Genomic DNA, 72,089 nt, shown 5'->3' with positions numbered 1-72,089 from the left:
TCAGTGGTTGTCTTAGCTTTGTTCCAACCCTCTACCAGTATCCACAGCCAAAACCACCAGAGTACAGCAGTTCTTACAAACCTTAGCATTTTCAGGCTTTTCCAAATCCAAATTCAATATATATATATATATATATATATATATATATATATATATATATATATATATATATATATATATATATATATATATATATATATATATATATATATATATATCACATTTAAAAACAGGAAGTTTGCCCAAAGTGCTGTACAGAAACAAAGGGGTAAAACACAAGATAAAACCACTGACACTCACATAAATACATAATAATACATGCATAAACATATCAACTCACATCAGTCTAAACGCAATTGAAAAAAGGTGTGCTTTCAAAAGCAACTTAAAAACAGGAAGTGAAGATGCCTGTCTAATATTTAAAGGGAGGTATTTCCAAAGTTTGTGACCCATAATTGAAAAGGCTCATTCTCCTCTACGTTTCAGCCTAGTTTTTGGGACAACCAAAAGCAGCCAATCAAAGGGCCCGCAAAGGAATATAAGGCTGAAGTACCTCGGAAAGTTATGGGGAGCAAGACCATTTAGGCATTTATAAACCAACATTAGGACTTTGAAAATAATTCTGTCATGAACAGGAAGCCAATGAAGAGAAGATGTTCGTGTCTGTGGGTACGAAGAGACGGGCAGCAGCGTTTTGAATGAACTGAAGATGTGCAAGAGATCCTTGGCTGACTCCAACATGAAGTTCATTACAGTAGTCAAGCAGTGTTGAAATATCTCATGTCTTGACAAAACTGGCTTCAGCTTTGCCATTTGCCTTAACTGGAAAAAGCTTTTTTTGCAGCACAGAACTAATATGTTTATTCAATTTAAAATACAAGTCCATAATGACTGCCAAATTTGTGACATGTTGTTTGATAGAAGACCCAAGCCAACCACAATTCCCAAGCAGGTTGCATGAGATATTATTAGGACTGAATGCAATCACCTCTCTTTTTCTCTCATTGAAACTCAAAAAGTTCAGAGCCATCCAAGCTTTGACATCTTCAAGGCAGTTCAGAAGGATTTGGATGGAGCCTGGCCCATTAGGTGCTAAAGGCAAATAAATTTGGCAATTGTCTGCATAGCAATGAAAGGATATTTTGTGTTTTCTAAAAATAGACTCCAAAGGGAGCAGGTACAATGAAAAAAGAAGAGGACCAAGGATTGACCCCTAGGGCACCCCACAAGAAAGGGGGGTTGAGGTGGATTCAAAATTTTCAACATTAACACTAAACGTTCTGCCACTCAAATATGAACGAAGCCAATCCAGTGCTGCATCTTTAATGCCAACCCAGTGTACCAAAGGGGATATAAGAAGACTGTGGTCAACAGTATCAAACGCTGCAGTAAGATCTAAAAGCACAAGAATCACAGAGTTTCCAGAATCACTTGCTAAAAAGATGTCATTAAAAAACCCTTAGAAGTGCTGTTTCAGTGGAATATAGATGTTTAAAACCAGACTGAAAAACCTCCATAATACCATTCGTATCTAAAAATGTATTCAGTTGGGGAAAAACTATTTTTTCCATTAACTGTGACAGGAATGGAAGTTTTGAAATAGGTCTAGAATTTGAGGGTTTATAATTGAAACCATCAGGAACCACACTGGAAGTAATATTGCTATTTATAATAGCAAGGACTGAGGTTCCAATCGAAGGAAAAAAATACTTTAAAGAGCAATGAAGGGAAAACATCCACAGGACAACCAGAAGGTTTAATTTCCATAACCATCTCGTTAAGAAGTGTAATTGAGACAGGTTCAAACTGGTGTAAGGCAACTGAACTAAACATAGATGGATCACATGTAGGAGGTATTATTGCTGACCTGATAGACTCCACCTTGTTTACAAAAAAATAGTGGAACTATTTACATCTGTCAACAAAGCCTTCCAGGGTGGTAGACTGGGGCACATTTAAATTAGAGCTGATGGTCTTAAAAAGAGCATGGGGATTATGACAATTTAACACAATGACCTGAGAAAAATGTCTGTTTTTCTGATTTTTCACAGTATTTGGCAAAAATTGGTGAGTTGTCATGGCCTCAGTTGGTAAAAGTGGTCTTCTACTTTGCAAGGTCAGTCAATGAAATGCTTTAAAGTCAACGTAACAAAAGCGTTACAATCTGGGGTTCACTTTGTCTCTTGCTATTGCCCTGGCTCTTTGTCTCTCACTATCCTCGCTCTCTGGTAGAGAAGTAGCCAGAACTGTTCTTTCCTAGGCTTGCTCCTGCACACCTGTAGCTCATCTTCCTAATCAGTATGAGGCACTCAAGGATTGGCTGATTCTTAATTACCCCACCAGATCGTCGTCAACTTAACAGCTTTAGTGGGAATTCAGGCAGTCTTGTGTGACTGAGTCTGCTTATGTTTGCTAAATAATTTCTGTCTCCTATCTGCTAGTAACTCTCCAGAGTCCCTGCCTCGCTGTTTGAAGAAACCTACCTGCAGCCATCTCTGGAGCTATACAGCCACAGCTGGACCAGCACTGCCACACCTTCCATGTGTGACACTCTCCTTGGAAACACAGACTTAGCTGGATCCCACCTGCCTGCCGATTTTCCTTACAGTCACCTTCTCTCCGTCTCTGAGCCTAGCCTGCCCAACGTCAACCCCCTCTCTCCGTTCAACATCCTGCCTGGACAATTAAGATTACAGAGACTGTGACAATGTTCATCATAAACATCCTTTAGCACTGGCTGCCATTAACAGTTTCCCTCCCTTTCTGCACATCCTCCTTGAGCCCTACTATTGCTGCCACTCCTGTTTGCCTAAGACCAGTTCCTTATTGCTTGAGCTGTAAATAAATATTTTTAAATGTACATCCAGGGTCCAATCTGTGGAAAAAAAACAAAAAAACAATAACAGCGAATGAATTCATGGGCACAGCAATGCTCCACATATATTATTAAAAATAGCAAATCCATATTTTCTATTAGTAGACAATAAGAGATACAGTAATTGGCCTTTTGTAGCACTTATAAGTAAGTTGCCTAAGCAGCCAATAGTATACATTTGGAGAGTTCTTCTAGAAGACTTAAATATTGAACAATATATTTGCTATATTTGTCTTTTCCCAATGTGGTCATTAATGTAGGCCATCGTTACTGCACATCAAGAAGGTGAACTAAGCCACAATGAGAAGACATGAGAGAAATGAGAATACGGCAACAGAAACTGGAATAATGAGCTAAAAGAAGCTAAAAAAAACTGTAGCAGCAGAGTAGTAATAGTAGCAATATTCTGTGGATTCTTCAGAGTGGCCTCTTTTATACTATTCAGCTTTGTAAACTGTCATGTTTTAATCATAGCTCATTGTTCTAAGTCCTTTTTCTAGAGCAGATTCTTTTGAAATGCAAAGAATCTGGTGCAACATTTCCATTTCCCTCTAACAGACATTTCTCTGATTTGTTCAAAGTATTCAGAAGCTGCAAAGTTCCTAACCCAAGGCATTACACTAAAAGCAAACCCGTGTTTTTAAAGTCATTTTCCTAACCCCACCACATAAATTTAATAATTTGCCCCTTGGTTGACGTGCTTTCAAGCCGTATGACCTCCGGCAATAACTCCAAGAGGCCTTGAAAGGTGACCTCAGTGAATTGCATGCATATGACTAGGCATTGTCAGTAAGAGGCAATAATGGTATGCACATCTGAGTCCTCCATCACACCCAGAGGTATGCATGTGACAAATGGGATATGTTTCGTCGTGGAGAGGCAAAATGGCAACAGATTGGGGACGTGCAGCGTGCCCTCTTAAAAATAGCTGACAACTTTCATTGTATTTAATTATATCAGAGTCACTTTTTACAACCGCAAGAGTGACAGCTTGTTGATAGAAGTTGCCCGCTTCACACTTGATTAGAGCAGTTCATTGTCAAATCGTTGTAATTAGGCTTGACAAAAAAACGTGGCATAACTTATTAGTAAAGCAAAAGAACATATCACTGCGTGTATTCTTCTGGCATCTTATAACATTTTCCAAAAAAGTCTACAGTGACATAATGTTGTCTTTTTGTTCTTGGTGCTTTCTTTTGCCCATTTCACACAATTAACAGCAGCACAGATCTCCCAGAGGCTTCCTTGCTTTTCATTTCTTTTCGTCACAATATCTGCTTCTCTCTTTTGTCTCCTCGTAGATATTGTTCATTTGATGTAAAAGCGTAAGCTGAAAGAAACAAAAAGGTCTTTCCTGGAACAGTTATTTGGAGTGCAGGAGGCTCTAAACTCCACAGTCTGAAATTGCAATTTAAACTTTAGAGGTGTGGCACTGAGTGTCCAATAAATGGCTGTTGCTTTGCTTTTTGTATGGTCTCTTTTGTCTTCAACCCAGACATGAACAAAGGTATTACTTTTCATTAAATTTTAGATCAAGTGATCTCTCCCAGTAACAATATGCACCTATTTATTATAAAAGAAAACCACATCTTTTGGCAACAACTTTTCAGCCACGTTGCTTCTTGCGGACATCACATACAAATTACCAATAACTAGTTTCACTGCACCGAAGAGTGAATGAGCATTCATTTTTTTAAACTCCTTTTGGCTACATTTTCATTACAGGCTGTTTTTGCTTCACCAGTCCATGGAAATTCAGTGCAGTGGTGTACTTCTTATATAACCTGGCCTTACTGTTTTTGAGGCTTGCTAGGGATTTACATCTTGTAGCAAGCTTTCTATGGTTATGTGTATAAAGTCTTTATACACACTGGAGAGCAGTCGTGATTTGCTGCACAGTCATAAAAGAGGATTTTCCTCACCATGTAAATTACTTTATTCTAAGTACTTCATTTGTTTTATTTGCACCCACATTTTAAAATGTAACTAAATGCTGATTTACACTTTATATCTGTCAGATAAAATAAGGCCAGTGTCAACTTGTACATAAAATTTGACTTTCAGATGAAAAAGCTTGGTTTAAATAGCCAACTGTACCACATGTCCCTATAATATTAGTTAAAAAAACACTTTTTCAATCAGAAAAAGTGTTTGTTTGTATTTTTCAACTTTTTCAACACTTACAACCTTTTCATTCAAAAACACATAAAACCATTTTGTGTTTTTGCAGTTCTGTGTCATAGACCCAGTGTTGCCCAGTGGAATTTTCTTTTTACTCCAAAAACACCTGAAAAAATGGACAACATTTTGTTAAGCAATAGATTTCACAAAAATGTCAAATGTTGCAAAAAATTATACAAATGAAAACTTCATTATTTTTTTAACTGTCCAAGGGTTCAAATAAAATCGAGTTAAAATTCCTGTTTCCAGACTTTTGATTTATTTGCCAATTATTTCATGGTTCAGGATTTACACCATTAAAAGGTTATGAGGAATACACAGAGAAAATATTTCACTTTTAAAGCATCAGATTTCAAGACATTTTGTTTCTTTCGTACTATGAATGTAAATATTTGCATGGTTTCACAGGCATCCAGGAGAGATAATTTCTTGGAATTGATTTACATTGAATAACTGATCATGGTGTTTTATTAGCCATTAGTCTAGGTCATAATATTTATCATCAAATTCATCATGTGCGCTGACATAATCACTTCACTGGTCACTGTTATGGCTGGATTCCTTTGAAGCATTGCTTGTGATTCAGCGAACAGCATGTGCAGAAATTGTTAGCAATTTCCTCCTGATCCTTCACTGAGGTTACAGTGTCCTTGGTAACAGTAATCCATTTAGCTGTTTAAGAGTCCTTATCAGTCATGCATACTTGAGTGGTACATGGTGTATGAGACCAGAGTCAAAACGTGAGAGAATGGCCCTTGTTTCAACTGGAACTTTGCAATTTGAACTTTATAAAGAATCATCAGTAGCAATGACAAAAGCAGTGCAGGGCAGAGTTCTTCTCTCTGTGGTGCTTAACTAAATACTTGCTTGACAAAAACTATAATGAGTCAGTGACCATGACACGGGCCCCTGGGCTGTTTGCTTTAGTTTTGCCATATCTCTGCAATTTCCTTCGTTCTTCTTGTAGTCTGATAGCCCAGTCAACATTTGTGAACTTCAGTCACTCTTACATACTTCGCTATGAAACTTTAAATTCTGTATTCATTGAAATGGCACACATTTTCATGCTGTCATATTGTGTATTCAATCTTATCTACCTTGCATTTTGCAGTCCATTAGAGGCGCATATTTTTCTGTTTCGCTGACTGAGCAATGTTTAAATGTAAACAATGATGCAATACTAAAATATGTACGCACCAGATAAATAAAGTTTGAAGAGTGCATTGGGTTTGACAGTCTGAACAGCTACAGAACTGAATCAGAATGACTCTTTTCTCTGCGTTATGCATGTTCAGCAGTGACTTCCAGAGTAATCCATTCTAGATGAGGCAGAAAAAAGAAAAATCTTAACCAAAAGTTAACTCTGCTAAACCGAATGTAATGCCACCCAGCAGCCATCTAAGTGAGACGCTTGGCTTCTTTTGTGGTAGGCAACTCTCTTGCTGATTTCTGGACCGCTCTTTTAACCTAAGTGTTAAGATTGAAACTTTTTGGTTTCTGGGATTTCCTTTTAAGGATTTTTGTTTTCAGGAAATATAGAAAATCACTGCTGCAGTGATATACAGAGATGTAGGAAACATGAACAAACCTGTAGCAACAATGGAAATTTAACAGAGAAGCCATATAGGGTAATCTGTCTGCATGCAGAAGTTCTGTTACAAATTATAGGCCCCATGACAACAGCTCAGACAGGGTCCTGAAACACCAGATATCTATAATCCAGCTCTGGGCCTCTGAATCAGTTGTTAAATTCCCCTCCTCTTCTGCAGCCCTGTTTACGAGAATGATGTGTGAAATGCCTTTAAGTAAAGCAAAGTGAGGTTTTCAGATGGATTTAACATTTAGGGTGCAATCCCATTTCCCATGCATAACTGCTTGACTGTAGCATTAACACATGGAGCTACTAGATACCATAATGCCTTGACATATTAAAGTGTTCATAAGCCTCAGGATACAAATATATACGATACCTGTATTGAATGCCCCAGGTAATATAAAATTTCCCGCTGTGATTGCTATAGCAATTTTTTGTGAGATGTGGAAAAACCTTGAAGTGAGGGCTATACAGTTAACAACTAACAGTTAATACAGATAGTTTACACATAGTTGTTTAGAGACAACCAAAAGCTAATTTCTGTTACTCTGATCAGCCTTCAATTCCCCAACTGGAAAACGAAATGGTACACGAGGATGACTTTCTGTATGTTCATCAGTTATCAGCCTTCAGCTCCAGGAAATGTGCAAACAAAGGAAAGGAGGCAAATTATTTGGAACAGTCTCTCTAAAGTGCAAAGATATATGTACCACGCCCTCAATTTAGGACTGGCTATATAATGGATGGACGGAAGGGTGGATGTTTCTAAAAGTGGTTTTCACACCAGTCAGTGAGGTTTTCCTTAACATAAGTCAAACCCAATAAGACATTCTAATACTAAACGATGCAACACCTTAACTTTATGTAGCTGAGGTCATGTTGTCGATGCTGTTGTTTAATGGTAAACATCTAGATTATTTTCATGATCTCTGCCAAGTCATGCCTGAGAAGCTGCATATATTCATCATAGTCCACCCACCGTTCATCAAGAAAGACGGACCAAAATCCGTCATGGTGACAGCAAGTCTAGGGGGTTCAACCGAACATCATTTGGCACATAGCCAGTTTTTTTCATTGACTATGTGTCATTGTTGGAGAAACCGAAGGACATCAGTGGGCACCGTAAAAGCCCTTTTTGCTCTGATAGCCAATTTTTATTTTATTTTTTTTCATATTGCTGTGGAGAGATGTAACACTGTTATACTGCTACAGTATAAAAGTCTCAAGAAGGAGGTCACAGTAGATGGTTTACAAATAATTCAAATATTCAAGGTCTTTTGCTTTCAAGGACTTTGAGACTTGATAGGTAGAGTCAGCCCTTATTTTCTGAAACCAACCAAATCTTCTATTTTACTTGCAGTTTGTCAGTAATCATAGTGATCATTCCAAAACCAAAGTGTGTGCAGCATCAGTTTGTAAAATCAGTGTTTTTCACTGAGCAATTTTAATTACATGACAGCGATCAGATGAGATAACTTAGTCATGTTATTAATAAAATGCCACAGCCACTGCATTGCTGAGTGTGAAACACTCATTTAGTGACACACTTACACTCTGCCCACTTGTTTTGATGGACTAACTGTGTAACGGCTTAATATCTTAAATCATATTCTCAATAAAATATTTATTGTAGGTGAGTCAAAAATATTATTTTCAATATTTGTTTCATCTTTTGACATTACAGGGAGTGCAGAATTATTAGGCAAGTTGTATTTTTGAGGAATAATTTTATTATTGAACAACAACCATGTTCTCAATGAACCCAAAAAACTCATTAATATCAAAGCTGAATGTTCTTGGAAGTAGTTTTTAGTTTGTTTGTAGTTTTAGCTATTTTAGGGGGATATCTGTGTGTGCAGGTGACTATTACTGTGCATAATTATTAGGCAACTTAACAAAAAAAAATATATACCCATTTCAATTATTTATTTTTACCAGTGACACCAATATAACATCTCCACATTCACAAATATACATTTCTGACATTCAAAAACAAAACAAAAACAAATCAGCGACCAATATAGCCACCTTTCTTTGCAAGGACACTCAAAAGCCTGCCATCCATGGATTCTGTCAGTGTTTTGATCTGTTCACCATCAACATTGCGTGCAGCAGCAACCACAGCCTCCCAGACACTGTTCAGAGAGGTGTACTGTTTTCCCTCCTTGTAAATCTCACATTTGATGATGGACCACAGGTTCTCAATGGGGTTCAGATCAGGTGAACAAGGTGGCCATGTCATTAGTTTTTCTTCTTTTATACCCTTTCTTGCCAGCCACGCTGTGGAGTACTTGGACGCGTGTGATGGAGCATTGTCCTGCATGAAAATCATGTTTTTCTTGAAGGATGCAGACTTCTTCCTGTACCACTGCTTGAAGAAGGTGTCTTCCAGAAACTGGCAGTAGGACTGGGAGTTGAGCTTGACTCCATCCTCAACCCGTAAAGGCCCCACAAGCTCATCTTTGATGATACCAGCCCAAACCAGTACTCCACCTCCACCTTGCTGGCGTCTGAGTTGGACTGGAGCTCTCTGCCCTTTACCAATCCAGCCACGGGCCCATCCATCTGGCCCATCAAGACTCACTCTCATTTCATCAGTCCATAAAACCTTAGAAAAACCAGTCTTGAGATATTTCTTGGCCCAGTCTTGACGTTTCAGCTTGTGTGTCTTGTTCAGTGGTGGTCGTCTTTCAGCCTTTCTTACCTTGGCCATGTCTCTGAGTATTGCACACCTTGTGCTTTTGGGCACTCCAGTGATGTTGCAGCTCTGAAATATGGCCAAACTGGTGGCAAGTGGCATCTTGGCAGCTGCACGCTTGACTTTTCTCAGTTCATGGGCAGTTATTTTGCGCCTTGGTTTTTCCACACGCTTCTTGCGATCCTGTTGACTATTTTGAATGAAACGCTTGATTGTTCGATGATCACGCTTCAGAAGCTTTGCAATTTTGAGACTGCTGCATCCCTCTGCAAGATATCTCACCATTTTTGACTTTTCTGAGCCTGTCAAGTCCTTCTTTTGACCCATTTTGCCAAAGGAAAGGACATTGCCTAATAATTATGCACACCTGATATAGGGTGTTGATGTCATTAGACCACACCCCTTCTCATTACAGAGATGCACATCACCTAATATGCTTAATTGGTAGTAGGCTTTCGAGCCTATACAGCTTGGAGCAAGACAACATGCATGAAGAGGATGATGTGGACAAAATACTCATTTTCCTAATAATTCTGCACTCCCTGTAGTCTCAATCTCCAGATCAAAAACATAAAGAAGGGGGAGGCCAGATGAAATCATATGACCAACAGGTTACTGCAGCCTTGAGTACACCTCATTACATGCTCATTGTTTGGAAATCACAAATAAACAGCTATTTTTCATTTTGTCATTTGCTGCCATTACCACTGGTTACCAAGCATGATGCTGACCCTTGGAATGTCACCATCGAGGGGTCTGATACAGCCATTACATCTCAGGGTAAAAAGTCCCATGCAGTTTATAGTTCATAGTTACAGATATAAATGACATAAACAGTGTTGATGTTTTCATGTTAAATAATACAGTGTATATAATGTATATACTTTATATAATGCTAAAACAAATATTTTTTGATGGCAAATATATGTGAAATCTAGATACAGTCCAGTTTTAGCCCAAACGTGGTGGTCTTATTTGTATAACCAAAACATCAATAAATGTCCAGAGATGTACAATATAAAAAAAGTGACATATGCTGAATATGTCTGATGCAAGGTGATGTACACTAAATGAATTTTAATATTGAAAAACAAATTGCCTTTGCTTTTTTGAATTTTTATAAAAACGAGGCTTTTCAGTGTCTGTGAAAATCACATATGAAGCCAAACCACAATTTAAATATAAGAAAAACTGATTCATGCCCCTTTTGCATCTCTGTATCTGAAATTTCCTGTGTCACATAACACGCTTATTTCTGAATTACTTTCCTACTGATGTCAAAGTAACTGAGATCCACAAATTATCTCCATCATTAAAGGTACAACTGCTTTCATTTGCCAATGGAGAATTCATATAGTTGGGTTAAACAGGCTTCTGTATATGTGTTATTGTATCAGATTATAAGAGAAATTACTGTAATCAGAAGTGAGGGCAGGAGTTAGTGATACATTGAAATACCCCTGACAGCAATTGTAGTATGAGTTTAATTATCATTGACATATCTACAGATGGCAGAGTTGCTGCTGCTAACCTCTTTATACAGTATGAAACCAAATAGAAGTGAGATAAAAGGGGGAGGTACACCACACTTGACACATGCATTTTCTTCTTTTAGCTCTAGATAGAATCTGTGAAGCACATCTACACTTTTATTATGTAACTAACTGCCACCAGCAACCCGTGAAATAGTAAAGACTAGCAGGAAGTGCATCCATATCCAAACATTGATATAGCAGTGTATCCATAACAAATTTATGACTGCTGGACTATTACTCTGTTTTTTTTCCATACCAGTTAATATGAAAACAAACACATATTAATCATCTTCCACACAGCAGAGTTCAGGGTGCGAGAGAAAAATATAATGACAGTTATGGCACCTGCTGTAATTCCAATATCCTTTATAATTTACCTTGACCGGACTGTTTTGAGCTGAGAATCTGTTCCGGTCATGAAGTTGGGCCACCATGAAACAGTTTCAAATTATTATTCATAGGGGTTCATCCATATTTTTTTTTCTTCCCAGAAAGTGATAATCAGAAATTCTAGATGCATAGTTTGTGTTTGTCGCTTTGACAGAAAACAATTGTCCTGCTGTGCCCTCTCTGTTTGGAAAACAGAAGTCTTGAGTATGTGGGATTTGAACTCTCTCACTTTCAATCTCTTGTCACTCCACACACACGCACACCCACACCAGGAGAAATCTATACAGTACATCACAACAGCAACTAGTCCCTCCCTCACAGAATTTCATTTGAACCTGCTATCTCCTCATCATGACTTCAAATGAATAAAGATTATCCTCCAACAAAGACGCAAAACAGAGAGGAAGAACTACTGGAAAGACAAACAAATGTAACACAGCAGCAAGCCTCGAGCGTGGGGGGTAATAAATCACAGTAAAGAGGATAGTCTAAACTTCCTCTCCTCCTTTACAGAGCACTGCTGCTAAAAATGCTGGCGAGGCTATTCCCAGCAGGAGGAAACTTCTGGAGATTACTGTGTAATAAGCCTGAAACAGACCGTAGGTGAATTGAGACTGAGCATTCACCCTTCTACTGAGGTCATGGGACTCATTCTCTCTCAGGAACAGCCACTTGTCCACCAATCTCTGGTCAGACATGCCGGTGGTGAAGTGGAAAAAAGGAAAGGGAAGATAGGGTCACTTATAGGTCCTCTGGCTGTAGTTTGTCTGCCTCAAATAGCAATGAAATTATACAGGGTCATTGGAGTCAATATAAAAGAAATATGTATAAATTATTCAGGGGCTTTTTGCCCCTTTTCATAATTTAAAAGTTAAATTTAATGTTTGCTGTGTTTGTTTTTTTCCTCTTTTTTTGGAAAAAGGGGAGGTAGAAACTTAAATTGAAAGTTGTATCCTTTTCCTTTTGTATACATCTGATTTATTCGATTGGAAAAAGAATCATTTTTAAAAAAACACCAAAAACCACAGCTTATAACATAATCAGTGTTCATGCAGAAATGCACAGCCATGGTTTATGTGATTAGATCAATAAGATCTATATATGTAAATTAGATTAACTGAGCTGGAGGACAATACAAACATGGCAGAGCTAATGCAAGGCAGTCACATAAAATAAAAAAGCCAGATGTATTGTATATATTCAAGAAAGATAGGTGTTGAAACTTAATGTACCTGCCCTGATATAGGTTTTGCTCTAAGTCCAATTGGAAAGCTTTGGGAGTGTTCTTTGATTTTTTTTTTATTTTTAACTCAATACTATTAGGTCATTTTGCCTTTCAAACTTTCATTGTGCAACTGTCTTCCTCCAAGTTTACGCCTTTTTCCTGAGAAAGTCTTGTCCAAGCCTCTATCAGCCATCTGCTGCCACTACAACCAGCGCCCAAACTCCAGGGGTCCTGTCCTACTTCCTACAATTGTTGGAGACACCAATCTGCTATGTAGCTTCATCAGGCTCTAACAACCGAATAGTTCCCTACTCAAAGTCTGTACTTCAATAATTAGTAATTTCATTACTTCCAACTGATCATGAGTTGTTGCCTTTGAGGTCAGAAAAATATGTATATTATCCCTGGAAGCTTGTCACACTAGATTAGGTTTTGAAGCTAACCATGGACTGAAGCTAACTTTCACATTGCCGCCACATGATTCATGAATCTCTGCAGTGGAGACAAGTACACCATGTCACTGTAGTGCAAACTTTGAGCTTTGGTATTTTTTTTTTTTTTTTTACAAAAACTTTGCATTGATTGTGTGTATAAGGTCTTCAACGTCATCTGAAATCAACAGTGGCACAATTGGGGGTTCCTTTGGGAAAATGATCCTGAGCACAAATCAAAGCACAAATCCTGAGCACAAAGCAAAATTGAATCAAGAAATTTATTCAGAGCCCAAACTTGCAATGACTTACTATTGATGCCCATGATAAGTGTAAGTAAACCTTTGACTACAATTGTGACAGTACTGTATATGGAAAACCAAAAGCAGAATGAAAGCAAATATGAAAACAACCCCTAATTTAATAAAGAAAAAAAGAAAAGAAATTTTAGAACATGTGGAAATGGTGTCTTTTAGACTCCAACAGAAAGCTGATTAATCTAGATTAATCTCTTTTTCTAAATCTCGGGATTATCTAACATTGTTGAGGAATAACTGGTAGAATTTACTTCTCTGCCTCTGATTTCATTTCTTTTTATTATGACTGGACTTCATTCCTTTTACCAGCTGTTTTGGTTGTGTTGTAGATTTATTTCCCCCTGTCTCTCTGTGTGTCTCTGTTAAATGTCCTGCTTTCTCTACATTTCACTTTCCCTCTTCACAGTATAAATCATGTCAAACCAAGCAATCCCCAGCAAGAGGTGGTTTGAGTTTCCTCCTTGAAAGATTCTCAGTTATAAGGTAAATTTCCTAGTCACACCAGTAGATATTACAGAGATTTGTCATGCTTTAGGAACTAACTTTCTGGTTTCTGGTTCTTTTTGGCCCATGATTGCTTGCTGTCTTGAGTGTGGTTTGAATAAGGTTTAAAGTTTCCCAAGCACTGAATAAATACTGTAAATGTGCTCAGAGGAAAAGTGGGTTTAACCACTCAGTTCTCCTTCATGCAATCATGGTACTGACTTCCATTATTGGAAAACAGTTTGAGGGATCCATTGACATTTTGGCAAAGCTAACAGGCAAGCTGGAAATACAAATTCAATTTGAGCTCTCACATAGAGTAAGTCAGTACATTTCCAGAGACAAAAAACTCAGTGGTTTCAATGTGGCTCATACAAACACTGATTAATTTTGACAAGTAAAGCCCATTGGAGCTGATAATGGTTTTCCTTCCCCCAAAATGTTAGACTTAAAACTAATGGTTGCTGTTGCTAAAAACTACCTTCAGTGTAGACTACTAAAATGGTTCATATGAATTAAAAAGGTCATATTAACAGGAATAAACAGCAGCTGGATTTGTTTTGTATTTTTCTTACAGTACATACAAAAAGTTTTTACAGATATTCAACATTTTCATATTTTTACATTTTCACATAAGCTACACAATGTCTGGAAGAGGTCAGGAATTGCTCTTTCTCACATGCAGTGCATAGCAGGAGGCTGTCTGTGCTAGACACACTCTCTGTACTGGAAAACTGTTTGGCTTAGGAGATGGGTAGAGCCTGGGTAGAGTGCGCAGGAGGCAGTCATTGTGAAATCTCTGAAAATTACCTGCCCCATTGACATGGGATCAAATGTACAGTGGAATTTGTACAAGAGAGCTGGTAGGTTGGAGCCTGTATAACGTCATGTGATTCTGCATTCTTATATGTAACAGCTGCAGAAAATGACAAGGACAGTTCATGTGTAAAATGGATTTTGCTTAGAAAGACTAAATAAGATTGAAACGAAAACCCTTTATAGTACTACCAAAACAGGGTTTGTTTGTTCATTTTTTTACTGAAATATCCTTTTTATAAACCTTTAGGCCCTATGTTATATCACTAACAGAACACTGTAACGGATACCTTCAGCCTGTGGCCTTTGAAAAGCTTTCGCAAGATGATGGGAATCCACAAGTGTCTAGAAAAGTCTAGTAAAGTTCACTGACATAATTAGGAAAAGCACACAAGCCATGAGGTCAATGCAGTTGTTTTTAGGCATTTGAAACAAGATGAATTCAATCTTGAGAAGAATGCAAGAAGATTTCTGGTGCAACTGAAAAAACCCTGAAGTGTGGTACCCTCTTTCACTGTCAAAAGAAGGACCTTTGGAACCATCAGGACCATTATAAAGGCTGGCTACTCAGCCAAACTGTAATTAAGAAGAAAAGAACTGGTCAAACTAGTAACCAAGAACCCATGCTCACTATGACCGAGAGCCACAGTTTTTTCTTGGAGATCGAGAAGCCTTAAAGAAGAAGAACAACAACGCTTTTATTGCAACTGTGACAAATACTCAGGGAGAAAAGTAAAGGAAAGTAAATATTTTTATATGTGAATTAATAGAATTAGAGGCCATAGAGCTAAAGCAGAGGAGGTCTTCTAACAATGCTTTCCAATCTCCAGTGCTCTAACACCACAGCCTATGTGTCAGCTGGAAATCTACAAAATAGGGCAATTGCAATAAAAGAGTCCAGCCTGCTGCATATCAAATAGGAAGATAAAGACTGAGACCTGAAGCACACCTTCCCAGCAGAAATCATTACAGGCTGAGACATGATCTGATTCTGTGGTTAGCCTCACAAAGGTTCAGCTCAGCACTGGTAAAACAAAAAGGCTTGAGTACTCTGATCTACAGTAGCAGCTGAAAAAGCATAAAAGTGCAGGAGAACACAGAGTCCAGCAAAGCGGAAATCTCTGCAGGGCCTTTGTGGCCATGTCACTGACTAGGCAGTTGAAAAAGATGGGAGTTTGAAAACAAACCTGCCAAATAACAATGATATTAATGGCAGAGATTACCCAGAGGAACACCAACTTGCTTTGGCTAAAAAGGAATGATAAGAATGGAGTAGAAAGATGGCATGAAGCAACCCAGACAGAAACAGCAAAGGGGAATTGCATGTTATACGACAGGTTGCTGTATGTTTTATGGACTTATCACTGAAACACTCTAAAAGGCAGGTACTCCCACTGGAGGAATGATCGCCAATTAGAATACAGGATTGTGAAATAAGTGGAAGGAGAGTTTTAAAAATGATCTTAAAATTGAATCCCAACAATTTAATCATTACATTCTGCAAGAGCTCATTATTAATCACCACTATCTGCATTTAATGTGTATCCCATATAGAAGCAACCAGCTGCGTTAGAATACCTGGTGCTTGGAGTTAACCTAGGACCAAGGACATGGTTAACCTAGCTTCTGAAAGACTGTGGCAGTATTCAATCCAGTGACTGTACATATAACCAATGATAGCTAAAAGCTTGTAATTTACCCTCAGTCAGTTTTTCAATTTAAATATAAAATACTTGAATTTAGAGCAAAAACAAAAAACAAAAACAGAAGAAAAAATCCAAATACTTGCAGATTGTGCTGTATACAAATGAAGTTAGTGCAATTTGTCTGTAAATAGGCCAGAGAGAACATCCAATGTTTCTGCCTTATAATTACAGCCCAAAGAGAATTCTTGCAATCACAATTATCAGTTTAATTATGTCTGATAGCTATCAGGCCCTGCGGCTTTATCTAAAGGATCTACATTTAGAGGAGTAGTGAAGGACTGGCTTAATGAATTTCACATTTGTGGCTCGAGCAAATTATTAGCAGTGACATCCTAACATCTAATAATCCTTTTTAATACTGCTTTCAAATTACGCTAAAGACTTCTGTGCTACATAGTCGACTAAACACAGAGTGCATTTGATTGATTCCCTCACAGATTCTTCAAGCCTTACATGTTGTAGGCCTCCCTAAATAGAATAAACAAAATACATCCTGTCTTCTAATTTAAGTGCCTTTATGTGTTGATGTCTGACTACTGGCTCTATGACATCTCAAGCCATTTTGTAAACCCCCTCAATCACCACCTACAACATCACATCCCTGCCTGCTTCGAATTTTGCCCACAAGCAAGAATAATAATAACGGAACATGAAAGCAGATTTTGCTGCATCAGGAAGATTCCTTGTTGAGTCAATTCAAAGATGACTGCCAACGGAGAGTTGTGTATAACAATATGCTAAACCTTCTTTCACATTACTCACACCTTCACATGGTTGGCAAGGCATTTTTTGTGGTACTTCAGAGGTATATATTAAATTATTTCATGTTGCAGAGACCTCCCATTGCTGAGTTGCCCATATTCCTTTTTGTGCTCTTTATGCTGAGTGTGATTCAGGGATTAAAGCAGAAAAAGAAAAAAAAACACTCTGTGTTTGTGGCAATTCATGCCACTTGGCCTTAAGTTCAATTGGAGCAAACTGAATGAAAGCAGAGAGGTGATGTCATTCAAGAACAACTTTTATCCACTGACCTCATTTTCCCAGTTTTCTCCTTATTGCCTCTTTTGTTTTTAATGTATTTTCTTTCTTTGAATTCACACACTGTAACTCACGCAGTGTTGTGCTGTTCACGTTTGGGCTTTTATTTAAGATGCATACATGCAATCATCATCATCTCATCTCTATTACTCCCCCCTAGCCAAGATCATTGGCCAAGAGGGAGGAATGGATCCTGAATATCTGTTTTTTTTCCTTTAAAAAAAAAAAAAAATCTCAAAAAAGCTGTGTAGCATAAGCGTCAGCAAGCCAAATGCCAGCCCTAAGCTAGAGTAGGTGGAATAACACCATACCGTTAAGTCATGGTCATTACTTAATTAAAAACAACTCCAGAGGGAAACACGACCTGCTCTATTTTCTTAAATCATTTTTATACTTAAATAGAGTTATATTATGAATAATTCAACAGCTTCTGTCTAGCACGCACTAATACATTTTTTCTGCTTAAATTAAAAATTTGACCCTGAAATTATATGTTTAATGCTTAAAACAAAGATGATCTTTTTTTTTTTAAATACCCAACATTAGTTTAAATATCTCTGCCCCTGCATCCTTTGCCTGTCAACTTATCTAGCAAACATTAGTTACTCACACATTGTCTGCGGAGACAATGGTATTTGCGTTAACTGTTTCATTTAATATTATATTGTTATACATGCTTCATGTTTGTCTGAGTGAATGATAATGGACCCAGTTACATCAAAGCAACCACATGTGCAGTCAAAGAGGGGGGTTTTTATGAACTCGTATATTTTCCTTGTTGGGTGGAAAGTTATATACATAAGTATAGTTAATAATGGATGTGAAGACACATCCAACAGGCAGAGAAAAGAAGACCTTCGATCTTAGCAGTAGAACATCTTCATGGGCAGAAATCTGTGGCATCAGAAACTGAATTTGAATAAGTTAAATTCAAATTTGAATTGCTCAGATTGAATCTGAATTGTAACTTGAATAAATGCTATTAAAAACTGAATATGAATTAGCCTAATTTGAAATTCAATTTATTGGTTTGAAAATGATCATCACTAAATTGTAATTCTACTAGAAACAGTCGATCATATTTGTTTGTCAAAGCTGAATCCAGGGCAAACTAGGCTAAATTATTGTTTTTAGCTAACAGCTACATTAACCATAAAAGTTACTGTACGTCTATCATTCATTTGTTAACATGACGCTTGTTCTTATACATGTAACCTGTTTATCCGCTGGTCATTCGACATGACGAATTACTTCTGAAGTCTTAATTCAGCTCAAGATGCTGTAGATTCCCGTCAGTTACACTTTCGGTCCGCTAGTAAAACATAGTTCTATTAATCTGCGCTTGATTACTCTTGAACCGGAACTGGATGTAAGTCTCCAAAAAACTGAATTTTGGAACTGAAATTGAATTGTAAAACTGAAACTGAATGGTGAGAATTGAATCTGAAATTATTCGAGAGCTAAATTATTAAAAGATAAAATATGGTTTCAAAGCAAATGAATTCATTTTCAAACTATAAAATTCAATTTCAATTTAGTGTTGATCAGTTTCAAATCTATAAATTGAATTTCAAATTAGACTAATTCAAATTCAGTTTTTAAAAGCATTTATTCAAGTTACAATTCAGATTCAATCTGAGCAATTCATATTCGAATTTAACATATTCAAATTCAGTTTCTGATGGCACAGATTTCTGCCCATACATCTTCCATATATCAAACTAATAAATTAAAGAACAGTAATGTCGAGAGAAAGAAGAGAGGACAGGCTATGTTTATTCAGGCTTCAACCTAATGTGTTTAAACTTTGATGTCAAATTACATCTACAAAACATGGTCAAAACATTTATAACGACGGTGCAATCCATTCTTAGCTGTCTGAAAATAAAGTTGGGGTATAAACATGCATAAGTTAACTTTGCAAATCGCACATAATCTGAACATTTAGAGTACTTTAGTTTTCTGAGAATAATCAAGAAAAGTTATTCTGTTTTAATACTTTAAACAGTTTCAAGCAAGAGTGTTTTGATCCCAACTTGACTTTGTGTCGAATGTCAGAGAGTCAAACCTCTAAAGTACAAGCTAATTAGCAGTGAACAGCTCTGAAAATTTAGTGGATATTTCTTCTTTTGTAGCCACATTCTGCTTCTCAAATCTCCCACAGGATGCTTACTTCTGAAAAAATCAGCAGTGAAGTGATTAATCCACTGCTTTTTAAAATGTCTTTTTAAAAATAAATATTTTCCTCATTGTTTCCCATTAGACATTCTTAAATGTCTCATTTTTGTTTTCCTGGAGTGTCATTGGTGGCAAGTCAGTTCAACCTAAAAGCTTAAATAAACGGCACTAAGAACAATGATTCAGTTCTCAGTTAGATAAAACATTGAATTCAAAAATGAATATTGAAATTATTATCATGTCCACTTTTATCAAAATACAACCAAATAATGCATTTTAGTTCCACTTCAGTAAAACTTTGCCAGAACTGTTTTTGTACATGATCCCTGACCAACAAAAGAATAAATAAATAAAATGGTCAGCAATCAGCAGTTATAGGGTGGCTTATACAGCCTGAAGACCAGCAGTCACTGTAGGGAACAGCATCTACAGTCAACAGACACAATCCACACCTCCTACAGTTGCTACAGCAAAGGTAAAAGCAAGATTAAAAAAATAATAATATTGATGTTTGAAGTGCAACAAAAATGTAGCCACTTCAGTTCAAGTGTGGATCTCTACAGAGGAAACAAGTATGAGGTTATCATTTCACATTGTTAGCCTGCTCATTAAATGTAGTTCTTCCATTCTCGTTGTCAGTGTCCTTTATCCAGTCAGAAGATTCGCAAAATCGCTGACATTTAATGGAATTAAGTGTTTTTCTTTCTTGATTTTTTTGTCTTTTGCTTTCCTCTCTCTTTTATTTACAGATCAAAAACATGACATGTATGTATGGATGGACGGATACGTTACAGTCAGTGGTTATTTATTTTTAGCACTGACATTAGAACGCCTGTCTGTTCTACTTCTTTCAGCCTCTGTGTTTTTTAAGCTGGTATGCGGTGTGAACTATTTGTCTGAACTATGTTTTCTATTGAAGAGATGGTCAAAGACACCTGTTCAGGCAGAGTGAGCACAGCTATTCCCAAAGCTAAAACTGGCCTAGGACCTGAGCAATTTTGACAGGGACCAAATTATTATGACTGTATGACTTGGCTCAAAGCATGCTGACAAGGCAAGACGTTTGCTTTGGTCGAAGTCAGCTATGATGGCTGCATACCAAGCGTGGTCTAAGGAGGGACAGATCATGGTGTCTCAATGGATATTATATAGGTTTTGGGGCTAAAAAGGTTAATACATTTTGCAAGGAATATCCTTACAATTCTGTATAATTTCAGTTACTATAATGTCTATCATTTGCAAAAACCTGTATGTATAATATACTTCTATATAGCCAGTTCTCCCAAAATAAAGTTCTTCTATCATAATACTTCCTTATTCCTTTGCCTTTAAACAGAACATATTCAGGTAATGGAAGGTCTTATTAAAGCAGACAAGTTCATTTGTTTAAGTCATTTAGGGCACATAGGTCCCTAATGGCTAATGATTTATTACAGGAAAGAATTCAGCATTCAGGCATCCTTTGGACGTACAAGTCCTGCCAGCTACAGAGATGTCATGTTACATAGGAAATTAGTGTCAGAGGATGTTACTGTTTTGGACTTGTGAATTAATCACAGAAGAGACAGTGAAGGAGGACTGGAAGGCTCTGTCAGACTACTCTCTTGCACACAAAGTATGTCGATTTCTGGAGAATACATCAAAGAGCAAATAAAGAAAGGTGGGAGCCATGAGAGTTGGCAGCCTGGAGAGAGGTGTGCAATGGGGATGGCAGGTCTGCTGGGTTGAAGGGTGATTAGGAAGGGTGCTATGACAGAGAAGGGAAAGAGAAGAAGACATTGGGAAAAAATGTTCTACAGCTCTCATCTCCGACTTTGGATTCATTACAACCGTTCTCTGTACAAAACCTTTGAAATTCCACTTTTCAAACAATACGCTGAGAGTTGCCAGTGTCTTCTCAGAGTGAAACTTTGATTACCATTACAAAAGGCAACGACAGGAGAGCGGTAAGACACAAAGACAATGTAAGCTTACGTTGCGTGCTGTTTTTTTTTTCTTCCCCATACATCACTGGTGTGGATGCGCTCTGTGGGTTTTATTGCTGCCCTTGCTCAGAAAATATATTCATGCCTTATGAGTCACACTTGATTTGGTCATTTTACTTGGACCAAGTCATAAAAGAAATATTGAGTTTGGTGAGTAGATTGTGCAGACTACTGAGCTTGAGTCCATATTTTGGCTGAAAATGTTTTTATCAGTTTGTTATTCTAAGCAGAATTTAGGGTCAACACTTGGCAGGTATTTGAATTAGCTCCAGAATTTCCATTGAGGCATGTAGGGAGATGATATCTTTTTAATTAATTTTGACTTTATTTTTTTATTTTTTTGAAAAATAACCCCATCAGTTTCTGTCTGTCGCCTGAGTCACTCCTTCCCCCAGCTCCAGCTTACATAAGCACGCTCATGCAAAATTCAATTCATCATTTACTGGCAAAGTACAGAGTCACAGATGTGACACCGAAAATTTGAAAATCACTCGGCAGGAAGATTCTCACACGCAGGCAAACAGAAAACATGGTGCCAGAAATCTCTCACTTCCTAAAGGTGATGTTCTATGAAAATTAGATTTGTGAAGCGGCAGGCCTTTTTAATGTGTAAATGACGCAGTGACGCTTACAGGCCTCTTCCTTGTCGGAGCTTCACTGGAACCTGACCAGGGATTTGTAAATTAGGAGCGCTATGAAAGTTTTATCCGAATTCAATGGCTCGTTAAAGGAATTGGTTAATTCAGGGGAAAACCAGGGCTGATTGGACTGGATTTAGTGGGACGGCCCCGAGAGAACATTATCCCCTGCCACTCAACAAATACTCGTATATTCATGCATCGATGTGCTTTAACACCGGGAAACTAATTTTCTTTACAGTATATTCTATCCATGAACAGCAGTTTATTCCAAGCTCTGGTTTGCCCCCTGCTGTGCACTGACACACGCTGCTTCATGAGCTTCCTCCACTGCTAGAGTGCTACAGTGCATCTCGCTTACAAAGCCATGAAATTATGCACAAGAGTGTAATGTTAGTTCACTGGGAGAGTTAGGTTCCTAGATGCTTTTCACCTCACATGCCATGAAAGAAAACATTCTTGTGTTTTGTGATAGTGAAATCATTTTACGTCCCCACACAATTAAGGTTTTGAGAAAAGGGGCTTTGGCTTTTCCAACAGCAGAGAACTGTACTCTTGCATGTTTTGTTTTTTTAAAGTCGATGATAGTTGTACTATATGTCCATGTGATTTCTCTTTTATGGAATACATCACTGTCAGACTAGAGGTGGATAACTTAAACAGTGAGCAGCTAAATGGTAAATCAACACTGCCACCCTTAGGCCAAATGAGAATAGCACACAAGATCGAATTCTACTGTAGATCATATTATTCTTAAATATGCTGCATATCCAGCCTGGATGTTATTCCCAGAATTCCATATGTAGTGATGGTAGATTTAAATATATATATATATATATATATATATATATATATATATATATATATATATATATATATATATATATATATATATATATATATATATATATATATATATATATCCGGTCTTCTACCCAGTATTGTTGTCTGTGCTGTAAATCCACTTAGAAATAACAGCTACAGTAAGACAGTTTAATCATTTGTTTTTTTTATGTTTTACTTCCAGGTTCTAACAGTAACATTCAGTGGTTCCTGAAGTTTGTATCAAAAGGAATTCTTCTGTCATCTAGACAGTCGTGAATGAATACTTACATCAACACTTTGATCATTTTTTTGCCAACGAACAAAGAACAGAACACAGCAGCATGCAATACTTCTAAGATTGCTATGCTGTGTATTTAGCAGCCAGTGAAAAATATTTAGAGAACTTCACTGCACTGATTTGTTTTTTTAGACTATCATGCTGCAATCAGGACAGAATCAGGACACACTGTTAGGAGAATCATGTGGTACCTTCTGCAGACTGACAGTTTTCATTATTTTCTCTCTGCCTTGCTCCATTACTCACTGTCTCCTAGCTACCTCCCATCTCTCTCTCTCTTGCTCACACACACACACACTCTTGCACAAAGTCAGAGTCCGGAGACATAAACAGATTGTTGGTGCTGACCTGAGGGCATCTTGGAATGCTGAGAGTAATGACACCCAATGATCACCAGGTGAACTTGTGTATATATAAAGAGAGAGAGAGAGTGTGTGTGTGTGTGTGTGTGTGTGTGTGTGTGTGTGTGTGTGTGTTTTGAGTAGGAACAACTGAAGAAGCTGAATGTTCTAAATAATGCAAATTTTTTCATTACATTAAAAGTCACTGTTAGACAGTGTACGTTGTATTTATGAGTAACTTTTAAACCTGGGATTAAGTCTCCTGTTTAAAAAATGAAGATAGTTTTAAAGAAGCCAAAAAAGCAGAGGTTTAAAATTATTTAAAAATTTTCAAAGGTTAGACCAGGGGTCGGCAACCTGCGGCTCCGGAGCCGCATGCGGCTCTTTAGTCCTTATATTGCGGCTCCGCGTGGTTTGGGAAAATAAATTATTTACCTGAAGTGTAGTTTTTTTGTATTAGTTCTTTTTAAACTTGTAGTTCTAAATTGGAAGATTATTATGATATTGAAATATAAAAATAAAATTATATTTTATTATTTTTCGTCGCTCAAACTAAGCGTCACACTCGCGGAAGCCGGTATACCCGCCGAAACGCCATGCATTTATCGAGACTTTCAACCCCAGGTAGGCCAATTATGGATCTTCGGATCCACATTATGTCAGCAGCTCCAAACAAACACTGCTCACGCCTCACAGATGACAGCTTACAGTCCTGCACAAAGATGAAAGTGACTTCACTGTGCGCAGAGGTTCAGGAGCAGAAGTTCCATCGTAAACATATCACGGCAGACCTGACGATGTTTCCATGAACATGCTTTTCGGCATCTCTTTATTGACCACTTTTCACACACGGTTGCTGTACGGATACAGCCGGCTGTAGCTTTTCAGATCACAGCCCGACAACACAACAGCAAAGAGAGGACAGACTTTAAGGCAGCGAGGCGTGATTGCGGGTGCAGCTCAGGTGCGTACGCCTCCCATGCAGCGGTACTGCAGACCAAGCCCCGACACACACATTTACCATGTAAAATAAATATAAGTAAATAAATAAATATTTATGCAGAATTTTGCAAATATTTATTTTTCATTTTTTTAGTAGCATAGTGCTTTTTTCCAATTAGGTTTAGGCTGAGGGTTAGGATTAGGCATTCATTTTTGATGGCTAGGGTTAGTGTGGGCAGCTAAGGAAAGCATTATGCCAATGAGATGTCCTCACTAAGATATGAAAACGTGTGTGTGTGTGTGTGTGTGTGTGTGTGTGTGTGTGTGTGTGTGTGTGTGTGTGTGTGTGTGTGTGCAAGAATACCGTAAAATACAGTTTGGGTAAGTATAACAACAAAATCAATTCTGCACAAATGTTTTGCTAACTTGGATTCTATATCCCGCTAAGATTGGATGCTGCATTTGCTGAACAGTCCGGTCTCACCGCAGTTCATAAAATTATAATGAAAAATTAATCTATTTCTTTGTGCTCATGGACACTGTTTCGTTGGGTTTTTTGTGTTCGAGTGTAACCAAGTAGGTTTTAATGTCAAACCCTAACCAACAAATTTGATATAATAATATATTTGAAAATCACTGACATTATATGTGAACATATGTATGAATATGAGTATAATTCATCTGTGGTATCAAAGTCAAAACAGCGTATTTCCTTTACTTACTTTTTCTTGCCTCATAATCAGTACACATACGAGCAGACAGATGAAAGTCTTGTTCAGGGCATGAAATAATGTTAGGAAATTTGTGTTGAGAGCATGACAACAAATGGAAATTTGTGTCCAGCAGAACTATTCCATAGCTTAAAGGTTGGAACTTTAACCTTGTGATTTAAAGTGATATACCAGAGTACAGCCAGGCCCTGTTTTTTTCCCTCAGTTAATATTTCTGCAAGATAATAAATGACTTCAGCGCATATGACAGTTAAAAATTAAAAAGTGAGGATTAGCTTTATGAGAAAAATCCATGCATTGCATTACTGACACTGGGTTGATATGTTGTGCATTACAGCTTCCTATCATGTCCCTTGTTGTGTAACCTTTTGTGTTAAGACAACACCGGCAGTTCTCGCTTAACTGCACAGTCTAGTTTAATAGCATCAGGGACCTTGTGTGTGTGGCAAAATAAACTGGGTGTTTTTCAAATGTCAGGGGCAACCCTCATGACACCTGACAGATGGATTAAATTCAGCATTTTAACCAAAGTGCATTTATTGCACAGTGATGGTAAATTCTTTATTTGTTATCAGTCAAAACGTTATACTGACAATTATAAATTTATTACATGATGTTATCAAATAAAAAAAAAACAACAATTTTTTTCCTGTGTCCCTTGTGACTGAATAAATAAAACAACACAAAAAAAACAAAACATTTGGAAAACTGCTCCAACACTTTAATAAAACCTGGCTTTCTCTGATTTTTCTTTGCTCCTTTCTTCATTCTGGCTAGCATTTAGTCTTAACTCATGACCCCACCAGGCTCAGCTCTACTATGTCATCCTGCTCCATAGTCCTGGTCAATCCTCTGGAGAGATCTAGGCTTATCAGTCCATGCCTTTGACCGCCCTCCACACTACAGAGCTCCTTCACCAAGTGTACTGCATAGCAAAATCAATAGTGGTAAACTCCCAATAGCATACAACTTTGACAGGTGTCCTTCCACACTCTTTGTTAGACAGGACCTTTTCTCAGTGCTTCGTGAATCCTTAGTTGTGCCGACCTGGTTGAGCATTCTCCTTAGTGCACCGTGAGGATGATAGTTAACCAATAACTGACTCATATAGGTCAAAAGCCTGTGGTTTTTTTTGCCACACTTTTGGAACCCCAGCGTGACAAATGTCAACATAGTGCATATATATATTTCTTGACACTGACATTTAAACATGACATATATATATGTGTGTGTGTTTTCTACCAGCAAAAAAATGTATTTTAAAGCCAAGGTAATTCATTTTTTTCTCTTTTTGTTGTTGTTGTGGGTGTTGTGTTTTTTTTTTTTAGGTTGGTCCCATCAGTTCTGGGTATTTCAGGTAAACTCATGTTACCTGACAGTTGTATACCTACCTCCCACTCAGGGGAGGGAGCAGTCCAACTTGGGTCAACTCCAGATCTTCTGGCTCACAGGGCTCAGTGTCTAACACCTCTCCCCACCACGTTGTGTCATCTGCTGGCTCTGACAGGCTACGAGTCAGGCTGCTTTTAGTAGAGGGAGGCTTTGCTTTCTGGCAGCTCCTTTGTCAATAACTATACACAAGACCTTCAGTTACAACTCCACCACAGCAGTCAGTAAAATATTTAGCATAAATGCCAAGTACATATAGTATGTTTTAAGAAACTTTCCCCATAGTGAGAAACACCAGGAGTTGGATTCTTGTTACTGTCAGGATGGCTGCCAAAGTGATTCCTGTATCTCATTCAGCACATTGATGCCCCTCGCCGGTGTTTTGGCACCAAGAAGCTTTGTGCATTGAAAGAAGAACATTGTTAGCTCTCAGCAGGTCTGTTTATTCATCATAATGAGAAAAAGCAGGTGACACTGTCAGGCACGCAGGTGAAAAGCAGGGTGTGGAAGCTGCATACAGCTATGTTTGGAGGGATGGTTTTCTTTGAAATCATTCTGGTTATGGACTGCAGAATAAAGATGAGTTTACTCACATTCAGAAGCCATTTGAAGAGGCGTTCGGTTTCTTTCACGGGTGTTCAAACTATTACGTCACATGTTTTAACCTTCAAGGCCTGCACCCTGACATGCATACACAGTGAGTTGCTGACTGAAAAGATGAAAAAGGGTTAAAAAGAGTTGCCCTTCGTTAAATATTTTAACACTTGTAGCACGATCACAGGATCGGTGACGATATGTCACTTTTCAAATACTCTATCCTCTTTGTATGACCTACTTGACCTTGTCTTCTAATGGTGCACACTGCACCACTGGAATATATTGTGCCATTGTTTCCCATTATGGCAGACAGAGGTCTCTTTGAAGGAAAACAACAGTGAAGATCAACAGTAATTCTACTGATAAGAATAGATTCAGCACAAGCTTTACTTTAAAGGGTGCAGCAAGTGTCACCCTCATTAGCAGCCATGACATCGAAAATCTGTTTAATCTTTCATGAAACGTTTCACATCTTAGACCCCATGGAGGGAAGATGTAGAAGGTTGCAATGCACATGCCCATTAATTACGTTCCATATCAAAGATAATAATAAACACACCAGTGGGCTGGACCATTTGCACCTTATGCTGTGTTCAAGGGCAGCCCAACATAAAGTCAACTTTAGATGGATGGAGATCTGCAGGCAAGCACTGTACTTTTTTTTTATTTTATTATTTTTTAGCTTTACTGCATGTTTATTTGCTTATGTACCATGACAGTAAGAACAGATGGGACTGTGAAACAATAAAAAGCTTTTTTTTTTCCACACATCAGTTTGGCACAAGCACATAGCTAATGATGCTTTTTGTTTTAATTACATCGACTGGCCTCACTGGCTGTTTTGTCAGATGCCATCACACTCTGTCCTTGGTGCCGATACATAGAAACCCTGCTCTGAAAGTAACCACTCTGGGTTGCTGATCTGACAGTCGGCTAATTATAAGCAAGCCGCCAAAGACGCAGCACGAGGCCTGTCACATCATTGTCTTTACAAAAAAAATAAAAAGATTATTGTGTGGGTTGTAAAAAAGAAGCTGTGAGCAGTGTGTATGCAGTGACACTAGGATGTAGAAGGCCTTTTCAGCTTCTGTAATTGATGGTGTGTGTGTTCATTCAAAGGTGTGTGCGTGTGCTCGTGTATGGTCTGGTACATCCGGACTGGTGTGTTGCTGTGGTGTGGATGTGATGTGCATGCAGAATGATAACAGTGTGTGTATATGTAGACATGTGTCATCCCTATTTTTTTTTGTCAACAAACACCTGTTTCTTCTCTGCTAATTAATTGTTAACATAGTTGCAATTTGTCAAGCAGTTTGCTCTTAGTGAAATAAGCTTGCTAGCTCGCTGACGCTAGCTTTCACCCCCACTAATCAGTGTCCAGATGAATTACAAGTGTTGATATAGCCAGATGTTGCTCCACTGTACATGCTGCACAATATAAAGAGTAAATGGCATATGCTTATTGAGCATTATTAAACAGCATAGGAGAGGGGGATAAGAATGCAGAATGCCACAGTTCGTATTTAGAGAGTTCTCATCAGGGGAGTCAATAATATCTAGACAGGTTTTGCATTCAAACCACTATTTAAACGTTTGCATTTGTTTTCATAATAACAGTGAATACTGTGTTGTCCCAGAGAGGGGCACTGCAGCAATGCATACAGCTCTGTGTGTCTCTTACACCAGCACTGCTCAATATACAGTAAAATAGATTTTCAAAATAAATGGAGCTCCCTGAAATGTGAGGGATAGAAAACTGTAAGGACTCTAGAGTTGGAAAAAATGGAAACAAAATGAGCATTTCACTTTGAATTGAAATTATGTTTTATTATTAGGTTTAGTGACTTTAGTGGTCATGTAGCATAGAGTAAATTCAGAGATATAAGACATCTTTTTGTTGCTACTTTAAGTTGAATTCCAGGAAACAATTATATGGCACAATATTTCACAGTTCTGAGTGTGTGGGTGTTTCACAACTACATACTTTGACCCCCTTTGTTATCAGATATTACTAACAACTTGTTTGATAATGAAGGTCAGGTGAATCTTTTGTCTTAAACACAGCCGTCTGTTAAGAAATTCAGCTTTTTTAAAATGTATAATAATAACAGTTGTCTTTAAAGTTTTTACTGTGCTGTCTTTAAAGCCTTTAAAGCCTTGTGAAAAGAAAAAAATATAAGGGATATTATAGTATATTTTAAGCATATGCATCATATGCATGTCTTCTCATTAGGTTGTTAATTTTTTATTATCTGAATTTGTTCTTTCCACATGGTTAGCATGTAAAAGATTCATCCCCGTCACTAATGAATGCTGAGCATGCTATTAAAGACAGCTTTTGGTTCCCTCAGGGAAATGCTGCCCAGTGTAGTTTGCAAAGTGCGTTAGAACTAATCGCCATATCAAGAAAGAGACAAGCATGCCGAATAAGCAAGAGTCAGTGGAACGCGTCACTTTCCTGTGCAATACTAGCTTTTCAAAAATAATAATAATAATTAATAAACAATACATTTGGATTTAAAGGGATATTGTTTGTTATTTTGTGTGGTCAAATAAGCTCAGATATTTTTTATAGATTCTTTTGAAATGTATACCATGCTTAAGTTCCAACTGCCTTCATTTATATGTTCATCAAAGAACCTTGTGCCATTATGAAATCCTTTAAGGATTAAAATGACTGTTTTAAGGGTGTAACCAGCTTGATACATTACATGAATTATAATGTCAATTTCACATTAATGATTACAAAACTGTAATTATGGCTAAATAAGTAGGAAGTTCTCTTCTCCTGCATGCACATAAGTGTATCGACATGCACAGCTGATGTATTTGACGTGTCCCTATAATATTGTTGATGTTCCCTAAGAAGATTATAAGACAAGATGAGACACAAGAAGGCAACTCGGAGATTACTCGATTGAACACATACAATGATACTACAGGACTTTCATAAATAGCAAATACTTTGTGGCATTAATTGAATATCAAATTTTTCTTAATTAGTTTATATAGTTTTCCCCTTTTTCCAAACCAACAGCAGCTTCTGTATTTCACATAAGTAGTCTTACATTTTGAAAACCAATTGAATGAATTTGATTTATGTAGGAAAATACAGAAGCATTAATTGATGGTATTGTGGTGACTGTTTTTTAAATAAAATTCTAAATGGATTCTTTTCATTTAATGATAAAAAAAATGTGGGTTGTGAGGAAATAACTTTTCACGCCAAAATGACAGTCACAGCACTAAGCTTTGTCTATACTGGCTTTTGCATTTTTAACCACAGGAATATTGTTATTTTCATGAACCATCATATATCATGGACTCGGAAGGTTGTTTCAGTGCATTAGATCCGGAATTGATCATTGTAAGTGTGGAGTGAAGGTTAAAAGCATAATAAGTAAGAACAGGGAAGAACAGGAAAATCAGAAAAAAAAAAAAGTGTTAGAAAGTATAATGTGAATATAAATTGTAAACAGCTTTCTGGGGTGTTGTTTGAGTGCAGAAAGCCTTTCATTAGCTATAAATCCAGCAGTTGGCTCCGTTATTCATGTGCCATTGACATTGATTAACATTACAAATGCACGGAAAATGCAACACACATACATCCATTTTGTAGGAGACAATAACAGTGGTATTCAGTTTATTTCTGGGTTATGTGAGATGATGGCCAAAACCAATAATAGCAAGATGGGCTTCTTTTTAGGGACTTCTAGTTTCTCAACATAAGAGGCAGTGAGCTTGATAGTGTCTAGGAATATTCGGTGGGGAAAAAAATGTTGGCATCAGATGATACGTCTCTATTGACCAGCAGAAAATCAGCACATTATTGATGCATCTTGTGTGAACTGCACAGCAAGCATCTCTTCATTGCACAAATGGAAGGCAAGGTCACTCTCCCATCATTTTGTGCTTTTAGTTCCCACATAATACAGTATGAGAAAACAGAATGAAACCTGCTATAATCTGTTTAATTTTGTATTAGAATTACAAATTCTGCACATTAACCCTTTCAAGTATGCTGGTCACTACAGTTGACAGCTATTCAAAGGCTGTTTACTTGAATTTGTGTCAGTGTTGATGGTATACTTGCACATAAACCACTAACTTAGACACTGATGTGTCACTCCATACCCTTCCACCCACTGGTTGTTTAATATTACTATAGATGTATGACGTGATTCATTGTAATTATTGTTATTAAACCCTGTCATGGATGAATTATTACAACCTCAATCTGGATTTTTTTTCTTAAGTATTTGTATTCATCTTTTCATGCCTAAAGATGAATATAAATACTTAAGAAAAAAAATCCTAATTGTAGTTGTCATAATTCATGCATGAAAGGGTTAAAAGAAATTTGACCACAAATTAGCCTCCTGGTGGAAAAACAGAAGGTTTTGATCAAAAGCTGGACTTGGTAGATCATAAATATAAAGGTAAATGTACTGAGACAGTCTGTATAAAGCTATTTTAGTTTTAATTTATTAGAATGAAAACAAATACATTTCTTGATCATTTTTTATATTACCTCTGTCAGCTAGCAAGATTACCTGTATTACATTTGCAAGAACAACAAAGTAGGGCATTATAAAGTTTCCTTTTGAATGACCTGTAAACTGATCATCGTTCTTTTGTTTTGTTTTGTTTTTTGTATCATTTTCTCAGAACAAATGAGCAGTGAGAGCATACCTTTAAAACTTGTATATAGGGCACAGTACCTATAGTGGTTGCCTAGTGATTGCAACAGACCGATATTTATGTAGGTTTGCCTGACCATGGGGCAAGCCAGAAAGACAGGTCATGGGGTCAACTTGGAGGAGGTCAGAAGAAGTGATGGAGTCCTACCAGAGTGTTAGCTGGAGGTCTGCAATGAGGACGCAGGGCTAAGGGCCAGTAGTGGAGGTAGGTCCCCTCTGGACGTCAGACAGGTGGCAAGCAGCAAAGATGTAGCCCCTCAGATGGCCTGGCTGAGTTTGCCAAAAGAGATGCGATCCCTCAGGTGTCTCGGCAGGAGGAGACAGAACTCTTCTGGGAGGTGTCTGATTATGAGAGGGAAAGGCAGAAGGCTAGTGATGGAGTGTGGCTCAATGCTGGTGGTGAAAGTTGACCTTCACAGGAGGCCAGAGATGGTGAGGCAGCCAGTGGCATGGATGAAGCACGTCTGGAAACTCAGGATCCGGTTCTGGCCGCTGTTCTTGTTTGGTAGCACAGTACCCACTGATGATTCTGTTTACAGCAGCAGCCACTAAAGCCTCTGGAGGCAGAGGCTGCACAGACTCCTCAGATTGGAGCTGTCAAGGACCAGGACAGGGTGCTTGGAACACTCAGAATACAGGATGCACTGGAGTGAAAGACAAAGTCTCAAAATTGGTTAGCTCGCAGAAGGGCTCGGAGCTTGCTGGCACTGGTTGCTCAGCCTTAGTTGACACTCTGTAGGTGTGAAAATGGAACTTGTTTCCAACTGGTTGTATTCTGGTAATATTCTTATATAAAAGCAAGGTTGCTGAGTGCCTATGTCATTTTGCAGTTTTAAGAAATTCAACTTTATTTAAATGATATTGCACCAAGTCATAACATCTCATCTCAGAACAATTTACATAATTTTAAGGTCAAGAAAAAAGGTGAAATACACAGTGAGACAAGAAAGATTTGCATAATGTTAGAGACCTCAGTCATTCCCAAAGTTATGCCCCAAATGCCGCTGCAGTTCATAGACTAAGTTTTGATTCAGAGTTGACCTACTATCCTTCTTCAATTGTTGGTTTGACAGCAAAATAAGGAATTCTTTGCAAAATACTCTCAAATAACATAGCAGATTATCTGGTAGCTTGTGTTTGTAATTGGTGAGTACACTGTGATCAAAAATGAGGGTCAGCCCTTTGACAAAACCCACCATGTAATAAACCATAGTTTTCATTTAACTGTGAAACACTGTGTGGCTTTGGGAAGAATTAAAATGACATTCCCGTGACATACCGTAGCCTTTCGTCACTTTAGTATAAAGTTGGGAGTCTGGCTGTAAAGCTTGATTACCAGCTCTTTCATCCAGTAATTACGCCTACGTTTCCTCACACACACATACACAATGATCTAATGAGGTTACATGGGACAAGCTTGCATGAATTAGTTGTTGCACTGAAAGGTTGAGGAGTACACAGGTCAAATGTTAATTACAAATTGTCTCAGCTCATAGAGAATAAAGATTGTAATTAATCCTGGATGGGAGAAATTTAAAGCAAGTTTCCATGTTAATGTACCTGTGTGGCTCGCAAACAGCATCTCAAACATTTGTCAAGAGCATAATAAAAAAAAGTTGTTAATCCCACATTAATGGTAAAGACAGGTTGTGAAAAAACCCATCCATGACATCATCTATGACAGCACTGAGATTAGGCATCACCTTCGTAAAATGATATCATTTTTGCCATTAAAAGGAGCTAGTCAGTTAATCTGACAAAATAATATTAATGAAGATTAAGCACCAATTTAGTTTTTCTTCTTTTAAAGAAAAAATGATATCACACGAATTTTAAAGAATCCCTAAACTCTAGAAAGACCCAGAGAGCCAAAGCTGTCTAGTGCATTACTGTTCACTCTTGAGTCGGTACTATGACTACGAAAGAAACATCGAAATATTGGGGGTCACAAAGTTTGTTGAAACTCTAACACTGAAGTGACCTTTCTCTTTTTAGTTCAGCAAAAAAAGAAATCCTTCACTCACATATCCTCCCCAGGAAATTCCCTGGAGATTTAAACAGTGTCCACAATATGGGTCTCCCATTCAAGGTCAATGCTTTGCAACGTGACTGGTTTTCATTCGTAGCTAGGACAGACTCAGACATGCCCATTAGACTAGACTTTTCACTACATACACGATCATATCTAATATACTGTATCATATCATCCTTACAGAGAGTTTTCCCATAGAAATACCATAGTTAGAGCAAAAGTGCTATGCCTTATAGCTGTATATTAGAAAGGAAAGGAGCTAATTTTCAGTGACCTTCAAAGTTGCAGCTTCACAGTGTAAGAACATAATGACTGTAATTATTACAAGGCAACCATCACTGCAAAATGAGTAATGTGACCATTAGAGCCAACAACGCGTACAGCACTGTTCAAGGCAAGCCTACGCGAGCGACAACAAAGTCTCACAATGCGGGAGCACACTAATTAATATATAGAAGAATCAATGAGTTCACAAGAATCAGCTTCATCCTGGACTGTCTTAATTGAAAGGGTTCTCATTTTCTGTTCTGGCCCGCTCAAGGTGACGGAGCATGGTTGTGGTTAGATTAAATATTTATTGAGGGTTGCCATTACATTGCCATTATCATTTAGATCAGTTCATTAAACAACAAGATACACCAATGATGAGGCAATTACAACTGTTAAATAAAACAGGATAAAAAAAGAGATAAAAATAAGACTGCTTTGCCCATGAACAGTGCACTAGCAGCACATTTGCGGTATGTACAACAACATGCACACGCACATGTTGTCTTTTAAAGTTATAAAACTATTAACCCCTGCTGGTCAAAACAGCACGTAAAAGGCCTAGTTTATCAAATTATTCTACAAATTACGGATGTATATTTTTAAGTGTTTGCTTGAACTTTTTCCATGTATATTTTGTGTGACTGTGATTGGAAACATTGCTTACAATTGCTTTAACCATGACAATTATGTTTTTTCTGTAGATTTACCTTAAAACTTAGTGATGAACATAGCACTCACTGGCCTCTTTATTACGTATACCTTACAACTTGGTGCCTTTACAGCTGCCTTAATTTTTTATTAAATATACAAAAGTGATGGAAACAATCCTCAGAGACTTTTGTCTGTGGAAAAAGCAAATCTACCATTCCACTATATCTCAAAGGTGCTCTCTTGGATTGAGATCTGCTGATTGTGGAGGCCATTTGAGTACAGTGAACTTATTGTAATTTTTGAGAAACCAGTTTTACATGATTTGAGCTTTCTGACATGGTGCATTATCCTGGTGTAACCAGGCATCAGCAGATGAGTACAGTGAGAATATAAAGGTGTTGACATGCTGAGCAGCAATGCTCAGGTTGGCTGTATACAGTGCTCAATAGCTCCAGTTCACTGCTCTTTCTTAACAAGAATGATACCCAGGATGGTACTGTACTGCTACTGTAGCCTTCTGCATCAAGGTTTGACATGCTGTGTATTCAAAAATGCTGTTCTCCATACATTGGTTGCAAAAAAAAAGGGGGTTATTGAGCTCCTGCTCCTTTCTATGGAAGGCCAGTTCCGCAGCTAAAAAGAAAGTATCGATAACTCAAAATTTAGAGTTATGTTTCTCAAAATTTTAATTACTTTTAAAATTTCAACTTATTAGCTCAAAATTTTGACTAATTAATTCAAAGGTTTGAGAAAAGTACTTGAAATTTCGAGTTAGCGCTGCCAATCAGTAATTTATGTGAAGGACAGCATTTTCTTGTTACTCGGAAGTATATGGCGCAGAGAAATGCGAACTCAAAATCGGATTATGTGTAGCAACAAATTGGCACTTTCGAGAGTACGTTTGCTGATAGTAACACCATGTGATTTGTCTAATAACACAAAGATTCATGTCATTCATGACTGGCTGTAATACTGGTAGCTCAGCTTTTTTTCTAAAAACTGCTAATTACAAAAAGTAATCAGTAACTAATTACTGATTAATTCCCCAAAAAAGTAATCCTGTTACTTTACTGATTCCTTATCTTCAAAAGTAATTAATTAGTTAGTTACTTAGTTACTTTTTAAAAACATGATTTACAACCTGAAGAGGTGATAAAGCAATAGATCTTTCAGCCCAGTTCTACTTTTTCTGCATAATCCATCATACAAAATGTAATCAAATAGAAAAGTCTCTTTTTTAACTTGTTTTATCAGTTTTAATCTTTTAACTTTATGCATCAAGTAAAAATTAAATTATATGCACCATTCTCTGACTTGAATAAATTAGTTTAACATTTAAACCTATTTTCTGCACATTCCAGCACATAAAATAAAATAAATATTTTTTTGTGTTTACACTCACTCTTTCAAATAGATGCAAGTAAAACAAAGCAGAAAATAAATAAAGTCAAAGACTAGCGGTTCTTTTGCTCTATTTTCACCTGTAAAGCAGGAGTGGGGTAGGCGGAGGTTTGCCCTGGTGCAGGTGTGACGCGGCGGTCAGTGGAAGAATCCGCGAGTTTCTCTATGAATTTCCCATTACGTTGTTGCGCACTCGGTGCTTGTTTAGGGTTTTTTTTTTTCGCTGTATAGATACGTTTTCTTCCCACGCAGTGAGCAGCAGACACTAATGTTTTTGTCACTTTTTATGGAATCAAACTCAAAGTAAGGTCAGTACTTCCACGCTTTAAACGCTGCACGCTCATACTCTCTCCCGCACTCGATATATGATCCATTGTTGATCTGCACACAGCTGTTGTCACGAACGTCGCACTCAGTAACGCAGCGTTCCTACAGGAAAGTAACGGTAATCTAATTACTGTTACTTTAAAAAAGTAATCAGATTACAGTAACGCATTGGTAATGACCAACAAAGTAATGTTGCTCAGCAACATGTTGGCTAGACAACATGTTGCTGAGCTCAAATTCAAACAAAAAAAGCTAGTTGAAAACCGTAAGTTTGCTACGTTAAACAATTATTTTAGCACTCGGTCACATTAGCTATTAGAAAGCTAATGTTAGCTACTTGTAAAAAAAAACCTCTTGTAGTTAGCTTGTAGCTGATGGCATTCTAAATCATCGATATTATGCTATAGAACATGTTGCACACTGATGAAAGTCTTAAACTTCACTTCCAGAAATATTAGCCTAAATCTGACAGTTGGTATTTGTCTTATCCTATATTTGACTTGCTGCACTGAGCTTGTGACAGGATCCCACTAACAAGGTTTAGTTTCTTGGTTTGATGTCTTAAAAAAATCTAGTCCTAGGTTCTTTACCCTGTTGGTAGAGCAGCCAACTAAATAGCAGCATTTAGGCAGTTATCATGTTTTTGGCTAGAAGACAGAAAAAACAATGAGGTCAAACAGAAAGTCAGTGGAGAATTATGAAATGTTCTACTACCACGTGTGGGCAGGACTTAATTGCTGTCTCTTTTCACTGGTGGTTTAGGTGCTAGCAGTTAAAACCAAACTGTCATCACAAATAACACGTTACGCATGGCTTGTTTTGCAGGTCTTTCTCTGTTGAAAGAAATGTAAACTCCTGTATGTGTCTCTTTCACTCTGTCATGCTGTGTGCGTGCATTCAGGAGCAGTGATGAACATAAGCTACACTACATTTCTTAAATTATACAAATATCAGATGTTCCTATTGTAGTGGCTTTCTATGAAACATGAAGTGTTTGTATTTTCTACAGGCAAGTCAGGTTAAATGGACTAAGGTGAGCAAAAGACATTACTGAATGTAGATATTTTTCTATCTTTTAACACCATGGATGTACACGAAATTATTAAAAGCTTTTGAAAGAAAGACACTGTACTAATTGTTCATTGTGAAGAACATAGCAAGTCACTACAACTCAATAAACCATAATGAAAATAATGACCTAAACAGCAAAAGAAATATGACTGATAGTATAAGTCTGTGTCAGCAGAATTGTTTATGATATGATGGGTGACAGCCTTAACCTTTAAACGCAAAGGAAGTGCTGAATTCACACAGCAGATTAATGACAGTAATGTTAAAATCCCCCATGTGTGATATTTCTTTTAAAGCAACATGTTTAGTGATTTCTCCTTGAAACCCTCTGGATTACTGAAGTAGGTTTTGCTCCTTCTGTTGGGCTTCTGATATTTTGTAATTATAAATGAAAAGTTAGCATTCCCTGACAGAATATTCTCTGGAAGATTTCTTCAGTCAGGGCTTAAATAGTGAAAGTGAAATACAGAAGAAAAATGCAGCGATCTAAAGATGTAGCTTTGAAAATGAGACTGAATGATGTCCTCTACTGTGTATGACAAGTGTTTAATGTGAATGATTGCGTAGCCATTTTCAATGGATCTCTAGCAAGGGCCCTATTTTTAGAAAAGTACTTCTAAATGTCCACCAGCTTGATGTACATCTCCCACAGAGTGTGGGGGAACAGAGCACTTTATCTTGATAAGTGCAGCCATTTGATGGAAGTTGAAAAATGTAACACATACGTATAGTACATTCACTTGGCAAGACGTCTCACAAATACAATAATCTCAGAGAGGTAAACGATATTATTTATACTCTAAACCTACAAAACATACTCCAGAGAATGTGGGGTTATTTGTTTTACTATTATTAAAATAATATATAATTTTGTAACTTACTGCCACATAGACAGAACAACAGACATGTAACAGTTTTTAAAAAATGAATACAGGGAGTGCAGAATTATTAGGCAAGTTGTATTTTTGAGGAATAATTTTATTATTGAACAACAACCATGTTCTCATTGAACCCAAAAAACTCATTAATATCAAGGCTGATTGTTTTTGGAAGTAGTTTTTAGTTTGTTTTTAGTTTTAGCTATTTTAGGGGGATATCTGTGTGTGCAGGTGACTATTACTGTGCATAATTATTAGGCAACTTAACAAAAAACAAATATATACCCATTTTAATTATTTATTTTTACCAGTGAAACCAATATAACATCTCCACATTCACAAATATACATTTCTGACATTCAAAAACAAAACAAAAACAAATCAGCGACCAATATAGCCACCTTTCTTTGCAAGGACACTCAAAAGCCTGCCATCCATGGATTCTGTCAGTGTTTTGATCTGTTCACCATCAACATTGCGTGCAGCAGCAACCACAGCCTCCCAGACACTGTTCAGAGAGGTGTACTGTTTTCCCTCCTTGTAAATCTCACATTTGATGACGGACCACAGGTTCTCAATGGGGTTCAGATCAGGTGAACAAGGAGGCCATGTCATTAGTTTTTCTTCTTTTATACCCTTTCTTGCCAGCCACGCTGTGGAGTACTTGGACGCGTGTGATGGAGCATTGTCCTGCATGAAAATCATGTTTTTCTTGAAGGATGCAGACTTCTTCCTGTATCACTGCTTGAAGAAGGTGTCTTCCAGAAACTGGCAGTAGGACTGGGAGTTGAGCTTGACTCCAACCTCAACCCGAAAAGGCCCCACAAGCTCATCTTTGATGATACCAGCCCAAACCAGTACTCCACCTCCACCTTGCTGGCGTCTGAGTCGGACTGGAGCTCTCTGCCCTTTACCAATCCAGCCACGGGCCCATCCATCTGGCCCATCAAGACTCACTCTCATTTCATCAGTCCATAAAACCTTAGAAAAACCAGTCTTGAGATATTTCTTGGCCCAGTCTTGACGTTTCAGCTTGTGTGTCTTGTTCAGTGGTGATCGTCTTTCAGCCTTTCTTACCTTGGCCATATCTCTGAGTATTGCACACCTTGTGCTTTTGGGCACTCCAGTGATGTTGCAGCTCTGAAATATGGCCAAACTGGTGGCAAGTGGCATCTTGGCAGCTGCACGCTTGACTTTTCTCAGTTCATGGGCAGTTATTTGGCGCCTTGGTTTTTCCACACGCTTCTTGCGACCGTGTTGACTATTTTGAATGAAACGCTTGATTGTTCGATGATCACGCTTTAGAAGCTTTGCAATTTTGAGACGGCTGCATCCCTCTGCAAGATATCTCACTACTTTTGACTTTTCTGAGCCTGTCAAGTCCTTCTTTTGACCCATTTTGCCAAAGGAAAGGACGTTGCCTAATAATTATGCACACCTGATATAGGGTGTTGATGTCATTAGACCACACCCCTTCTCATTACAGAGATGCACATCACCTAATATGCTTAATTGGTAGTAGGCTTTCGAGCCTATACAGCTTGGAGTAAGACAACATGCATGAAGAGGATGATGTGGACAAAATACTAATTTGCCTAATAATTCTGCACTCCCTGTATGTGGTGCACAAAGACTGGACAATTACACAATACTGCGGAGAAATCTGGAGTTACTTGCTCAGTTCTTTACATTTTGCTTTGGAGGTGCCAGATTTTCCTCTAATGTTTTAATATGGTCTTGGACAATAGTTCTCCAGGTTTTCAGAGGGTCTTTTCAAAGTTTTTTTTTTTCTTCAGACAAGGTTGCTTTCTTGTACCTAAACGTTATTAGTAGAATTTTGCAAAAACTCATTAATTTATTGTCATTTCTTTAGTTAAACTTCTGAAAATGCCAGAGATAACATGCTGATGGATGCTCAGAAAGTTGATTCTGTTCCTCTGAACACACCATTTTCTTTAGGACAACTATTTCATCACTTATCTAAGTGACTTGTTAAGTTTTAGGTTGCTCCAGGTTCCGAACTTTATAAAAACTACAGCTGCATAATAATGTTACATCATAAGAGAAAATGCTCCCTTTCCTTGTGTTTCAATTACCAAAGCAGTTAAGGTATTACAGGATGACACCACCCCTTCAACAACCTTGAGGAAGTTGAACAGAGGTGTAAAACATTCTGTCTTGGAACACCACTGAGGTATTTGTTCAGGCTCAAGTGAATGACACCTGGGTGAAAATCAAATCTCAGGACCTACCACCTACTGATCACATTAACTTGGGTGTCATCAGCACAGTACAACACAGAGAACATCATATCAAAGAGACCCTCAGAAAAAACTTGGAAGACACCTATAGAGTGTTAGAAAGATAACTTCTGCAAAAGCGAAAACCAGTGGTGCTCCCTTATAGGGATGGGTATCGAAACCCAGTTCTTGTTGAGAACCGGTTGCCACTGTTTCAATTCCTTGGAATTGTTTGCCATTTTTGCAAACGATTCCCTTATCGATTCCAGTCGCCCCGAATGACGTCACCACGTTGTGGAGCGTCATTTACCTGACAGGAAACACGGCGCCTAAGCGGCTCAAACGCTCAAAAGTTTGGTTATACTTTACGAGAACAGGTGACAACAGGGCAACTTGCAAAGTAGATATTTCATTTAAGGGAGGAAACACTACAAATATGCAAAAAAATTTGCTCACAAAACACGCGATAACCTTAAATGAATGTCGTGTTTTTAATTCTGCTCCAGACTTTTGCACGTCCTCTCCCATTAATGCGGCAGGTAAATAATCAACTAACACTGCATATTATGTTATCGCGATCTGACTTGTTACAAAACCTGCCATTACTGTTGAAGGATATAAAAAAAACAACAACAGCAATAGAATAATATTAAACACAAAGTGAACCCGTCTTCCTTCATTAAATAGGTTCTTTTAGATGTTAAGGAGGAATTGACTTAACCAGGCTGGCGGAGAATGAAGACAACCGGACACCTGCAGCAGATGGGGGAATCAGTGAACTTTTATTGAGACAGAGACAACCTCTCAAACAGCTCACATCAGGAGATTCCCCATATTTGCTGTGTGGATGGGTATATATTCTCTAAAACTTACAGGAGGGGGTTGTGAGGACAGTGCTGCATTAGCAGAAAAACAACTCCATAAAAGGAAAGCGGCCTTGGGTGTTCTAGTCTCTTCGCTTGCAGATATCTTGCACCTGCAGAATGAGGCGATCGCTTCTTATCGCTCTCAAGGCCAAAGTCGTGAGCGCATATTTTTATTACACAGTTGCACAGTAACTTTAAAGCTGAACAATATTTAAAGCTGAATAATGTTTGATCAGATTATATTTTCTTCAAATCCCCCTTTTGACCCATCTTAAATGGGTCAACACACAAAAATAAGTAACATTCAAAGGAACACAGAGACGTGTCGAAGCCTGGCTCGAAAAACTCCTCGGGTCTTATCATTTGTCTTTATCTGTCATTGCAGATGAGGAGAAAAGAGTCCAGGCACCACCCTGCCCAGGGGTCGGCTGCAAGCAGTCTCGGTTCCCGATGAAAGCAGTAACAGCTGTCCTGCACACACGGATACAACGAGTTAGTGCAACCAGGGTAGAGACACAAAATTAACAGTTCCTGTAACCCAGCAACTAAAAAACATAAGTAATGATAAAAATGTGGAGAGTACAGAGTCTACTATAATAATGAGAGATATAAACGTGAAAATGTGAAAGAATAAATCAACCGTAAAATAAACCCAGAACGGTAACTGCTAAGGACATTCAAAAGTGAATATGGTAAAACGTGAGGAAGGGGTGTGGAAAAAAAAACAATTTATATCCAGTGGTGGGAGTACACATTCGCTCAGGCTTAAGTCCGGAGACCCTGAGAACATCGCTTAACCCTCACAACCCGACCCGACACAGTTCAACCAGATATATCCTTCAAGAGGAAGTGGGTGAGGGAAACAATTAATAACAAGCCTAATACAAAACACCACAGAGAAACAACCATTCTAGAAGCATTTAAACAAGAGAAAGACGATAATGTTCGTCACCCTCACGATCAGAGTTTTCATCGTCCGTTGGCGAGGAGGTAACCGTGTCTCGTTTCTTTCTAAATGGATCGGGCGTGGGCAAAACTGGAGAGGAAGTGGTGGGCAAGACCCTAGGGGCTACATTTGTCAGATTGGGACTGTCAGAAGGGGGCGAAGCTTTTGAACTTCAAGGTGTCAGAAGTGTCGGGGGCCCTTCACAGATCAGGATTATGCCAATGGGAATGAGACCCAGGGCCAGGAAGCAAACAAAGACGCAACATCTTTGCCTGCCTGTCATTTCAGGGGGAAAGGGCCAAGACATGTTTACTTAGCTTGGATGTCGTCTAATAGAGGATGATGGGGCACAGAAAGGTGGTCCAGTTCCCCCCACCTCGCCAAGGGCGTGTTCTAGGAGTTAAAGAGCAACAACCTGAGAGAGAGAGAGAGAGAGAGAGAGAGAGAGAGAGAGAGAGAGAGAGAGAGAGAGAGAGAGAGAGAGAGAGAGAGAGAGAGAGAGAGAGAGAGCCCCTAATGGCCAGTTAGTGGGCTCTAGGTCAAACTGTCCCCAAATTTGTTATTTGTTATTATTACTTGTTTTCATGTCACTTGTCTGTTTTCTACTGCACCCCTCTCACCAAAGCAAAGCAAACATTAGCAGCACATTGACCGTAGTCAGGCATCCTCATTCCATAGGTGCTATAAAACATTTCCTGTAAATACAGTGTAATAGCATCCCCAACTCCTAACCCATAAACACCGTTTCTTCACACATCCGCCCAGAAATCCTGTAATAGAAAAACATTAAAACTGTAACCCTGTAGGGAAGAAAATGTAAATGGTAACGCTGCGCAGTTACCTCTGTAAGCAACACAAGACACAAAAATGGCATTTACAGGTTCACTCATCCTCGAATATTTTGTCATCCTTCTACTCCTGTAAAAGAAACCCACATAAATTCATCCACCCTTTTATCCTATCTAGGTGGAGGTGGTTAACCTTGAGTCATGGTCAAGTCTTGTCATCTTTTACCAGTCAGTCCGTTTGTTTTTATTCCCAGTCTTTCATCCATTCATCCGTTCTTTGCTGATAGTGAAACCTGTCGTCGCATCTAGTTTCCACACTCAGCAAAATGACGTCATCTCAAAAAGAAACAAGAACTTGAGTTTGGATTACCTCGCTGAATCCTTTTTTAAACAGGGACTCTCGTTTCTAATTGTCCCCACAAGTGTTTCCTCCAGAACCCATTTCAATGCGGAGAAACTCACTTACAACAATTTTCTCGCCGACGTGTAATGCTTGTAATTTCCGATGTGCAGATCTGCTTAAAGAAAAGATTCACAAACAAAAATCAGTAAATATAAAACAAAATAAAATGAAAAATAACAAAAACAAAATGCAGACGCCCGGGTCTTAGGACTTGTCACTGAATATTCTTCCCATCAATAAAAATACCAACCTAAACCTACACAGAGTCAAATCAACACCACCTCAACCTTTTCATATTCATAAACCTATATGTTTTGCGTTCGTGAAACAAAATTGAACCATTAAGTAAGTTGAGCTCTTGAAATGTTTTAATTCTCTTAATTCTGCCAGTTTATTTCAACACTTATTCAATGACTTTTATTCAACTGCTACTTGGTCACTCGACTTTTACCTGTTCAAATTGCCTAGGGTTCAACAAAGTCTAGATCCCCGTTATCATGAAACTTGAACGGTGTACGATGATTTACTTACAGTAATTTAGAATCATCACTCAACCTAGCTCTACTACTGGCACTGCGTGACTTTTCTCACACTGGAAACCAGAATTTAGTACAGAACTTTAATGCCTCAGGCAATCGCGTTCAAGGGCTGCCCCCCCTTCTCTTCTTCTTTGTCCGTGTGTTCCTCCTTTATTAAATCTCCATCACAATGACGTGGCGCTCTGAAATAAAACTCACACTGTTAATTCCTCGTTTTCACTCTGCACCACTGCTCAGAGTGTTTTCTTTTCTTTTTAGTGTAGAGTAAACAATTAAGTCGAGGCCTTAAGCCCCAGATATCTCGCACGGGCATCATTTTCATAACCAAACCGCTCCGGACTCTGCTCCCCAGACCACACAAATGCCCTCTGGGCTTATTATTATAGCAAATTCTGTATTTGACTTTGTTGTGTGCAGCATTGAGCCTTTGTCAGTAAAGCATTCTTCATTGCAGCAGCTAGAGCATTGTGTGTCACTTCTTAGTAAATTAAATCAACATTTTGATTTTAGTGCATGGGTATGTATCAGTTTTTACTCCCTCAACAAGTGCATAAGTGTTCATGTGTGTGTTTCCCTTCATTCTAAGTAGGCGCATGCAGAAGTGTGTGTTCGTGTGTTGGTATATGTTTGTGTTCATCACCTTCCTGTTCTGTAGTTTAGGTAAACCAGCGGCCTGACGCATGGCCTAGGGTCCTCCCCTCCTCTTTGGGTCTGTTTTCATCCGTTGTTGCAGCTGCCTGCATCTTCCTTACTTTGCTCCACGGCCTTCTGCAGCTCTGCTGTTCGGCTCTTCTCAGAGGTCAGCATCCTTCTGCTCACCGTCCCTTTTCCTCCGGGCTTAATGCGCGTCTCGTCACAGCTCTGTCAGCTGACGCAGCCTGGGAATTTCCCCCGTGTAGTGAAACGGGCTTTAGGTTTAGTGCTCTCCGTCTCTGCTGCATGAGATCACTCTTTTGCAGCACTGTTGACATCCTCAAGTTGTTGTTGTGAGTCCAGCTGCTGTGGCCTTCAGGGGTCAAAGGGTCAAAGATGGTCGCGGAGAGGGCAACGATGGTAGAGGGGAGGGTAGGAGTCCAGGTCAGCTTCGGCTCTCAGAAAAAACAAAAACAAAACAAAACAGGCGAACAGGAAAATGATGTTGTGTTGGCTGTGCTGTGTTGGCTGTGTTATCCCGAGAGGGGAGAAACAACGAGATCTCGTCTCCCCCCTTTTTTGTTTTTGTTTTTTTTTTTTTTTTTTCTCCATATAATCAACTCATAACCCCTCAAGTTGACAGGACAACACAGGTACGTGTTAAAATTCTTAAGATCCTGTTTAGAAACCTAAAAAGGAATTTCCTATCATTCAGTAGTCATTTGTCTTAAACAATCAACAAAAACATGTCCCAAGTCGACCCTTTTAACCACTAAATTTGTCGTGTCCTCACTTAATCCTCAGACCAGTGTCTTTGTCTTTTGACGTTACGTTGTTGTCCTGCAACCCAAAGCGTTTAATTGTCAGTAATGTATGAACTATATCATTTAAAAACAGGTGTATGTTAAGTGTCGCTACTTTAACCTTGCATGTACGTGCACATGTATGTAAGCTGTTTCTTCATTGCATGTATGGGTGCGTCTGTATATGGGTTACTTTAACTTTTTCTCAAACGAGGCATTTCTCTAACACGCACATGTGTCTGTTCCTCACCCTTCTCATATCTTTCTCTGGTTGTGTGTGGTTTTATTTGTTTCAGTGATTTACCAGGAACATCTTTTCCTTTTCTCCATGTCTTCCGCCAGAGGTTAACACTGGTGAGATTCAGGGACACAGCACCCAGAGCAGGTCAGCGAGAAAAACCCGCCTCAAACTACATTCTCTCTTTTTTGTTTTACCGGGAGGGGTGAGGACAACTCTGGTGTCCAGCCGTGAATTTTAGCCAAAGCTTGGCCTGTCTTCTGCTGCCGTACTCAGGCTTCCAGGTTAAGAAAAAACACCTGTATGAAGACACTAAACATACATTTAGTATTTGTATAAACATAACTGCCTAAATCATTGAACTCTTGAGGAGGGTGTATTTCAGAATCAGAATCAAAATCAAAAACTTTATTGTCATTGTCATGAGACCGACGACATTAAGAATGGTCCCTGATCATTGCATCATCCCTAGTAATATCAAATATAAAAAAACAATAAAATTCAATCAATAAAATAGATAGAATACTTAAAATACTAAGTATTCCCACCGTCATGCTTCAGACCGTGCATAGATTAACACAAGAGTGGCATGGTGGACATTTTTGTAGTATTCAGATGTGTTATTGCAGTTGGATAACAGCTGTGTTTGAGTCTATTAGTCCTTGCTCTGATAGCCCTGTACCGTCTGCCTTAGGGCAACAGTTCGAACAGGGAGTGGCCAGGATGTGAGGTGTCTTTTATGATGTTTTGGGCCTTTTTAAAACAGTGGGCGTTGTTTGACTCTTTACTAACTTTAAAACCCCACCATAACAATTTCTCACTGACAAACTTCTATGCATCCATTTAAACATGCGAAGCCAGCACAAAATCACACACATACCCCTACAGCAAAGCTTTAACATAACCACAATGCAACTCCTCCCTTAAACGGGAGAAATCACCCTGAATCAACCAACTCTATATAAAACGTCAAACAAAGATAAACCACAAACATTTCTACACTTCTGTGTCTTCCACGCAGCACAATAGGCAGAAAAACACCGATTACTCACAGTCTACAACAAAAGAAAAACCTGCTCTTTTCACAACTCTCACAGCTAAAGTCAAAACTCTTACCCAGTGCCTCTGAAATAATAAAAAAATCACCAAATACTCGATTACTCTTTTCACTCGCTCCCTCTCACTCCCTTCTTCCTCATACAGCATACACGCTCGCTCCCGCGGACCCGCTCGGCCCCGCGGGCTCACTCGGCCCCCACCTTTTTCCTCTCACAGAGACAGAGAGAGACCCTTTTCCTTTTTTTTTTTATTTCTCCAGCACACATACACACACAGAATCCCAACTGAGAGAAAGAGGGAGAGAAGAGAAAAGAGTTGTAGAGAGGAAGTTTTTTAGCAGGAGTTTCAGATCTAACAGATTTATACAACTTATTTACACACACCGGTAATTTATGTTCTATTTATTGATTTTAAAGGAGAATTTGGGCCAGCTGGGTTTCTGCCTCTGTTAGGCACTAATCAGCTGGGGCGCTGCTTTAAAGGTGAGTCAGCACTGAAATATCCCTTCAGGTGTTACCAAGCTTCTACCAAACCGGAGTCTGGCGGGTAACCTTGCCTAGAGCTTCCTGATAGGGGTGCTAGTTGGTTGTCACCTTGTTCACACGTCTCATTCACACTTCATACATTACCTGCAGTCACTCATTACCCTCCTTATGTATGTAATAAATGTGTAAAAAATTCTATGTGTGGTGTATTATTTTAACCAAAAGAGGAACCTAGTTCCTTTAATTGTGTAATCTGTGAACACGGAGAACCAAACTGTCCTGCCCAGTGTTCCACAGCAAGCATTCAGCGTGTATTTATGTGTGTCCAATATCAAACAGAACATCAAAACATTTAAAACACTAAAATCATCGGGGTTTTAAGAAGAGATCCGTTTTCTCCTATTGATCAAAGGGACCCCTCCTTTGGACTCCAACCAGTACTTCTCCTTTTAAGTTTTAGAGGATCTTTTCTAATAAAGTCCTCTGGGCCTTCCTAACCCTTCTGTAGTTTAGAGAATATTACTAAAAAATATTCTCAAGGCCTTTAACCTTTTAATTTGTTTAGAAAGGCGTTACTAATAAACCCTTTCAAGGTCCCAGACCTGCACTGAGGTATTTATCCGACACCGGAGAGCAACCCGTCGGCTGCAACCGTGGTCAGACCTCAGTTCACTCTTATCTTTATTCACTTATTCACTTATTTCTTATTCACTTATCTCTTATTCACTTGTCTGATTCTCAACAAGCCTTAAGTAAGCCAGACAATTTTGGTTATGAATTACTAGGAGTTTGGACACTAAGTATTTTTATAATGTTCAATATAGCAGAAATAAAAGGTCTGCTTACCTTGTTTTTGTGTGCACACAGCTTTTGTCCAAACTCCGTTCACTCAGACCACGGCCGATGTCCTCCCACCCGTTCCAGTTTGGCCTGGAGCGGATCCTGTTCGTGACGCCAATTGAAGGATATAAAAAAAACAACAACAGCAATAGAATAATATTAAACACAAAGTGAACCCGTCTTCCTTCATTAAATAGGTTCTTTTAGATGTTAAGGAGGAATTGACTTAACCAGGCTGGCGGAGAATGAAGACAACCGGACACCTGCAGCAGATGGGGGAATCAGTGAACTTTTATTGAGACAGAGACAACCTCTCAAACAGCTCACATCAGGAGATTCCCCATATTTGCTGTGTGGATGGGTATATATTCTCTAAAACTTACAGGAGGGGGTTGTGAGGACAGTGCTGCATTAGCAGAAAAACAACTCCATAAAAGGAAAGCGGCCTTGGGTGTTCTAGTCTCTTCGCTTGCAGATATCTTGCACCTGCAGAATGAGGCGATCGCTTCTTATCGCTCTCAAGGCCAAAGTCGTGAGCGCATATTTTTATTACACAGTTGCACAGTAACTTTAAAGCTGAACAATATTTAAAGCTGAATAATGTTTGATCAGATTATATTTTCTTCACTGTGCATTTAGGTGACCATGATGAGAGAGACAGACAGTCTGGCTGGCTCAGATGCTCGCAGTTCTCCCTGCAGTCTACCGGTAGCGTCTCCTTTTAGTCCAGGATAGACGAATGTCACCAAGCAGTGACTAAGTTTGTGGTAAAAGTCTTGCACCCATTTGCCACAGCAGATGGCCCCGATTTTCGGTAAATGAATGTGTTTAATTGTAGGCAGGGACTAGAGCTGGGCGATATGAGATTTTTTCATATCACGATATGTTTTTTTCATTTCAGGCGATAACGATATCTATCACGATATAAGCCAAATAACTATATTTGTAAGATTTAAATGTGCCGTTGCTCACAAGTAAAATGTGAAATAATCAGCAGCTTGTTTTTATTTAAATATTTATTTCCCATAATAAGTTCAACAGGGTAGATGTACTTAAGGAACATGAGACTTTTTCAGATAGATAAAGGCAAATATTGCAAACTACACAAAAGGCAGCCGCTAAAGCGTTTAAGTTTCAAAATAGAACAAACGAAACAGACTACTAAATTGTCAATTCCACTTAGAAACAAAATATTAATTCTAAAAATAAATCTTAGTTTGTTTTACAGACAAAACTGACTAACTTTTGTCAATATCAAATAAACTGAGAACTAAAAGGAAATTCTCAATCTCTCCTTGTTGTATAGCTGAGCTTTTCAAACAGTTTTAACAGTTACTTTAGTCTGACAAAAGCCGAATGACGAATTAGCGCTTCCAGTCAGAGACTGAGGCTACGTCCACACGTACACGGGTATTTTTGAAAACGGAGATTTTCCGTTTTCGTTTTAAAAATAATCCCGTCCACACATAAATGAAAGAAAACGCTGCTAGATTCCTAACCGTGCAGAAATGTTGGCCAATCAGAAGTCTAGAAGCCTCGGTGGGAAAAAGTAAACAAAGCTGGGGCATAGAAGCAGAACCGAGTCGTATGTGTGGACGGACAGTAACTGTGTGTATATGTAAGCATTTAAACACTGCAGAGAGTACAATTAACAGTAACAGTATTGTAGAAGTTAATTTCACCGAAACAATAACGTGGCGCACAGTGTGACGCATGCACCAGTTTATTGTATTTCCAGACTTGCTTTCGGCACAATTTACAGTGCACGCTACTCTGTTTTTTGTCAGACTTGAAATAGCCGAAATACCTTCACACTACGGAACTTCTATGGCTCTTCCGTTCGACAATCTCTCCGGCATTGGAACCATCATCTGTTTTCTCTTCGGTCACGCTCGGTTGATTTTTCTAGTCGGCACACTCATTTCCTCCATTACGCCCTGGCTCCATTACCCGCTGGCTGCTTCCCAAACAAACACACGTGGCACTTGTGCTGTACGTAACAAGTCACGCGACGTGACGCTGCGGCTGTGATTGGTTCGGCTCTGCGCTACTTAATTTGGATTGGCTGACCTTTTTTTTTTTTTTTTTTAAGAGGACAAGAGCGGCGAGGTCTATCGCGATAGCTTAATTTCTCTATCGAGTAAAAGTTATATCGCGATACATATCGTTATCGTTCTATCGCCCAGCTCTAGCAGGGACATTACTGGATATTCTTGTGTAATTGCTACAGAATAATTTATGTTATACTTTGTTATTGCTACAGAAGAATATTTATTTTATTATTTTACATTTACAATTTTTTTCCCTTGGGACCCTGTGACACCCCATTGAAGAGCCATAGGCTGTGGATTGCTTAAGATATCACTGTTGAGTTTGTAAGGCCATGTTACTCCTAAATTTCTATCTTGTTCAAAGAGAAGATATAAAACAAAGTTCTAAGCTAATCAACCTTAGTGTTCTCCTTTTTTAATAAGAATCGATAAAGAATCGAATCGTTAAACAGAATCGAAAATGGAATCAGAATCGTGAAAATCTTATCAATACCCATCCCTACTCCCTTATGTGTCAGGAGTATTGGCACAGCCCAGACGCATGTTTTTCTAAACACATCATCTCTGTGGCTTTCAAATCGCAAAACTTTACCCACCCCAAATATAGAGTCCCTGACACATACAAAGCAATACACTATAGATGATTAGGTGCCAGGAGAATTGCTGTGAATTGTATAATGAGGAAACCGAACAACATGTCACTAAGCTAATAGCACAATACAAAAGAGCAGGCTTGTCATGCCAGGACTCTATCTATTTACACCTATAGGCTTTTGGTCATTTTTTCTGGAAACCTACAGTCAGCTGAGACGGAAGAAGTCATTTGGATCAGTCATGAAATGTTACTCCCACTGAAAATGCAGCATTCAGAGGAACAGAAAGAACTTCCATAAAACTATTAGGCATAAAATAATATTTTTGCACTAACAAAATGATTCCCAAAGTGTGCAGTGTGGGTTTCTTCAAAAAAGTGAAGAAACTGGACAAGTGAAGGACAAAAGAAGAACTGGCAGCCTTAAAAAGCAAAAAAAAAAAACCCCAAAACAACTATCTACAGCAGATGAACACTAAGAAATAGGAAAAAATGACCTGACACAGGTCATATGGTGTGGCATTTTTGTTTCAATTGTTGTCAATATGTATACATGAATTACAGTTCAGCCTAGAAGTTATGAATGCACGAAACAGTTGTCTCACGCTGAGACAAGATGTTTCTAACGTGTAGACGACAGGAAGAAGTCTTACATTTAAGTTCAGTAAAGGACATATCCAAGGTAAAAAATGACCCCCAGGTTTCTCACTGTGTTACCAGAGGACAAGGTAAAACCATCCACAATAAGTATCTTGTTAGAGACATTGCTTCTAAGATTTTTAGATCCAAATTTAATGACCTGAGCTTTGTCTGAGGTTAAAAGAAGAAAATCTTAGGACATCCAGGTCTTTACTTCTTTATACTTCTTTAATGAATCTGTGTGTGGCGAGGTGAGGACGCAAGCACAGACAACACAGGGAGACGTAAACTTGATAACAAAGAGCGAGCATTTTCTTTAGGCAAAAACACAAAGGTACAAAAATAAGGGAAACCAAGAGCAATAACTAATCTAAACTGGGAGAAAACTAAACTCAGAGCTAAACACGGGAAACATGGAAAAACTGGAGACCTGGAACATGGGAAGACGAACGGATAACCTGACAATGATCAAAGGGAAACTCACACAATAAATACACAGAGGGGTAACAAGAGAAGTGGAAACATATGGGGAAACAGCTGGGACAAGTAAACATAAGGGGAAGCAAAACTGAACACGAGACGAGAGACTATCAAAATAAAACAGGAAACACAAAGATGCAAACTAAAACACGGAACGCAGAGGAGAACATGGTCGACTGGAAAACAGACGAAGGAGACACAAAAAAGGAAACATGGAAACAGTCAAGGGAAGCGAGGCATGGAGGGAGAGAGCGAGTGAGAGACACAGAGGGAGAACAAAACAGGCTGTGGAGAACATACATGAACATACATGAAGTCCAGACGCTTTTCTTTGCAAGCTCCTTTGACTACGATGACCTGGATGACTGAGAACCTTCACAGACACATACATGAATACACACAAGAGACGGGAATGAAACAACGACACAAGGAGAATCTCACAAATAAGGAATTAAACTGATATGACAAGGAAACTGAAGCAAACACAAGAATAAATTGAGGACTAACTAGTGAAACTTGAATCAAACCGCAATAACAGTCAGAAAAACACAATGAATTCAAAGACTGTGTCCAAGACCAAGAACCCTGATAGAATCAGTACATACACTCAACAAAAATATAAACGCAACACCTTTGTTACTGCTCCCATTGCCCAGTAACAAAGGTGTTGCGTTTATATTTTTGTTGAGTGTATAAGTACACCTGTAGTGAGGCCATTAAAATCATACAAACTGAGATTTTAACAGAAACACCCAGGTTTTTCCCCATGCCGCAGTTTGGCATGGGGAAAAATGGCAATCACATTCGGATGTGGATCAAAACAAGACATGGTATCAGTTCACACTACTGTGGCGGTGTGTAGAGGTAAAACTAAAAGTACCTACTGACCTACTGTATGAACCTGACCTAGTTAATGGGAAATGCTTGCAAGTGTGGATTAAGATAGTGATATTGGAATATTTTAAATTACAGAAAGCTTACTCTTAGTCAGTGTGGTACTATTTTTTTTATTTATCTGTTTTATTTTTAAATAGTGAAACATCTATTTAGAATATGCTGCCATCATTTAATGAGCCTCACATGTGGCCAAACACCTACTATCACTGATTTTACTTTGATCAAATATGAGGGGCCGTACAAGCCAAAAATCATTCTTTCAACTCTCACATACATATATTCTTCTTTCACACACATACTTTCACTCTCACATACATATATTCTTCTTTCAGATCAATAACAAGGCATAAATAATAGGAAAAAGCGGTGCACTTGAATAACCATACTTTCTGTCATTTGAAGGTCAAAATGTGTCCCTTGAAAAAAAAAAAGCCTAGCAGCTTCCCCAAAAGCTTTTTGAGGTCAGTGTAAAGTAGAGAGAGTGATCTTGACACATTTAACACATTCCTCAAAAGCTGCAAGCACCAAGGGAGGCTAGATATCATTTGTTCAGAGTGAGAAGTGCTCAAAAGTGTTTCTCTGCAAAAGATGGGGCCAGGGATCCTTTCATGCTATGGCCAGTCTCCTTCTGATTTAGATATGTGGTCATTGGAGGCTTCTCTGACCCAAATGGGTTCCAGAGGCACTCTAGCTGTGAAGATGTAAGCCTGACCAGGTAAAAAAGATTTGTAATTGGAGTTACTTTAACAAGGCTGTTACTTTGCCATAAATCATGGCAAGTGAAAGTCTTGTGCCCTCTATTCAGTGTCCTGAAATAGTGCAGCAGGAAAAATTAAGTGTGCTCTGTTGGAACTTTCCTTCCTTAATCCATTCGGGGTTTCTTGGATTTCAGCCTGCTGGGCTCACTGTGAAGTGTTTGCTTTGTAGTAAAGCATGAAGCTCTGTAGTAAAGCCCACTCCTTTCATTTAAAAAAGAAACCAGTAGTATAATTATGTGAATAAACCATAACAGAATTTTCTTAACTAGGCTATATGTTGTTTTTAGAATATACCCTTTTAAATCAAGCACTTACAGCTGACTCTTTAAACACTGTAATAGTCTGATTATATCTGATTTAACATGGTTATATTTTAAAATACAAAATCATCATATCTTCCAGTATTGAACAACAGCTAAAACCAAATATGTTTTTTTTTCTACTGTCAAAAAGAGATTATTTTTAGCATTAGCGTTTCTAAAATGTCTTATTCTGATGTGAACATGGTATACATATTAAATAGTAGCAATGTTATTGGCGTTATTTGTTTCAGTTGGCACTGTGTCATGAATTTGACTATGTTCCATAAGCTAAAATGTTAAGACTCATACACTTCTACCAATATTGGTACCAATTACTACACTTGCGGAATTGTAACATTCCTAAATGCTACATATAGAAGCATATTCTTATATGCCACCAGCCACTGTTGTATGAATTTCTGTGCTGAGAAGTTAAAGATAAAGATCCTGCATTTATAATATATGACAATTTGGATTTTTGGCAGGGCAAATGTCACAGTCCTAAATAGCATTACTATTAAGCAGCAAAATAACGAATATTTATCAATTACTATGGTACTATATAAAGTGTATTAAAAGAAATTTGATAATACTGTGAACTGCAACTCGCGAGAGCTTCAGATAAAAGTGTTTCTCTCTCTCTCTGCATGTGTGTGTCAGACTGCACTGCTGGAGTCAAAGATGAGATTCCAGTTTACTTTAATAAAGACCTTTTTAAATAAAGTGATCTTATTTGGATCATGGAGAGCATCATCATCATGCTGGGCTCTAAAACATCTGAAAATAAAACTTTCAATGCAGCATAATTAAGTGCCTCATAGTATGGGGTCTGCTGCAAGATTCAGAACACCAGGGGCCTAATTCAATGAAACATATTCAAAGTAAGTCAGATTTACACATACAGTGGTGTGAAAAGTGATTGACCCCTTCTTGATTCCCTATTTGTTTTTGTATATTAGCGACACCTTAATGTTCCAGATCATTAAATGAATTTATGTATTAGACAAAGATAACACAGGTAATCACAAAATGCTATTTCTAAATTAAGGTGTTTATATTACAGCTAGTCTCTTTACTCTAGTGTATATTCAGCTATCTATTATTCTCAACAATTGCTTTCTTCCCTTAAGTGTGACAAATACACACAAAAAACAGAAATCAAGAAGGAAATACTTTTTCATTGCATTGAACATGCATAAACTCTATAGTTATTCCTGCATACACGTGTTAGTGAACCTATTAGGGTGGTTGAGAAACACAGCGAGTTGCTCCTACGGCAAAATGACACAGCTCCGTGACAACTAATGCACAGTGACTAGCCCATTCACACTCTATTAGTCTGATTATGCAGTTTAATAGTGTTGATGATGAAATTAGTTCTATGAAGCTCAAATAATTGTAATCACAGAGGCTTATTAATTAGTTAGCTAAGCTGTTACAGGATGAACATAAACTCATTAGTCAGACAATTCAGCCTTTTTGGGGTTTGTTTCATGAGAACATATGATGATGTATGAAGTATATAACAAATAGTCAGTAATTACTTGAGCAAAGTTTTTTGGCCCGATTAATACCCAAGGGCATTTTTTTCTTAATATTCATATTGTATCATTATTATTATTATTATTATTGAAAGGACTATTGTTATGATATAACTGACTCTCTAATTTATGTCATACATGTTGATGCTATATTGCCCCCAGGGAAATATAGCATCAAATGTAGCATCTCAGGATATTACCAGCAGCTTAAATTTTGAAATTCTGCCAGACAAATGCATAAAATCTTTGGAACGGAACGGAGCAGAACAAAAAAAACATGAGCACAAAGAGGCCAAAACCAAAACGTGCACAAAAAAAGAAAAAAAAAAACACTGGCACACAGAGAACGGCGGACGGCAACGGCGGCGGCGGGCAAACAGTTCCGGGGGCCGACCGTGCGGACAATTAATTCAGGGGGGCCGACCGTGAAGCAGAGGCAGGACCAGGCGAAGTTGAAGCAGAGGCTGGACCAGGCGAGGCAGAAGCCGAAGACGAGGTGATGCTGCTGCTGCAGGCGGTGATGCTGCTGCAGGTGGTGATGCTGCAGGCGGTGATGCTGCTGGTGAGGATGAAGACTCGGAGGCTGGACCAGACGAGGACGAAGACTCGGAGGCTGGACCAGGCGAGGATGTAGGCACTGCAGGCGACGGCTGAATCGACCCTCAGACCCTCCAGCGGAGACAGGAGGCTGAACGGGCCCCTCGGACCTTCCAGCGGAGACAGGAGGCTGAACGGGCTTTCCAGAACCCCCAGCGGACACGAGGAAGGGCTGGCCGGGCTCTCCAGAACCCCCAGCGGAGACAGATGTTGGCGTGGGAGCCGCGGAGTGCTGGATGTGCTCACCAGAGCCTCCAGCAGGAGCTGATGTAGGGTTAGAGGTAATTGGGACCCCTGGCTGAATGTGTAGATGACCAGGTGGTTGAGTGTGTAACTGAACCGGAGGCTGACCTGCTACGCGAGACTGAACCGCTACAGGGGACTGAACTAGTGGCTGTAATGATGGTTGTAGTGAGAGTGGAGTTGGTGGTTGGGTAGATGACTGAGCTAAGAACTGGGCTAATGACTGAACAAAAGACTGCAATACATGTTGTAGTGGCTGTTGTAGTAATGGCAGTTGTGACAGTGGCTGAGCTAACTCTTCTGAGCCTTCTGAACATGAAGAATATGGCTGGACAGACTCGCTTGAACCCCAGCCTCTACAAATCTTGTGTTCAGAGCTGGTACTTGTGCTGGGATGGTTAGTGCCTCTGTGCTGTCTTTCAGCCCAGTTTTATCCAGCCACTGGTAGGATTTCTAGATGTCAGCCACTTTCTACAATACCATGTAGTTACCTATCCTTCCTTAATGGTTCTTCTCCTTGCTCCTCTTCTTTTTCGGGTTAGCACACGGTCAGTTGTGACCATCTTCCTGATGTTTGTTGTCTCATTCTGGACAGTGGTTTTGACACTCACCAGTCCTCCCTCCTTTCGCTTATCATACAGTCTCAGGGTGCTGGATATAGGGTGAAACCCTCCATGCATTATCTGGAACTTCTATGTCTTGATGTCATGGCTTTTATCTCATCCTTTGGACAGCTTATTATGTCAGCAGGGTACCTGATCACCGGCAGGGCATGGGTATCGATTGCCTGGATCTTGTTCTTACCATTCTTACCATTTAGCTGACTCCTCAGGATTTGCCTGACCCTCTGCAGGCATTTGATGGTTGCGGCTTTCATAGCAGCATTTCCCATTTGCCTGTGGGATAGCTGTCCTTGATGTCTGTAGCAAAATTGTGTCCTCATGGAATTATAATTTTTACATACTTGGTGGCTTCATGACAGTTCTGACAGTTTTCGGATATCACGCAATAAGGCACTTTACTAGTTGCAAAGAGTACCCTGCCGTTAAGAGGGAGAGCTTTTTAACCTCCTTCTCTTTCCCTGACCAAGGCTCTTAACTGAGCATTTAGTCTACCTTTCTGCAAATTCATCTCCATATTTTTTTTCTGGAAAATATAACTTGAGCCGTGGTCAGGTACATAAATGTAGAAATGAAAATACACATAATGGCATGACAGCTACAGCTCCTGAAGTGGCCACATGAGGCTGCTTTCAAATCACAGACCATATAAAACATGGATGTAGCTTATAGTTCTAAAAAGTGAAACCAACAGAGTGCATTAAACCTTCTTTACTTTTAATTGGATGACACATGGGGCAGTGCAAAGACAGTGTGTCTAATAGAATACTGCATTAAAACAACATTATGCCCTTATCTTTCTTGATGAGTTTATTGTCTCTGTTGATCACTTCAGGTCATATTGAAGAACACACGGTTCATTAAGTGAAGTTTCAGAAAGGACAATAATCCAGCATATGCTCATTGTCTTACAACTTGTGACTTGCTTGCATAGTCAGTTGCTTCATCCTAAGGCTTCTTAACAGGACTTCACAAACCGATAGGTGATGTCACAGTAACAATGTCTGGCATGCTTTGTACTATTTACACTCCAAGCACCAGTTAGTCCCTAAAGACAGCTACTGTAAATACCCAACAGCATAGAAAGCACGTTTAAAGATCTTGTATAGGTGGGTATACACAACTTTTTTGTAGCAGCCTGATACTAGCCATCTAAGTTTGTGCTTCACTTTTGATGAGCGAATATCTACTATTTTGTAATTAACAGATATCTGGGTCACTGCATTGCACCGATAAGGTTAATGTTTGTAGTTGGCTAATCAAACTTGCAGGAGTTAAGGTTTGTCAAATGCAACCTGCGGAAACCAATAGGTGATGCAATGTGGCTGCAGCCTTCTGTTATGTGTAGTTTAATGTCTCATGGGGATACTGATGTAGTCTTTATAAAAAGATCCCACTCACTTAGTATTTTAAACTGATTTATCCGTTTGATGCGTTCAGTGAGGGTCCAGACTTGATAGTAGCACATTGTTAATACAGATGCACAAACAAATTTAATCATTAAAGAAATTAAAACTTCGACTTTTTTATTTCTCCTCTCATTGCAGAGCAACAGGATAGTAGTTCATGGCTCACGGTGCCCTTACAGTGGGGCAAAAAAGTATTTAGTCAGCCACCGATTGTGCAAGTTCCCCCACCTAAAATGATGACAGAGGTCAGTAATTTGCACCAGAGGTACACTTCAACTGTGAGAGACAGAATGTGAAAAAAAAATCCATGAATCCACATGGTAGGATTTGTAAAGAATTTATTCATAAATCAGGGTGGAAAATAAGTATTTGGTCAATAACAAAAATACAACTCAATACTTTGTAACATAACCTTTGTTGGCAATAACAGAGGTCAAACGTTTACTATAGGTCTTTACCAGGTTTGCACACACAGTAGCTGGTATTTTGGCCCATTCCTCCATGCAGATCTTCTCGAGAGCAGTGATGTTTTGGGGCTGTCGCCGAGCAACACGGACTTTCAACTCCCGCCACAGATTTTCTATGGGGTTGAGGTCTGGAGACTGGCTAGGCCACTCCAGGACTTTCAAATGCTTCTTACGGAGCCACTCCTTTGTTGCCCGGGCGGTGTGCTTTGGATCATTGTCATGTTGGAAGACTCAGCCTCGTTTCATCTTCAAAGTTCTCACTGATGGAAGGAGGTTTTGGCTCAAAATCTCACGATACATGGCCCCATTCATTCTGTCCTTAACACGGATCAGTCGTCCTGTCCCCTTGGCAGAAAAACAGCCCCATAGCATGATGTTTCCACCCCCATGCTTCACAGTAGGTATGGTGTTCTTGGGATGCAACTCAGTATTCTTCTTCCTCCAAACACGACGAGTTGAGTTTATACCAAAAAGTTCTACTTTGGTTTCATCTGACCACATGACATTCTCCCAATCCTCTGCTGTATCATCCATGTGCTCTCTGGCAAACTTCAGACGGGCCTGGACATGCACTGGCTTCAGCAGCGGAACACATCTGGCACTGCGGGATTTGATTCCCTGCCGTTGTAGTGTGTTACTGATGGTGACCTTTGTTACTTTGGTCCCAGCTCTCTGCAGGTCATTCACCAGGTCCCTCCGTGTGGTTCTGGGATCTTTGCTCACCGTTCTCATGATCATTTTGACCCCACGGGATGAGATCTTGCGTGGAGCCCCAGATCGAGGGAGATTATCAGTGGTCTTGTATGTCTTCCATTTTCTGATGATTGCTCCCACAGTTGATTTTTTCACACCAAGCTGCTTGCCTATTGTAGATTCACTCTTCCCAGTCTGGTGCAGGTCTACAATACTTTTCCTGGTGTCCTTCGAAAGCTCTTTGGTCTTGGCCATGGCGGAGTTTGGAGACTGACTGTTTGTGGCTGTGGACAGGTGTCTTTTATACAGATGATGAGTTCAAACAGGTGCCATTCATACAGGTAACGAGTGGGGGACAGAAAAGCTTCTTACAGGAGACGTTACAGGTCTGTGAGGGCCAGAGTTTTTCCTTGTTTGAGGTGACCAAATACTTATTTTCCACCCTAATTTACGAATAAATTCTTTACAAATCCTACCATGTGAATTCACGGATTTTTCTTTCACATTCTGTCTCTCACAGTTGAAGTGTACCTCTGATGCAAATTACCGACCTCTGTCATCATTTAGGTGGGGGAACTTGCACAATCGGTGGCTGACTAAATACTTTTTTGCCCCACTGTAAGTACACATCTGTATCATGAAAAGTTATTTTAGATAACCCGTTGAAGTGGTATTTGGGATTTAAGAGCAGATATTTTGGGAAACTTTGCAAACATATTCCCAAAAAGATGCTAGTGATTTTATTGTCATTACCCCAACAAAAAGCTTTTGAGTAGTGCTTGCAAACTACCATAAGTCATTCTACATGATCAAAAATTGTTCAGATTCATGTTTTGTTCTCTTTTAGACCAGTAGCATTCAAATGACGTAAACCAAAGAGCTTGAGTGAGGTGGGTAATTTCAACATTACGGATTCTCACCTACCAGCACTTACTTGCCCAAAGGGGACCTTCTGACAGAAAAAGTGTTTATGTTTCACACCACTGAGGTACAAGAATAGAGTAGACATGGAACATATGTTGTGTGATATTCAATAGTGGTGGCACTTTGAGTTCATCACCTTACATTTGCCTCATAACATGCACACAAGGAAAAAAAATACCCCTTCGAACAAGAAACAGAACAGTTTGTTCTTCCTTTAGTTTTCTGTCCTTTGCCTTCTTTCTTAATTTGTTTCTTTAGTGAAACACAAAATCTTGTAAGCCACCTCTTAATTGTGTTACACTAAACTATGGAACCCAGCATGTCAAAGACTTACCTTGGTGGTTCATCAAAGAATGCGGCAAGCAGCTTTTCCCTGTTGTAACATCATGCCTTGTGGGATGCTTCCATTTGCTCTACCAGACCTGAATTCAATGTGACAAGCTGTAGGATCAAAGACAGGCCCAGCTTGATGTCTTGCATGGGTTACCCTGACTTACGCAACACACAAGAATTGGAATCTGACAAATGGTTGAAGGGGGACTGGTAAAAGGGGTGTAATCAGAAGTATGCAGTTGTGGCTCTGTTCTGTGCTTAATTAATGGGGCCACCTGTGGAAAAAGTTGGAAGGCAGCTAATGTTTGTCCATTTTTTCTTTAGGCCAGACTGCAGGTGGTACTGATACAATCATGATAGATATTTGTCTCCGTTAGTGAGAATGTTTCGAGCAGTTAATAATAAAAAGTGCAGTTGTTATGTGGCAATGATTTTGTTTCTCTGTTACAATATTTTAGCAGAGTACCCAGCAAGTAATTTGATCCCTCTAGTTTGTAGTTTTAAACAATAGCATATTAAAGTCTTATTAAAGTTGGTACCACAGCATTCTGCCCTGACACTAAAGTATATTTATCTCATTGTAAATAAGTTCTTTAGTTCTCTTCAATAATGAGCTCCTCTTTTATTCCTTTTGTTTCTTCAAATGTTGCTAGCTGCAACAGTTAATTTATGCCGCCACAGTGTTTATGAGAAGAGATGACTACAGACTTCAGCATTTATCATCTCTGCTTTCCTTTAGTGCCCCTAGATATAGGTCCCTGTTAGATTTATAGACTGATCTGATATCTATAACAGTGCAGTCCCTGAGGTCCTGCTGTTTTCTATACTAATGATTAATCGGCAGGTCAGCTATCTTTGTGTGTGCGTCAAGGGAGTTATTACAACTTAGACACTTGGTTATGAAAGGCAACATATGTAATTGTGTTGAAACGACAAAATATTTTGCAATGCAGCACCTTTCTGATAATTATACCCATTTATAAATGGCTCAGGTTTCCTCTCAGCCATGCAGGCAACGTCTGAAAGACAATTAGCTCGTAAAATACACAGACAGTGAGCTCTGAATATCTGAGACTGTTTTAGCTCCTATCAATGTCTTGGCATTGCTGTGGGATAAATAGTGTTGAAGGGATTTAACTTCTCTTTATTATCCATTTAAATAAAATTTAATAATCCCATCGGTAAAGCATCACTGTCAAAATACAAAGTGTTATAAGTCTAACCTGAAATACCCACTTCATACCAACAGTGAAGCATTAAAAACTAAAAAGAAAAACAACAACTTTTGGAAGGATTCAGGAGAAGGAATCTAGATTAAAAATTGAAATGTTTTGGCGTTTTTTTGATTGCAGTTTAGGCATAATAAAACAGAACAATGTTACACATTTGCATTTATGAATTCGGAGATTGTAATTGTACCAATTATCCTTTTATTCATAATGCTAAAGGTCATGAAGTCATTTATTACGCCACGAAAGATTACAATGCATTAAAAATTAGGCTTGTTTGACCTTTAATTTCCTGTCTTTTGTACATTTAATTACCTCTCCAATGCATGAGTGTGTTAAGTCTGCTGCAACCATCCAGGATTGTTATTACTGAGTAATTAGTTTAGTACCTCAGCGGGACATGCATTATTGAGCAGAAGGCAGATTATCTTAAATATGTCCCCCTCTTTCGTTCTCATTCACTCAGCATGTTGTCATTCAAGAGCAAGAGCAAGATGATGTTATAGGATGAATTAAACTTCTGTATCATTTACAGGAGGCTATAACTCATGAATGATTAATATCAAGCACAACAGTGGCAACTCCAGGCGTTATGAGGAGGACATCTGCACATGATGAAATAGTAGCTGTGGTCATTTAAGCACTCTTAAATAGAAAATAAGTGGAAATGTTAAAAATGTTCTTTCTTACTTTCTGTCAAGCCAAAATGGCTACATTTAAATGTGGTACATAATAAACATTACAGAAATTTAAGGAAAAAAATATTATTTATTCTATACTTAAGTCATTCAGTTTTACATTCTGTGATCCCATAAATATTTTAAATCATATTATATAATCATGTTTTACTTAGATGCTTTACTACTATTAATTAAAAAAAACTAATGTCAGTAATAACTTGCATTGATAACATTTTGTTGATGTCCAGTTAAAACCATGAACCATGAAGAAACATGACAGAAAACATCACTTCAAACTCTATGAGAAGTCCCACTGTTGGATGAAACTGATAACTGAGGTTATCGTCCTCATCTGCTCTCCCACTAAACAAGTGTGAAGTTGTTGCTGGGCCACAGTGATGGGAAGCTTATTGGAGTCCAGGCCATAGCTGCCTCAGTCCCACTTTAATCAGGGCTTCACCAAACAGGAAATCTGTGTGGATGAAATAGCTCGAACCTAAAGTACACGGCACAACTGTCTGGAGGTCCTTCACCTTCTCTGAATTAACTGTGAAATTGTATTGGAAAGCAGACTAAGGCCAGCTAAGGATATGTTTGCTTGGTCTGTGCTCACAGTTCTGGGGCTCGCCTTGTAGCAAATAAAAAGAACACCAAAAATATGAAAGACATCAAAGGTGAATAAATAAGAATTTAAAAAAAATTCTAAATGAATTTTACAGAGAGTACAAAAAAAGATTTTCTTGAAGTTATGTTGTATTTAATAATTACTAATCTAGTATTTACCAAGCTGTTTACTGATAACCATCCATCCACTCCTCTCTACCTAGCCATTCCCTCCAGCTCTTTAGCCCTCTCCAGTGACCAGCAAAGCTCATTTCAGACAGTTGGATCCTTGATCTCATCCTTTTGTTCACTAAACACAGTGGGTGAAGGTGGAAATGTAGATCGACCCATAAACTGACAGCTTTGCTTTTACCCACAGCTCAGCTCTGTCTTCACCGCAATGGACTGGTACAGTATCCACATGCTGCACCCATCTATCTGTTAATCCTCTGCTTCCCTCTCCCCTCGGTCGTGAACAACACTCCTGGTACTCACGCTTCCTCCAGTTGGGGCAGCAACTCTTCCCCACCCCAGAGAGGCTACCCTACCATTGTCCAGCTTTATCCAGGTCAAAGCCTGATAAAGTCAAAGGAACCACCCAAGTCTACTTAAATGGATACCCTTCAACTACTGGCTAATGTAATATATCTTTAACATATTTTAAATATACTTTTAGAGATTTAACCCTGGACCGCCAAATGTATAATATTTGATAGATGAGGTTTTAAGACATCATCATCATGAGCGTCATTTTTTTCCTGAAAGACCTGAATATGTTGTACAATATATTTTTAAGGAATAAATTGCACAGAAATGCCAGATGTAGCAAAAATAATGCAAATTGAAACTGATATGACATTTCTTTTTTAAAATATAACAATACCACTCCAGCATAAAAAAAATGTAAATTTTCTATCAATTATTTTGTGGTTTACAAAGTTAAACTTTAGTCCCTGTGTCCACAAGCAGGATTTTTGTGCATCCACTTTTAATTTTGTGCAAGTTTGTTCAAATTTACTGTTTTAGATCTTTTAGCTGTGTGTGTAGTTTTAATATTCAAAAACACTGGTTATTTGATCTGACTAGACCAATTTGGAGGTCCAAAGAGCCACAAGTGCGACAACTAATTGAGGCCTAGGGAGGACACCAGACCCACAACATGAAGGTGAGGAGCGCAATTGAGATGTAAGAGAAAGATGGCAGAGCAGGACAGCAGAAGAAGATTTGTGTTCCTTCCTGCTATTTCCCATTGGAGTCCAAAATGATATCTCACACTAGTTGTCATCACCACATTTGATGGTTACTGGGCTAGAACCTTGGCTGTGGAGAACCTGTTCTGTTTCCTTTTTTTGGTGAAGTATCTCCTGTAGGAGTTCCAGATCCGCCCTCAGAATTAGCAGCAGATGTGTCAGTTTTAGAGCCCTGAAAGCTGCTGGTTCTCCTGGAGGTTTCTTCCAGTTAAATGGAAGTTTTTTCTCATAGGGAAGGGTTTGGGAACCAATGGCTCGCAAGCCAGATGTGGTTCTTTTGATAGCTGCACCTGGCTCGTAGACAAATCTTTAATAAAAAAAAAAGTTTAAAATATAAAACATTCTCATGTATTGTAATCCATCAATTTTCTACCGCTCATGTTCATGGTTGGGGGTGGCTGGGGAGTCCTCCAGGACAACACCAAAATTTTATTGGATAATACCTAACGTACACAGGTCGTGGTGAGGTCAGAAAGTAAACTTCCCACCTCTTAATCAAGTAGTCAGCTAGCAAATTACAGAAACATTTCTTGAAATGAAAAACTTTGAGCATCCTGAGTTAGCTAACACTGAGTGGCTCCTGAAGTTCTGCTAGCTCGTGGATATGATTGAACCAGCTCAATGTGAAAATGCAAGGCGCTGTTAAATACAGTCTCATCCCTTCAACAAGCCCTGTTCTCTTCGTCGCTGACATTGAAACAGGTCATTTACTACACCTTGAAAAACTGGGAGAGTTTAAAGATGCATGCACAGCAAGTGACCCCAGTGGCGTGTCTAGAAAATTTTTGTTGGGGGTGCCAGGTAGGGGCACAGATTTGGAGAAGGGTGGCAGATGTAATTGGCAGATAATGTTTAAAAAAAATTCTACCAACCCTTAACCATAATTCAATAACCCTGTAAACCTAATAACCGAATGCGCTTTTAACTCTTATTAGAATAAGATTTTAACCACTACGGTGCAAAGTTTGTAGATACTGCGTTGATAAAGTACACGAGATACAATCAGTGCTTTGTCAGTGTTTACTCAGCATTCAAGGACAGCAATATTTGCATAGCATTTTTACTGATATGTAGTGCACATATGTTTTGGGCAAAAACATTTTTGAATATTAAAATACGAACATTTGTAACAAACAATTGACAAATTAGCCAATGCCAATGCAAAACTTTATCTGCCTGTTAAAAAAAGAAGATAATCTTCTCACAAACTGGTGTTTGATTTTGAAACAGGAAAAAAGTGGAGAAACAACTGAAAAGACTAACATTTGAATAAAACCTGAAAGCAAGTAAATACTTTCTATGCTGCCTTATGGTAAACTTTGGTAATATTGATAAAGAACAACACTGGCTGATGATGAAATACAGTCAGCTGGCATGGTGACACTGCCAGTATTAACCTGCAGGGCTGGACTGGGACAGAAAATCGGGCATTTTGACTAGAGACCGGCCCACCAGGTATTAAAGCCATAAAGCCTTTGAATGAAAACAAATGCTGTTGTGACAGTGATGTACAGTCTTGTTGGTATATGTATGAGTTCTATACATTTTACGTCAGATAAAAACTTTGGTTGTAAGATTTAGATAATTATTTAATAAAAACTAGGTATTTTAAATGAGAATAAGAAAGAAAAGTATTTCTTTTTGCCCCCCTTTCCCTGTTAATGCCCTACTTGGCCCCCTGGCATCACTTTCCTAGATCCACCCCTGCACAGTTACCAGCTGTCAGCTACATAAAAAAGGATCCTGGTGTTATTTGTCTCTCAGAAACAGTTCATAACTTCAACTCATTCATGTCACCTAAAAGGTAAACCTGTTTCTCTATCACCTGTTCAGCTCTGATGATTCAGTAAGGACGTCTCCTGGTTTCATCTTCATGTTTCCCTCTCACCACATATCCAAACAGACATCATGACCAGCAGCTTTACAGCTGTGGCTCCAGCAAACATCAGCTGATACTAGAAATTAATATTAAATAAATTCTAACAACAGCTGATCAAGCTTAAACGTGCTGCTGTTGTTTAGCGCGACATTGCTGGTTTCCTCTTTCTGGCGCAAAGTGGGCGATAAATAAACAAGAGAGACGATCAGCTGATCATTGATGAGTTTCATGATTGAAGTAGCAACAGGAGAGGGAGGGGGAGAGAATGAGAGAAGAAGAAGCAGCTGTGCAGCGTAACGACAGAATAACTCCAGCTTTGTGCCTTTTCCCATTCTAGCTAAAGTCCGGGACAAACTGTGTCTCTTCTCAGCTCAATACGAAACGTGTAATATTTTCTCTGAATGAGGGACCATCCCATGTTTTCAAGGAGCCGTTGGCAACTCTACTAACCTTATGAATAAAATAAAGTTCACTATCAGTAACATCATAGAACCCACCCACCTAAAAACTCCATCAAGCTGGCTAGAACCCAGTACGAGTTATTGCAACTGACGGTAAAAAGTCAGCACAACGAAAATAAACTCCACCTAAACTTGGTTTATATCTGACCCAGATAGACTGCAGGTCATAACTTCTTACCTGAAGTTCAGTTCACCTGACACTCGGACTGGTGGCCGCCTCGGGGCTCTCCTCCTGCCTCCCCTTCCCTCATCCACCTGCTGGCCTCTGTGGAAGCTCTGCCATAGCCACCACCAAACAACTGAGTTATTTTTACACATCGACCTGCATCTGGCCAATCCACCACCTCTCATTGTTCATGCCGTTACAAAAAAAATAAAAAATAAGTCACCGGGCATATGCCCGATGGCCAGTCCAGCTATGTTAACCTGCAACCAAATCTGCAGCTCCATACAGCAATGTTACGACTTAGATTATATCTTATAACTCATAACTCTTATGTTAGCTCCCCTCAGTAGCATACTGTCTGAAATATTCGACGGCTGCAATAATTCTTCAAGTGTTATTTTTTCCTTGGTATTCTAATTTCACCGAAGTTTACTAAACTCAACAAACTTAATATTACTTACATTTATTCTCTCCTCATTTTCTTTCACCGAAAAATTGTTTCCTGCAGTGCCGTCCTTCGTGCTTGCAATGGCGTGTCCAGCGGGGTGGCCTGGGGGGGCACAGGCCACCCCCCAAACCAGACTGGCCACCCCAGGTGCCACCCCAAAGGCAAAACAATAAAATTCAATCAAATATCAAATGTCCGATTATGTTTTCACGGTGACGCTCAGATATCCGAGTGTAAGTGAATGCAGCATCGCTTCTGCGCTATGCGCATCACGTTAGCAAAGGTAGGAGAGCCAAGCGCAAAGACGGCACTGCAGGAAACAATTTTTCGGTGAAAGAAAATGAGGACAGAATAAATGTCCCGGTAAGTAATATCAAGTTTGTTGAGTTTAGTAAACTTCGGTGAAATTAGAATACCAAGGAAAAAAATAACACTTAAAGAATTATTGCAGCTGTGGAATATTTCAGACAGTATGCTACTGAGGGCAGCTAACATAAGAGTTATGAGTTATAAGATATAATCTAAGTTGTAACATTGCTGTATGGAGCTGCAAATTTGGTTGCAGGTTAACATAGCTGGACTGGCCATCGGGCATATGCCCGGTGACTTATTTTTTATTTTTTTTGTAATGGCATGAACAATGAGAGGTGGTGGATTGGCCAGATGCAGGTCGATGTGTAGAAATAACTCCGTTGTTTGGTGGTGGCTATGACGGGGCTTCCACAGAGGCAACAGGTGGATGAGGGAAGGGGAGGCAGGAGGAGAGACCCGAAGCAGCCACCAGTCCGAGTGTCAGGTGAACTGAACTTCAGGTAAGAAGTTATGACCTGCAGTCTATCTGGGTCAGATATAAACCAAGTTTAGGTGGAGTTTATTTTCATGTTGCTGACTTTTTACTGTCAGTTGCAATAACTCATACTGCGTTCTAGCCAGTTTGACGGAGTTTTTATACAGCTGGGTGGGTGCTATGATGTTACTGATAGTGAACTTTATTTTATTCATAAGGTTAGTTAGTAGAGTTGCCAACGGCTCCTTAAAAAAATGGAATGGTCCCTCAATCAGAGAAAATATTACACGTTTCGTATTGAGCTGAGAAGAGACGCAGTTTGTCCCGGACTTTCGCTATAATGAAAAAAAGACACAAAACTGGATTTATTCTGTCGTTACGCTGCACAGCTGCCTCTTCTTCTTTCATTCTCTCCCCCTCCCTCTCCTGTTGCTACTTCAATCATGAAACTGATCAATGATCAGCTGATCGGCTTTTCTCTCTTGTTTGTTTATCGCCCACTTTGCGCCAGAAAGAGGAAACCAGCAGATATTGCGCTAAACAACAGCAGCACATTTAAGCTTGATCAGCTGTTGTTAGAATGTATTTAATATTAATTTCTAGTATCAGCTGATGTTTGCTGGAGCCACAGCTGTAAAGCTGCTGGTCATGATGTCTGTTTAGATATGTGGTGAGAGGGAAACATGAAGATGAAACCAGGAGATGTCCTTACTGAATCCTCAGAGCTGAACAGGTGATGGAGAAACAGGTTTACCTTTTAGGTGACATGAATGAGTTGAAGTTATGAACTGTTTCTGAGAGACAAATAACACCAGGATCCTTTTTTATGTAGCTGACAGCTGGTAACTGTGCAGGGGCAGGTCTAGCAAAGTTTTGCCAGGGGGCATGTAGGGCATTAACAGGGAAAGGTGGGCACAAAGAAATACTTTTCTTTCTTATTCTCATTTAAAATACCTAGTTTTTATTAAATAATTATCTAAATCTTACAACCAAAGTTTTTATCTGACGTAAAATGTATAGAACTCATACATATACCAACAAGACTGTACATCACTGTCACAACAGCATTTGTTTTCATTCAAAGTCTTTATGGCTTTACTACCTGGTGGGTCGGTCTGTAGTCAAAATGCCCGATTTTCTGTCCCAGTCCAGCCCTGCAGGTTAATACTGGCAGTGTCACCATGCCAGCTGACTGTATTTTATCATCAGCCAGTGTTGTTCTTTATCAATATTACCAAAGTTTACCATAAGGCAGCATAGAAAGTATTTACTTGCTTTCAGGTTTTATTCAAATGTTAGTCTTTTCAGTTGTTTCTCCACTTTTTTCCTGTTTCAAAATCAAACACCAGTTTGTGAGAAGATTATCTTCTTTTTTTAACAGGCAGATAAAGTTTTGCATTGGCATTGGCTAATTTGTCAATTGTTTGTTACAAATGTTCGTATTTTAATTTTCAAAAATGTTTTTGCCCAAAACATATGTGCACTATATGTCAGTAAAAATACTATGCAAATATTGCTGTCCTTGAATGCTGAGTAAACACTGACAAAGCACTGATTGTATCTCTTGTACTTTATCAACACAGTATCTAAAAACTTTGCACCGTAGTGGTTAAAATCTCATTCTAATAAGAGTTAAAAGTGCATTTGGTTATTAGGTTTATAGGATTATTGAATTATGGTTAAGGGTTGGTAGAATTTTTTTTTAAACATTATCTGCCAATTAAATTTGCCACCCTTCTCCACATCTGTGCCCCTACCTGGCCCCCCCAACAAAAATTTTCTAGACACGCCACTGCGTGCTTGGCTCTCCTACCTTTGCTAACGTGATGCGCATAGCGCAAAAGCCGATGCTGCATTCACTTACACTCGGATATCTGAACTTCACCATGAAAACATAATCGTACATTTGATATTTGATTGAATTTTATTGTTTTACCTTTGGGGTGGCACCTGGGGTGGCCAGTCTGGTTGGGGGGGTGGCCTGTGCCCCCCCAGGCCACCCCGCTGGACACACCATTGAGTGACCCTGCTCAACATCTTGATCTTGAGCAGCTAGCGGGCTTCACATCTAATCTCCTGCAGTCATTCAAACCGCGCTTTGGAGAATTTCGTGAGCGCACTCGTCTCTTTAAGTGAGATTTTGAGCTACAAGCTGCTGACCTGAAGGCTTCAGACATGTGGGTGAATAAGTTCAAGTCACTGAATGAAGATTTGGAAAGACTTGCACGACAGCAAGCAGAGTTGGCGAGCAAACACAAGTGGCGAGAAATGAAAAAACTTCAACCTGCGGGCCAGCTGATTGTCAAAACTTGGAACACGCTTCCTGTCACATACCACACACTGCAGCGTGTGAGTATTGCTGTACTGACAATGTTTGGCTCTACATATGCATGTGAGCAGTCATTCTCACATCTAAAGAACATTAAGACCAACCTACAATCGCATTTAATGGATGGAAGTTTCAAAGCTTAACCTCATCACGTATCAACCAGACTACAAAGCCATCAGAAAAACCATGCAGCACCAGAAGTACTTTATTCATCTTTGGTTAGCAACAACATAACAAGGTTATCAAAAATAATTCAGAGACTTATTGTACTTACACTCATTTACTTGTATTTAGTTTTAAGCATATTGTATGTATTACATTTTAAAATATGTGGCGTTCATGGCTCATGCGAGCCTTGTGCTTTGCGCTGGGAAGACGGGGGAAGGGGCGTTAGTTACACTCGCAGTAGCACAGGAACAGAGCGGGAGCGAAAGAGAGAGAAAGAGAGCAAGGGACAACTTTTTGTATTATATGATTTATTTTTTACATTTTATGTGGAGTGAATAAATAAAAGTATATTTACGGTGGCCCCTAAAAACAAAGCATGTACAAACTTCAAAACACGTCCGAACACGCATGTAACAAACCCTGAAGCACGTACAAACTCCAAAACAGGAAGTACCAACGACCGAATTTGGTGTGTGGTAGTAACAGGTAAATGAACATTGTATTTTAATTATTTGAATGTATATGAGTGCTTGTGTATAAATACACAAACAATACACACATGCTTTCAATTGTGTAATTTAAGTGATCTAGGTAGCTCTGTTTTGGAAGTTCAGTTAACGCTAGAAATGTGTTTTGCAGTTTGTACGTGCTTTGGAATTTGTACGTGCTTTGTCTTAGTAATTCCTTTTGTGCATAATTTTATATTATTGTTAATAATAAATTAATTAAAGCAACAAAACAACCTGACGAGCCGAAAGAGCCAGCTCTTTTTAGTGAGCCGAGCCAAAAGATCCGGTTCTCTAAAAAGAGCCGGAAATCCCATCACTAGCAACAATCCCTAAAGCCTGAATGCTTATCAGTGATTTGGTTATCTATCAATCAAAACACAAAGTGTTGACATATTTCAGGTCATCTCATGTAGCAAAAAATGAATCCTAAAATGTAGTAGACCATTCAAATGTTTTAGTTCATTACTGTGTTAAAGAAAAAATGTATGTGGTTGCAGTAATTTATTGCAAATGGTCAGGGAGCTATTCAAATATATCAGGACTAGTGTGAGTGGTGCAGCATTTAAACAAAACAAAATGCTGAGCAGGATTTTCAATGAGCTTTTTTGTACATGCCACAGGACTATATATGACAGAACCTATATAAGTTCC

At 38.9% G+C, this 72,089-nt stretch overlaps 1 long non-coding RNA gene across 1 annotated transcript; it reads right to left on the bottom strand.

Moving 5' to 3' along the window:
* Window positions 1–42,872: 42,872 nt before the first annotated feature.
* On the bottom strand, window positions 42,873–48,745 carry LOC145421240 (uncharacterized). Its single transcript, XR_013902568.1, has 3 exons — window positions 48,615–48,745; window positions 48,390–48,485; window positions 42,873–43,010 (listed from the first exon to the last, which is right to left on the bottom strand). It is a non-coding gene; the product is annotated as an uncharacterized LOC145421240 (long non-coding RNA).
* Between the last annotated feature and the right edge of the window lie 23,344 nt (window positions 48,746–72,089).

Source organism: Astatotilapia calliptera, chromosome 17 (assembly GCF_964374335.1).
Source record: "Astatotilapia calliptera chromosome 17, fAstCal68.1, whole genome shotgun sequence".
Taxonomy (NCBI): Eukaryota; Metazoa; Chordata; class Actinopteri; order Cichliformes; family Cichlidae; genus Astatotilapia; species Astatotilapia calliptera.
The sequence above is the reverse complement of the archived record's forward strand: the minus strand, read 5'-3'. Positions and strand labels throughout refer to the sequence as shown.